Source organism: Drosophila mojavensis, unplaced genomic scaffold, assembly GCF_018153725.1.
Source record: "Drosophila mojavensis isolate 15081-1352.22 unplaced genomic scaffold, ASM1815372v1 contig_36, whole genome shotgun sequence".
NCBI classification, from domain to species: Eukaryota; Metazoa; Arthropoda; class Insecta; order Diptera; family Drosophilidae; genus Drosophila; species Drosophila mojavensis.
This window is the reverse complement of record NW_025318858.1, coordinates 17,303,236-17,375,324: the sequence shown is the minus strand read 5'-3', so window position 1 is coordinate 17,375,324 and position 72,089 is coordinate 17,303,236. Positions and strand designations below refer to the sequence as shown.

At 41.5% G+C, this 72,089-nt stretch overlaps 4 protein-coding genes and 4 long non-coding RNA genes across 14 annotated transcripts; 5 read left to right on the top strand and 3 right to left on the bottom strand.

The window, feature by feature from the left end:
• The first annotated feature begins 5,150 nt into the window (after nucleotides 1–5,150).
• Nucleotides 5,151–6,076, top strand: LOC6577079 (NADH-quinone oxidoreductase subunit B 2). The gene has a single exon (XM_002003015.4). It carries the CDS (start codon nucleotides 5,291–5,293, stop codon nucleotides 5,906–5,908), a length of 618 nt encoding a protein of 205 aa, XP_002003051.1. The 5' UTR covers nucleotides 5,151–5,290; the 3' UTR covers nucleotides 5,909–6,076.
• A 32,938-nt stretch (nucleotides 6,077–39,014) lies between these two features.
• On the bottom strand, nucleotides 39,015–39,719 carry LOC116803984. Of its 3 annotated transcripts, none has more exons than XR_004364024.2 (3): nucleotides 39,571–39,719; nucleotides 39,255–39,514; nucleotides 39,015–39,192 (listed from the first exon to the last, which is right to left on the bottom strand). It is a non-coding gene; the product is annotated as an uncharacterized LOC116803984 (long non-coding RNA). The 3 variants fall into 3 exon arrangements; XR_006357220.1 differs by having other exon boundaries at nucleotides 39,255–39,473; nucleotides 39,571–39,718; XR_006357221.1 differs by having other exon boundaries at nucleotides 39,255–39,469; nucleotides 39,571–39,718.
• Nucleotides 39,720–39,810: 91 nt separating this feature from the next.
• LOC6577077 (40S ribosomal protein S10) lies at nucleotides 39,811–40,474 on the top strand. Its single transcript, XM_002003013.4, has one exon. The coding sequence runs from the start codon at nucleotides 39,934–39,936 to the stop codon at nucleotides 40,417–40,419; it is 486 nt and encodes a 161-aa protein (XP_002003049.1). The 5' UTR covers nucleotides 39,811–39,933; the 3' UTR covers nucleotides 40,420–40,474.
• Nucleotides 40,475–47,982: 7,508 nt separating this feature from the next.
• LOC6577076 (40S ribosomal protein S10) lies at nucleotides 47,983–48,642 on the bottom strand. Its single transcript, XM_002003012.4, has one exon. The coding sequence runs from the start codon at nucleotides 48,510–48,512 to the stop codon at nucleotides 48,027–48,029; it is 486 nt and encodes a 161-aa protein (XP_002003048.1). The 5' UTR covers nucleotides 48,513–48,642; the 3' UTR covers nucleotides 47,983–48,026.
• Nucleotides 48,643–49,808: 1,166 nt separating this feature from the next.
• LOC116803967 lies at nucleotides 49,809–51,448 on the bottom strand. The gene is made up of 3 exons (XR_004363995.2): nucleotides 51,369–51,448; nucleotides 50,786–51,305; nucleotides 49,809–50,715 (listed from the first exon to the last, which is right to left on the bottom strand). It is a non-coding gene; the product is annotated as an uncharacterized LOC116803967 (long non-coding RNA).
• On the top strand, nucleotides 51,227–57,392 carry LOC116803966. Of its 4 annotated transcripts, none has more exons than XR_004363993.2 (4): nucleotides 51,227–51,314; nucleotides 51,394–51,537; nucleotides 57,026–57,219; nucleotides 57,283–57,392. It is a non-coding gene; the product is annotated as an uncharacterized LOC116803966 (long non-coding RNA). The 4 variants fall into 4 exon arrangements; XR_004363992.2 differs by having other exon boundaries at nucleotides 56,309–57,219; XR_006357213.1 differs by lacking the exon at nucleotides 57,026–57,219.
• Nucleotides 57,393–64,033: 6,641 nt separating this feature from the next.
• Nucleotides 64,034–65,468, top strand: LOC6577075. 2 transcript variants are annotated; one of them, XM_032729257.2, is made up of 3 exons: nucleotides 64,034–64,188; nucleotides 64,244–64,394; nucleotides 64,470–65,468. In XM_032729257.2, the coding sequence occupies exons 2-3, from the start codon at nucleotides 64,266–64,268 to the stop codon at nucleotides 65,292–65,294; spliced, it is 954 nt and encodes a 317-aa protein (XP_032585148.1). In that variant the 5' UTR covers nucleotides 64,034–64,188; nucleotides 64,244–64,265; the 3' UTR covers nucleotides 65,295–65,468. The 2 variants fall into 2 exon arrangements, with proteins under 2 accessions (XP_032585148.1, XP_002003047.1); XM_002003011.4 differs by having other exon boundaries at nucleotides 64,036–64,394.
• Nucleotides 65,469–65,954: 486 nt separating this feature from the next.
• Nucleotides 65,955–67,336, top strand: LOC122757249. The gene is made up of 2 exons (XR_006357211.1): nucleotides 65,955–66,297; nucleotides 66,352–67,336. It is a non-coding gene; the product is annotated as an uncharacterized LOC122757249 (long non-coding RNA).
• Nucleotides 67,337–72,089: the final 4,753 nt, after the last annotated feature.

Genomic DNA, 72,089 nt, shown 5'->3' with positions numbered 1-72,089 from the left:
CTACATTTTAAAGTGAATGTTTAAATGCATTTAATTGAATAGCTGAAGCTATTAAAGGGCGGACGATTCATTTATTTGTCTGTTGTCGATGCTTCAAATCCGTCACAAGTTTTGCACTCGAAGCGAGCAACACAAATAAACAATGGCGATGCATTTGTGTAGCTGTATCTGCATTTGTATCTATAGCTACATCTGCATCGCTATGTGTATCTGCATCTTTCGTGGTATGCGTTTGTTTATCGATATTTGAATTATTTCCATCGCCACTGGCAACTCAAGCGAGCGCGAGCCAGGGAGCGGGAAGTGGGGTGAGGAACGATTGCTGCCGGCCACTTTTGGCCACAAAATGTGGCCAGAACTGTGCAGCCGCCACTCTCGACTCATCGCATTCAATTGTCCGCCTGCTTATGCTGAGTGCCTAATGTGCTGTCGATGGGTTTACAATCCGTCAAAACATTCGCCACGACGAGTGCATCATCATTGCCACTAGGGTCCTATTAGACGGGCACTACAAATAAACAAAACAGTTGCTGAACAGCCAGCACAATGGCATCGAGTTCTACTTAGTTGGAATTTAGATAATTACCATTTGATATAGGAATATGCATGGGTGTGTGTGTGTGTGTGTGTGTGTGAATGCATTGTGTTGGTGAAATAATAGGAACTTTGAAACATTTCATTATGATAATTAAATGGATTGAATGGTTAGAAACATCTGTTGAGTTATGTAATTTAGAATAATGATAATTATACAATTTTGATTATCAATGACTCAGGAATATATTATATGTGTAGAACTATTGTGTGGAATATTTGTCTCTCTCTCTCTCTCTCTCTCTCTTGTTATGCTGTCCTATATTATAGTCTATCACATCACTATTTCCGCCAGTTATAGCCGGGGATCAGTCAAGCACGCTAGGAACCCATAACTGAATTCGAATTAGCATCATGACAGGCAGAGTTACAATGGGGATGTGAAGAAAGCATTTAGCAAGCTTTTCTATTGTGGTATCTGTGGCGCATATGCTCGACTATTCCTTATTTATCTATGCATCTCGTTAGGCGTATTGTAATCTGAATCGTTTCGGGGCCCACGATAACAATGGCCAGCGCAATTGCAATTGCCGAATTTTTCTTTTCTTTGTCGTCGCTGGCAACGATCCATTAAAAGTGAACCATCATAAAGTCAACGCGCGGCAGTGAGTGGCCAGCGACTGCAACAATGGACAATGAGCACATAAATCAGTGTAATTAATAGAAAACTAGCCAAAGGCCAAAAAGTCCACGCATGCGCAACGCCAACAACAAAAGCAGCAACAGCAACAGCAACAGCAGCAGCAACAGCAGCAGCAGCAGCAGCAACAGGTTTTGGCCACGTGCAATGGAATGGCTAGCGAAAGCCCAGTGGCCAAATGGAGACCAGAGGCAGATCCATTTACGGCTCATTGCTGAAATGCCAGCAGTCTGCCAAATCTAGCGCCTAATTACAATTGAAGACGGCAACAGCAGCAACAGCAACAGCAACATCTACCGGCAGCAGCAGCAGCAGCAATAAATGAGTTGAGTATTTGAACTACGCAATGGACTAACAAAAGTATTTATCAATATTTATACCCTACAGTAGCACACACACACACACACATACACACACATACTCGAGTGTAAACATTTGTTGTGTTTTTTCTTATGGTTTCATTGGCGGCAATTTATCTCACAGTTTGATGCAAACGCATAAATCTCTCAACGCGCACCCAATACGATATTTCAATTTCAAATTTAAATAAATATTTAAACGCTTCGGTTTTTTAAGCATGTTGGCAAATTAAATTTATTATCAATAAAGCAAATTTATCAGGCGCACACAAGCAGCTCGCTGAGGGGGCGAGTGGGGTTGAGGGGGTTGGAGATGGGGGTGCGAGAGGCATAATAGAACGATTCATCAGCTCACCGAAATCTCTGCCCTGTGCTACTCTCTAAGGAACTAATTCATTCACTTTGACCCACCAAATCGCTAGCCATTCATTTGGCCAAATGTCCGGCGAGTGGACAAATGGCCATAGAAATCCTAAAAAGCGAAAGGGCTGCTGATGTTGCTGTTGCTGCTGCTGCTGCTGCTGCTGCTGCTGGCGTCGGCGGCGACTCTTTTTGTATCACCTGCAATGTGTCTGGGCAGCAGAGTGAGGCATCTCTGTTGATGCTTCAGGTATCACTCGCTGTGCCCTTCAAATTACCAACTGATTAGACTCGTGGGACAAGCTCCGCTTTCTAACCAGAGTCATCTGTTGTGGCTGGCAACATGACAACAACAAGAACTTCAGGATTGATGCGGTCTGTGGGCATCTAATAGCTCAACCGGTGCAGAGGCCAACAAATATGTTTGGCCATGTGTCAACAGTGAATCAAAGTTTTGCTCTATGCTGGATAAAGGCAGCTCAAACAGCACTCAACTCAAAAAAAAAAAAAAAAAAAAAAAAAAAAACACAATTTACTATAGTTTCCTTTTTATTTCAGTAGCTAAATATGGGTGAACGAATGTGCGAAATGTTAAATTTTTTGTGGTTTGCTTTTATAAAATCATAAATTCCAGTTAATAAAAATATTTAGTTAATATTCGCGCATACAGTAAACATTTTATTATAATTTAATTTGAATATATTACAGATATATAAATTCAAGCAAAATTATAATTAAATGTTTGCTGTAAAGAAAAATAAAAAATATATGTTGTCAATATATGTTTCCTGTCTTTATAATATTTTAGTATATAAATATATAATAATATAAATATATATATAAAACAATGTTAAAATATTTTTTCCCTCTTTATATAATATATAAATAATATAAATTAAACTTTTTTTTATTAGCAATTTTACAAGAGCTACGAAGCTAGCACTAAAATTTGTAAATAAATTTTAAAAATATATCTAAGTTAATCTTAATGCAGAAAATACTAAAAATTAGTTATAAGTAAATTGTAAACAACAACGTAGCTAAAACTAAATACCAAAACTATTAAACCCTGATTTCCTATTGGCAATATGGTATATAAATACTAAAAATATTTCAAACTAATATTAATGCACAAAAAACTTTAACTCAAATTAAAACAAAATCATATTCAGATTCGAGGCTCTAGCCATTTATGGTTTGTTCGATTGATCTACAATTACTGAATCACATAGCTGGAGTCAAAGATCTATAAATAAATAAGAGTATATGTAGGCAAAGGAATGTTGTTGCTGAATGCTGCTGGGTTGCGTTTGCTAGTCAAAGTTTAAGCGTTGGGCATAAATTTGACTTTGGTCACCGATCGTGTGACACAGGGAAAGGTGACAACCCTAAAACTTATTGACAACGGACAAAGCATAAATTATGGCAATGCCAGAGCGTTAATCGCACATTTTACTTCCAGCAGCAGCAGCAGCAACATGGGAATTGGAGGGGGAAATGGAAGCTTAAACGATTGGCAAATCGCAACGAGAACGACTCAGCAACAGCAACAGGAACAGCAGCAGCTACAACAACAACAACAACAACAACAATATTGCTGCTGAGATAACAATCACGAATGCAACAGCAACAGCAGCAATCGACTGAGAGCTAAGCCAATGGCAATGACTGCTCCTGGATCGAAGATGCGCCCCTGAGCCTGGGGCCCCTGGGAGAGCGAGCGTGAGAGATGCAACAGGCTCGAACATAAGCAGCAACACAAATAATTCGCTTTAATGAGATCGCAATCTGGCGATTTGCGACAAAAACACACGCGGTTTGTGTCTCAGTGCGTGCGATCAGTCCAGAGATGAAGATGAGCACAGACACTGCCCCGAATCGCAAGCCCCAAACACAAACCCAAACTCAAACCAAAACCAAAACCAAAACCCAATGCCGATGCCGAGATGCCGAGATGCCGATCTCAATCCCAATCATTGAGCGCAGCATCGACTATCGTTCAGCTCTTGTTTGTTATTGCTGCTGTTGCTGTTGCTGCTGCTGTTGCTGTTGCTGTTGCTGCTGTTGCGCTCATGTTGCTGTCAGCGCGCGTTGACTTGTTTGCTGTGGCCGTTGGCAGCTCCAGGTTCGAGTCGAGCTTGTTGACATGCCCAGCATGCTTAGGCATACAGCCAAACAAGCAGCAGCTCTCCAAGTTGGACTCAGACGTCAACGTGTCGTTGTCATTGTCCCAGCCCCTGCCCCTATCCCTGTCCCTGTCTCTGCTCCTACCTCTTCCTCACTCGACCAGGCCCCTCTCTCTTGTTCTCATTGCCCTCCCATGGATCCAGCAATATGACATCGAACTGTTCGACTGAACAGCACACCGGAATTTTTTTTTTCCTTTTGATTTGATGCAATAATTTTTCTAGATTGCACGACTGTCTTCACATGAAGACCACGCCCATTTCGCATCACACTTTAATCAATTGAACACAGGAAAGTTCTCATCAAGCTCCTGCTCTCCCTCACTCTCTCTCCTCACTTCCACAGACATATTTTGGACAATTAATTGTCTCAATTAGTGCGACATGACGCGAACGGAATGATTAAAGTCGCTTCCATACAAAAGCGAGACGAAAATGCCGAAATGGGCGTTGGACCAAGTTTTAGTTTCGCATTTGTCAACAGACCTTCTAATGTCCTAGACGTGGGTGTATCAGCGTGTCACTGTGTATGTGTGTGTGTGAGTTTGTTTAATATCTTTATGTAGAAACTATCAATTATTTGTATGTTAGATATGTATGAGAAAATATTGGAAAGTAATACAACGTGTATTATACAAGTTGGTCAGTGTACTGTAGCTGGCAGTTCTTGTCTGGCATTTACCCTGTTTTCAGAGCTATAATGTATTTTGGACAGCAATATGAGCTCTACCAAGGCACTTATTTATAGAATCAATTAGATTCCAACTTTATATAGCCATTCTCAGCTGAGCTCAGACTAACAAAAATTTTTGCTTTTGCTTTAACAATAAACCCTTTCCATATATGTATTAATCAAGCTACTTGGAAATACCATTATCATATTAAATTAACCAACTCAATGACCCAACAAACAAATATTCTGAAATTTACCAACACTTGAAATATCGATAAGTGACTGCCAACACTGACCAGTGTTGTTTGGTCAGTGCTGCCAATAGCCAGAAGTGTTGTAAAACGACAAAGCAAAAGTTGACAGAGGTTTTCTGAATTCCTATTGAAAGTCTTCTAACTTCAGCTGGGAAAGTGTCACAGTTAAAAAATAATATTTATTCCGAAATTTCAAACTTTTCCAAACTCTAATAATAGTTAAAATGTTGTCTATGGGCATATTGCGTCGCGCTCGACTGGGCTCCTTGCTAAATGCAACGTTCGTGCGCAAGCAGAAGACCATGCACAATGTGGACAAGTGCGGCATGCCGGCCAGGAAGGGCTATTCGCCGTTTGGGCGCAAGCAGCCGAGGTGGGGCGAGTGGGCGGTGACTCGATTGGACGACTTGCTCAACTGGGGTCGCAAGGGCTCCGTTTGGCCGATGACCTTTGGCCTGGCCTGCTGCGCCGTGGAGATGATGCACATTGCTGGGCCGCGCTACGACATGGATCGCTTTGGTGTCGTCTTTCGCGCCTCGCCGCGCCAAACGGACCTCATCATTGTCGCCGGCACCTTGACCAACAAAATGGCGCCGGCTCTGCGCAAGATCTACGACCAGATGCCCGAGCCGCGCTGGGTCATTTCCATGGGCAGCTGCGCCAACGGCGGCGGCTACTATCACTACTCGTATTCGGTGGTCCGCGGCTGCGACCGCATCATACCCGTCGACATCTACGTGCCCGGCTGCCCGCCCACAGCCGAGGCCCTGCTCTACGGCATCCTGCAGTTGCAGAAGAAGATCAAGCGCATGCGCACCCTGCAAATGTGGTACAGGAAGTAGGGGCGTTACTGGAGAAGAACGCTTTGGGATTATAACAGAAATACAATACCTTTATACAATTTCTACTCTAATGGGCAAACACTTGCAGCAAATACATATTTATATTCGACAAATCATTCATTAAATCAGACAATAAATGAGCGTTGATTGATTTGAGAATCAAAATAAGTTTTATTGTGGTCTATTTTTATATTAAATATCATTTATTATTTATAGTATATCAAATATTTTAATTAATATTTATTTTATTTATGGTTTATTTATATATTAAATATTTTTTATTAATAAATCACAAATATTTTTTCATAATATAATATAATAATTTATGTATTTAACATTTTAGCATTTGACAGTCAAAATAAATTAAAACTTGCATTTTATTTTATAATATATATTAATATATACACCAATGATATATTTTATATCAAATATATTATTTAGATATTTTAAATTTGATTTGACAATTCAACAATGTAATTTGTGGTTTATATATTAAATATTAATTATTAATAGTATATAAAATATTTTATTCATATTATTTAATATGTATATGTACATATATCATATATCAATATTTTATTTTATATCAAATTTATATATATGTATAATTTTATTTACAGTTACAAGACTCGCTGCAATAAGATTTTTAAACAACTTCAATATACATATTTTAAATTAATTATACATAAAAAAATCAAATAAAAATTCAGAAAATTTCTGGAATATTTTATTTAAATCTCATAGATGCAAAAGGTATAAAGATTAAAAACCATTAAACTTTAATCTATAATAAATAAAACTCTTTGTAGAAATCGTAAATAAAACCTTCGTTCACTGAGATAAATTTCCATTCAATTTTTTTTTCACGTGATTCGCGGAAGACTAAGTCCGTTGAGGATGAAGTGCAGCGTGTGCGGCAGTAAATCGAATGTTTAATCGATTGAATTTAGTTAGAAAACAGCAACCATCAAATGTGGCATGTAGCAGCAGTTGCTGCTGCTGCTGCTGTTGTTGCTGCTGTTTTCCGTCTTGCTGTCCACTCTGTCCGCAATCGCATGCTAGTCAGAGCCTGGAGATTAAAGCTCAATACGATCGCTGCGCATGCGATTCGCGGGCGAATGAGATCGAGAGGGGGGAAACGAATACTGCCCACTGCCACTGGGACGGTTGGTAGCGATTGCTGAGAGTGTGCGTTGTGTAATGTGGCTGCCGGCTGTGTCTGGGCCGCAGCATGTGCCCAGGGCCAGCAGAATGCAGATGTGGCTGGAGAGGGGGGCGGAGCAAAGCCAGCGGCGCAGCTTGTTCTGGTATCGAGGCAGCGCGATCGAAAATGGATTTGTATCAATATCGACTCACTAACATGATTCCAATAAATTAATATGCATACAAGGCAGACTCCAGGCTCCAACTGCAACTCCGAATGCAACTCCAACTGCGACTGCGACGGCAACAGTGACGACGCCTGTCGCCGTCTGGGTGCCCGGTCTCTGGGTCTCGATCTCGATCGACATCGCGTACACACGATGATGCATGTGCAGTGTCTCTGAGTTGTGATCGTGTTAATGTAAATAATTGCCAGCGCCCCAGCTACGTACGCCATAATGCGAGTCCCGTAGCCCCAGTCCCCAGTCCCCAGTTTCCAGAGTCCAATCCTCAATCCGAATCCCAGTCACAGTCGCCGACCATTGCAGATGTAATTAAAATCTCGCTCTCTGCGGCTTCTCACTTTCTGTCCGATTGCCTGCTGTCCTGGTGTTTGTCTGCTTGTTCGCCGGCCCAGAGAGATTCGTCTTGACTGATATGAGCCAAGCGACATACACGCAAACCTCGCTCCAACTACGACTCCAACTCCAACTACGACTCCAGCTCAGATGTTGACAGTTCACGAGTTTTGTTTGGCATCTTGCGATATTTTTCGTGCTAGCAGCTGCTGGGCTAGCGATACGATTTCAGTTCGGGATTTGGGATTGGGATTGGATTTGCGAAATTGAAATTGGGATTTGTTTATAAGAGCACTACCAATATCACTGGCTCTGGCGCTGGGCATCTGTTAACGACTTGTCTAATTGACATTATTATTTGTATTAGTTGCACTGAAAGTTGCTTCGACGCTTACATCTTTTTGTGTGAATATTTAAGAGAAAGTTGGAGTCGAGCTGTCTAAGATCTAAGATCACTACATAAGTATGTTATAGAAATATTCTCAAATTTATTCTCATTAAACTTTTTTTATGTTATAAAAAAAAAAACGAATATATTTTTTATTATATATATATATTTATATATATATATATAAATATATATATATTTTTTTTTTAATTTTGTTAATTAATTTGTTTTGAATTAAAAAATATTTATATATATTGTGGAGTTATAAAAAAAAATGCATATTTCATATTTATTTAATATATTATTTGAATATATAAATATATTTTTTAATTTTTATTTTTAATCAATATTTATAGACTTCTATCAGCATTTAATTATACAAAATTTTCATTATCTACATAATTTTTTTCTTACAATAATATTCAGAAAATAAATATGTAATATGAAGCGAGTTCTTCTTGATTATAGATTTTAATAGAGATTCTTCTGGTTGATTTAGAGTCTTAAGTATATTTGAAATGTAATTTAGGCATCTTAATTTAAGTATTGAAGTTGTTTGCATGCACTCCTTAAGTACTCAACTTCAACGTAAACCTTTGCCAATCTGCCATCGAATGTGCGAAACGCTGCGCCTGCGCTTGACTCTAGAGAGGGAGAGAGAGAGAGAGAGCGAGAGAGCTGTACGAGATGTTGCCTACTTGGTTACTTCGTATGTCAGGGCTTAGCCGAGGCCATTGCCAGCAAAGCATTCGACTGTCTGCGCTTATTTATGGCTGCAGATGCTAAAGATATAGCGCCAGACGACGACAGATCAAAGGGAGAGTGAGAGAGAATGAGAGAGAGAAAGAGGAGAGCGAGTGTGAGTGCGAGTCTGAGCCAGACGATTGGCAGACGCTGCTTGGGATTACTTAGCTTGGCCATATCAGCAGCATCAGCTGACGGCAGTTTCACAGAAACTTCAGCTTCAGCTCTTATATCGATGCATTGTTGATTAGTCTGTCCAGGCTGGGGATTCGGATGCAGCTTTTGGCATGCGAAATATTTGGGTTAGTTAAGACGCAACAGTCACGCATTTAAAGGGACATCTCCCCGTCTCCCTCTCTCTCGCTCACTCCCTCCACAGGTCTGTCTCTCTTTAGGCTGTCAATCAGGCTGTGAAGCTGCACTGCGTGGATGTCAATTGTTGTGCGTGCCTGGTAGAATATCGCAATGTCATTATTTGTGGGAACCAATACAGAAAATTTGTATATCACGCTCAATTCGAGTTCCAGTTGGAGGCGCAAGCCGCGCAAAAATCAGAAATCAAAACTCGAAAATCGAAAATCATTACTTCAAACAAACGGCGCGCCGCGTCAAGCAATCAATCAATCAAGTCAGCAAATCAAACAACATCGAGTCGAGCCGAACGCTGAAACGAGTTCAGTTTCAGCTTCTCACAATGGCGCGATCGACAACACAAATGACAGATCGACAATACGAATCAAGTCCGATCTCCCTCTCTCTCTCTCTCTCTCACTATCGTTGTCTCTTTATACAAGTATTTGTGTTGCGCACTTGAGCTGTTACCTTCATTGGTTTCTTTTCTTTAGATCTCGTGATTCAAGTGCACAAATAGTCGAGCGTAGACAAATAAAGGTTAATGAGCTTTTTCTCAATATTTATTTTTCAGTTACTTTTTTTATATTTCTAGCCACACTTTTTTTCTTATTTTTATTCAATTTTTAAATTGATAGCTGTCGTGAAATTTAATGAGCTGTTTATGTAAATAAAATTTGTATGCCCCATTTGGGATTTTCTAGATAAATATATTCGATATATTATAGCATATTAGGGTGTATGCATACACCTCATAGCATTTCTTCTTCTTCGAACTTTTATTATGCTGATAATAGTTTAAAGAAAACTGACAATAGAACGAACTACTTATGCTTAACATAATAATATTAATAATAATAATAATAATAATAATAATAATAATAATAATAATAATTTTAATAATAATAAGAATACAAAAGAAGACTATATAGATTTTAAATATGAAACAAAGTTCCTTGCTTTCAATGAATAATTTTTTGTTTTCTTTGATATTGACGACGACTGATATAGTAGAAATATAATGATATATTTCACACTGCTTTTCAACTTCAGCAATCTTTTTATTCATTTCTTATTTATATTCATATTTTTTAAATATTTTATTTACGTTCATATTCAATATACAAAATACAAATATATTCGAGTTAATTTAAAAACAAATAAATTGTAATTAGACTGCTTTAATTATTTTATTATATTATATTTAACAGTATTAAAATTCAACATTTTTAAAAATTTACCTATAAATTCAATACAAATTTGGCTACTAAGAATCTACAAATAAAAAAATAAAAAAAAAAAAATTGTTTCTAGAATTTAAAATTTGTATGCAAGGCCTGTTAACAATGGCAAAAGCTAAATTAAGCAACACAGTCGAGGACATACGAATAGAATACATTTTTCGCTAGAAACGCGTCAAAGGCAACTCCAATTACTGATTGGTGTAGATAAAGAAGATAACTTTCAGCAGGCCGTTGAAGCTCAGCATCGCACTCGACTACGCACTCACAATATTTGCTTTTCACCGAACTCTCTGGGCATTCGGCAAGGGCCACGGCCTGCGCGTTGGTTCGTGGTTAATGTTTGTGTTCTGCAATTAAATTCGTATTCTCTTACAATTGAGGCGCTCAAGTGGAACTTCCACGAATACCATGGATATGGATACGCTGACAAGCAGATTGAGACGCAGCTGCAATCATGAGCGGCCCTCTGCCGCTCTCTGGTCGGGCATCGACTAGGCATCGACTGGCTTGCTGCGCCTGTTGTTGTTATAGGCCAGAGCCCAAGTAAATACTTGTGGCTCTCCCGGCACTCGCAGTGCAGTGTTGTTGTTGGTTCTGTTCGTCTCTGGCTTTATCAATGGGCAATGGGCGGGCGGGGGCAGGTTTGGGCAGCGGCGTCTGAAGCACCTTCATATCAAAATAATCAAAAATTTGATTGAGTGCAGTTTTTGGTGCGTCTTTTGGTGTGTTTACACGATGACGACGCGCCGAGAAGAAGATCGATTCATTGGGAGCCAGCTGGAGGGGCATTTGTGTCCAATCACGTTGTTGATATTGATAATGACATTGATGGCATCGAGTTCGCCTGAGTGACTATGTGACTTGGCTACAAGATCTCGAGTGCGAATGCAGTCGTCGCCGTCGAAACGATTGTTTGCGCGGATTTTGATTTGGATTTCGAGCTGAGACTGAGACTGAGACAGGGACTGGGGCTGAGACTGAGACTGAGACTGAGATGGAGTCTGTGACTGAGGCTGGGTGCCTGTCAATCGGTGAAATCCGGCACAGTTCGAGGGAATTGAAATTGGTATTGAAAACGCAGTCAGGTTGCTGCTTCAAGTTGAATGATGATATTGACATCATCGAGAGACACTTTAAAATTGTACAACAGGCTAAAGCATTTCATGTAAATGATAATGCTCGACACTCGATACACACACACGCGCACACACTCACGCACACTCAGTGTAATTGTTTTCGTATCTCTGTCGCTCAACTTGGCCCGCTGCTGCTTTCAATACTTCGGCCTGCTCTCAATTGGTTTGATTGATTCGCTGCACTCGAACAGATAAGCAGCCCCAAGTCCCGTCACTCGGCGTGGTGAAAGCAAGTGGGAATTTATTAGTAATACTTTGCAATGCTCGCAATACACTTAATATTTGTAGCCACTGTGGCGCCGCTCGCACAGTTCAGTTGAGCTGCCATTAATTCGACTTTTATTATGGCATATTGATTACTGCAACTGTAAAACAATCATTTTGCTTAATTTCATTACCTCTAATCAATTTCACATGTTTTACATTTGACGTTTGTATTCAGATTGGACATTTGGTAATACATATAATAAGCAACTAAAGCATATCTGGTAAAGCTTTATTCTCTGTGTTTGACAGAATGCATAGAGGAAGGCGTCTGTCAATAAGCATGTTAATTGATCAGTCAAGCTGCACGAAGGAAGAGAAGCTTGAGTCTGGGTCTAATTCAGACAGGAAATGTTCCGAAGCTGTCGTATGCCTCGTATTTCCGCTTATTGTGCTCGATGGGAGCTTGAAGTGCAATGATTCAAATTGTATTTACTTTTTATTACGGCTGTCTGCTTCGAATCGAACCAGTTGTAACAACTATTTTTTCTGTTTTAGTATAAACTAAACTTGAAATCAATAACATCGTAATTTCATTAAGCAAACCTGAGAGTGCTGAGTATGCTTAAAATTCAATATTTTTGTATAACCCATATAAAATCAATAAATTAAATTAAATTAAATTCTATTTTTTTGTTTACTTATAAGACTACCCTCTAAAGCCAAACTATATTTCTAGAAAATTACATAAATTGATATGATTGCAGTATATTTGCAATAGCCTCACTTGAAGCCTATTTCCACCCATTCATTGAGCTGAAAACCACCCCAGTTAATTATCTTGCGACCTTCAGACATCAGCTGCATTCGCTATGGTCACACAGAGTAGGTTAATGTGCGCAATCCACTAAGCAAACACAGATGGAAATGGATCATAATGTTCTTTAAAGATTTGCACATATAATGGCCAAGAATCATAGATAGAGAAACAGAGAGGAAGAGAGAGAGGGCGAGGGAGGGCGAGGGAGGGCGAGATGGTTGGCAACAATTGGAGCAATTAAGAGCGGCCCACAACAAAACAATTTGCCGCTGACAACGACAATTGTCAATGCACAACTCGGTGTGTAATTCATCAAAACTCAATTCAGGGAGAGAGAGAGAGAGAGAGAGAGAGAGAGGGGAGGGAGGTAGGAGAGGTAAACAGTCGAGGAACAGAGAAGCGAAACATTTCATTGTTTTTGGCACATGGCCCATGGAGTTGGACCAGCGAATGTTGATTTTGATGTTGATGTCAAATGCAACGTGACTTGGAACTCTTTGCGGTTCCTTTGATTGGCAATTTTTCAAAATCGTCAACAGCCATCGAGCGGTAATGACCGAGGGAGAAGGAGAGAGAGGGAGAGAGAGAGAGAGAGAGAGAAGCATGTTGCTTGGGTCAGACGGAGTTGGAACGTCACGTCGTTGGTTATTTATAATTCGATGCGATTGATTGATGGAATCGCCGCAAAGTCGGTGACACTTGGCAGTGCGCAAAAATAAATAGCCGCTCGCAGCATTGACAGCTGATTGCGAAAGTCCATTAGGGCCGAGTGCGGACCGTAAATGGGGCAGGCATTGAGGTGCCACTGTAGCTGGCGCTGACGCATGTAACATGCCCGTTATCCCCTCCCCTCCCCCCGTGTACCCTTGCTCATATTCAGCTCAAAGTTAGCAACAGTCCAGGCAGGCATCTGGCAGGCAGTTGCAACTGCATCTGCATCTGCATTGTAGCTTTGTAGCTCCGAATCTGGTTCCAGCAGTCCCATCAAAAGTGCAGTCAATCAAGTGAACAAAATTTGATAATTTAAAAAAAAAAAAAAATTGTAAAAAGCGATGAAAGGTTATGTATTACGTATGCTCTCGGACATACTTTCAGGGGGTGGGATATCTCTCAAGCCAGTCCAACTAGATCTATCCGTACCCAAGCCAAATGCAAACTGATGTCTGGAGCAGACAGCAGGCTGTGCAAAGAGTTTAACAATGGACATGGGCCTCGATGCTAGGCAAACGATTTTGTGCCTTCTGAATATTGTAAAATAAATAACAGAGCTGCATAAGCATGGGACGACAGGAGCTTGATTAAATTCAATTTGAAATACATTTATGTATTTTTTTCTTTTTTTTTCAAATTTGTTTATTTCTTAGCTTATATAAAATCAGAAATTGCTGGTAAAGATTTATTTATTTGGCAAAAAATAAAGAATACTTTAAAAATTTAGATAGCGAAAGCGAAAAAAACACCTTCAGATAGAGGAAGAGTTAGAGGAACGTAGGTGGAGAAGAGAAAGAGCTAATCAAATGAACCGAGCGGCTAAGAAAAATAGAAATAGTTAGATCATAAGATTTTTGGAATGAATGAGAGCCGAAATGCTATGAACGTGTGATACAATAATCAATAATTCATTTGATTACAAACCATCCCTTCCCCTGAGTTGCTAAAGATACTCAACTGATTGCTGTGGCTTTTGTGGACATTAGAACATTAGCGAAAGTTTTTACTATTTCTTTATTTAAATCTCTATTTTAAGTGATGCATTTAGCTTTGCATTTTTACCTACTTTATAATTCTGAAGAAATCAATGCAGCAGCAGGCAGCGCTGAGTGAGTGAGTAGGAAACCAGATTTTGATTACAGGTTTACGTGTTGCGCATTGCCATGGAAGTTTTATTTATTTCCTTTATTTTTAGCACTCGTATCGGAGGAACTGTCAATATTGTGACATGACATGATTTGTTTGATGCAACTGCTCTCCAGGCCCAGCCCAATGGGGCAGCTTCACTTGGCGCATCGCATGATGATCGGCAATAAATTGATGGCCGTCCCTGACACCAGCAGAGCGAGTGGGAGAGAGGGGGCTGAGTGTACCCTGAAAGCTCACTGAGTCAGCTAAAAGCAGTTGCTGACTGATTTGTGCTGCAAGTCGTTGCAACTGGCAACTGGCACCGCACCTGGCGGATGCAGTCACCAGCAATTTGTATGCTTATAAAGGAATTATTTATATACATACATATATACTCGTATAGAGAAGAGAAAAACTCATTTAATTATTGTGCGATGATTGATTTATGGCTATTATTTAGCTGGAAAATAGCCAAACTTTTTCAGCTAGCTGCGACTACTGGCTGTAATTGCAGCTGAAGACATTTACTGTCCTGGTGAACACGCGCTTCTGACATTTACGACCTTCCACAGTAGTGCCATGGAAGATGGCGAGCAGGGGGCGGAGGAGCTCGCTTGTCTCTGTGACATGAACACACTCGGACAATGGCAGTTAATGGTCATGCCGGCGAGCTGTAGCCACCGAAAAATAAACCAACTCACCAGCGCTACATAAATTTCAAAACTAGCCTCGGCACAGACGCTGCCCTTTATGTGCCACACACATTTCACGCAGTGACGACATGAATCCGCCAACATAAACACTCGTCCAGGACGCACTAATACACACACGCGCGCACAGAGCACACTCGTAGAGATACAAAATATTAGAGCTGCTGAAAAAACATTGCCAAATGGACAACAGCAGGCCATGCACAGTGGGCAAAAATGCTTGATATATGTAAGTAGAAAATTTATTTGAAATTTCATTTAGATATTGAGCAGATGCAACTTTAAGGAATTTTTATCTTGTTTTAAATGTTTATTTATATAAGCATTTAAAATATTAAAAAGAATATAAATATAAAAATTAAAAATAAATAAATTAGATAGAAGATTAGGACTAAGATTGCAGAAATTTAAGGAAATATTTGGATAGAATTGAAAGGATTTCTATGTGATGGAATAATCAAAATAAACTCAACTGCAATTATTATAGAAAACAAAAAACATAGTCCTTAGTTAATATTTGTGAAATTTAATAATATTTTTGAAGGTTTTAATTTCTTTTCAGTTTCTTTTGTATACTATATTAATGTAATAAAATTAAATTAAGTTTTTAATAAAGAATATATATGTCAAATATTTTCAAAGAAAAATATTTTCTTCTTTGTCCCACTGTGCGCAGTCGGCTCGTTCTAGTGCTCTGTAACGGCACCAAAAAAAAAAAAAAAAAAAAAGGCGAACGTCAGACGAAAAATGTTTAGTGGGTGCGTGGACAAATGCAGCAGCAGCAGCGGCAGCAACAACTACAACTACAATAGCAATAGCAATAGCAACAACAACAACAATGAGCGAGGCACCTACCATTTGACCATTCTAACATCCTCGTCATGCTGGAGCCCGCCATGATATGGCATTCAGTAGCACTCACATGTCAGAAGTGGGCTGAGCTGTGGCCGCTCTAGCTGGCGGCGTGGAAGGAGCAGGAAGCGGACAATAACGCAGGACACAGGACATCGGACACAGGGACAGCGGGGAGTGGCGAGTGGCGAGTGGCGAGTGGGGGTCACCCAGAGGCTATGGTCCGGCGTGCAGCCGTGGCCAAATTGGTTGATAGCTTGAAAAACTGTTTTTGCACAGCTCCGTCAAATTGCATTTTGTGTGACAGACCGCAAAATGCATCATCACCAACATGAGCGATGAGCGCTGTTGTTGTTGCTATTGCTGTAGATGTTGTTGCTGTTGCGTTGATGTTTATATTTGCCAGCAGGCTACAGCCCCATCTCCAATGGTCAGCAGCATCGTGCGGCACCCAAACATTGTCCAGTAATTTACGAGCTTTTCTCTTTTGGTTTTTTTTAAAGGTTTTTTTTTTTTTTTTTTTTTTTTTTGGCGTAACGCATGTGTTGGTTGCATCGTGTCGCAATATTACAGTAGATCCATGGGTTAGGCATCCATCGTTGGAAAAGTGTTTTGAGGTTAAAGTTTTCAGACCGCCTGCCTATTCGAGTGCACAGTGGCTCAAAATGCTGCATATAAACTGAAACCGAATTATGAAACTTAAGCGAATGAATCTTGATTAAGCTGGTAAACTGACAAATTTATTTAATAAGAGGAAAATCAAATATTTTAAATTTAAGTACATTTTTTTTTATGTAACCATATCTACATTATAATCAATGTTAACTAATTAATAAAAATTCTAAAAAGTAATTTTTAATGTGTAGGAATTTCAGATAGTCGGCTATAAACAATATGTATACAATCATTAATTATTCAAAAATTTATATTTAAATTTAAAAAAAAATGAATAAGTAAAAACAATGCTTTACAAAATATATAAAAATAAATAGATTACAATAGCATGTACACAATATAAATTATATTTTATATATAATAAAATTTGTCTTCAATTAGTAAATGATACATTTTCGTTTGCTATTTTCTCATGATTATTTTTATATAAAATTTTTAAATATATGTAAATGATGATACTAATATATAAACATCAAATAACCTTTATATAAATCTACGTATAAAACTACTGCTCTACAATTTACTATGAAAATTTGTGAGTCCATTTACTTTGTATTTCGCGCAACTGTGCACTGGCAACAACTTCATTCAGTTCGCATTAATGCAGCGTGAATTAAGTGTCAAGGACATTTTTTGGTTGCAGCCAGTTGCTGTTGTTGACGACGCAACATGCTTATCCAGGACTCGCCCCAGGCCTTGCTCCCTTCCATGTACACGTCCAGCGTTGTCCTTGCGTGCGCCACAATGTGAGGTTACGCCTGTGTCTGTCTGACTGTGTGTGTGTGTGTGTGTGGTCGAAATTGCGTTGCAACATTCAAGTAAGTGACGTAAATGCATCACAAAACCAACACACACACACACACATACAAACAGACAGACAGATGGACAGATGGATGGACGGCCGGGCGGACAGAGGAGTAAATCATGATGTCCAGGGCTGGGGTAACGTAGCCGGAGCAGGCATCAGGCGGCAGTTATGGCTGTCAAGATGAATGCCATATCATCGCACCGAAAATGGTGTCAAAATGTCAGCAGCGCTAGCGGGCGCCGCCCCAGGCCTGAACAACATCAGCTCCAGCTCCAGCTCTAGCTCCAGCTTCTGCTCCAGCATCAGCATCAGCATCAGTGTGTTGTTATCCATTTGAATTATGAGTTGTGCAGCGCCATCAGCAACAGGACCAACAACGCATGCCTGTCGCCGTTTCCCGCCTCCTTGTCGGCCACTCCGTGTAATCCGTCACATGGCAAATGTGACCCTGGCCGAGGCAGAGGCCGAGGAGCCAGCACTCGGAGAACTCCGCTTGCGTCGGGCTTTTGTATGGAAAAACTCTTGGAATACGAGTAATTTATACGTGAATGACCGCAGTTAAATTAAATGCTAAACGAAGACATTAACCAGGCAGGACATGCAGGACATACAAGACGTGGCGGGGCACAGGCAACAGAGACATGACTGCCAGTCCGACTGCTTTCAGTCAATGCAGTGCGTCATCAGCTGTTAAGATTGAGGTTAATTTCATTTTAAGACAGAAATTGATGGGCGACATACTGAAAATTGTGAGAGAGTGAGATAGAGTGGGATAGGGAGAGTCTGAGAGAGAGTAGGCGAAAGCCAGAGACACAGAGATTGCTTAATGATGAATGATCTGATTTCAAGATTCTTGGTTATTCCCATCTAATAATTATTACAATTATATATTGAATTATTGAAATTTGCAAATTTGATGATTGAAAATAAAACAAGTAAGAAGGCTCCAGTCGAGACTGCTCGACTAGGAGATACCCTGAACCCTCCAAGCAGATATTCTAATCGTTCTGGACTTCTTTTATGCACACATACATACACATGCACGCGCTCTGGTAACTGCGCAATAAGCAGCGGCTGCGCTTGGGCTGCGCTGCAATGTGGGCAATATTAAGGGAATTTATTTGTTGAATAATTTCTTTTGTAGACGTACAATCCTAATGAAACTTTCAGAACGTAATTATAATGTTCAAATGTATGAACATTCTAAAGCACAAGTCTCCAGTACTTGAAATGCGTTTTTTCCAAATTGGGGGCGAAGGGGGCGTGGTATCCAAAATCTGTAAATGACAAAATCTATGTATCCACTAACTTTATATACAACGCAAATTTGAAGTCTCCAGGTCTACAAGTGTTTAAATTAGACTGAAAAAGCCAAGTCGATTTTTTGATTATTCTCGATAAAAAAGTTATCGGATGAGTTATCGAAAAAATAAAGCAAACTTGTACTGCCTATGGTATACACGAGTATGCATGCCAAATTTCAGCTCTCTAGCTCTTATATCTTCTGAGATCCTTTTGCTCATACGGACGGACGGACGGACGGACGGACAGACGGACAGGGCTATATCGACTCAGCTCGTCGTCCTGATCAAGAATATATATACTTTATGGGGTCTGCGATGATTCCTTCTGCCTGTTACATACTTTTCACAAAACCATTATACCCTGATTTCCCATTTTCAATGGGTTCAGGGTATAAAAATTTCTTCTTGAAATGTTAAGCCCAATAAAATTATAAATAAATAAAAAATATGATTTATATATGTTTATGGATATATATTTATTTACCAGAAAAATATACATATATATACATATATCGTTTTTGTTAAGCTAGAAAAATAAAATTATATTATTTATATAAACTTCAGACTCTATGAGCTAAGGATATAAATATGAATAATATGAATATATGATTGACTAATATGACGATATAACTGATAAATAATTAAATTGAATAGTATTCTCTTAAATTATATTCATAATTCTTTATTTAACATAAGCAATAATCTATAGCATTGCTTGAATAAATATCTATTTTCCATTTTATATCATAATGAGTAATTTAAAAAAATACCAAATACCAAATACCAGTAGTCTTTAGTGGTCAACTAGGAATCCTTTGTATAAGTACTCTACATTTACTTCTTATTCAACTAGAGCTAATGTGCTTTTATATTAAGAAGCTTCATACAAGAATATTGCTGAATCTTCTTATGTTCTTATAGAAGAACTCTCAGCACATGCAAGTTATTAGCATGAACTTAGTACAACACCTTGCAGTGTCTGTCCCAAGCATCTGTTGGCAGATTATATATAGTCGATGATTCATGCTGTTGACTTTCTTAATGCTCTTGACTGCATTTTGTCGCTCTTCGGCTGCGTCTTGGCTCAGAGCGGACTCTGCACGAATGCGAGGCTGAAATTCGATACAACATCGAAACCCACATCCACATGCCACAATTTACGGCTCGTTCATCAATTGTGACAACGGCTCAAGTAATTCCCTTGGACATTTCACGCCAAACTGCACGCAGACGACACCCAATCAAAGTGGAATCGAGTCCACGAAAGGAAAGAAAAGGTGCAACGAAATAGTTCGAGAAGAAAAAGGGAAACCGAGAAACTGAAACGGGCTAAAAGTGAAGCGCGGAAGCTGCCACAGCCGAAGCACCTCATGTGTGTGTGTGTGTGTGAGAGTGTGTGGCGTGTATGTGTGTGTGTGTGGGAGCAGACAGTCGTGCCTCCTTCTACTCCTTCAATTTGCTGACATTTATTAATTTCCGATTAGCGACATGGAATTTATGCGCTACTGAAATTTTGCTAATTTAAATTTCATTATTTTCTTTTTTTTTTTTGCTTTGCCCTGATCAGTCCTTTGGCTCGAATTACCTGGCTGAACGGCAGCTGAGACGACGGCTTCTAATGCCGCCTGACACTTGCTGCCAAGTGTAAACGACGCCACTTTACGGCACATTTGGCGCCCAAGCAGAGCAGAGCAACTAAAATCGCAAATCGTTGGCCATGGCCTAAACGATCTTTAGCTATGCCCAATTTCGCCATTTGATTTATGGGCCATGTGGCCATAAATCACCAAAGTCTGATCTAAATGTGCGTTAAATGGAGCAAGGGGAACGTTGTCTCACTGTCTCACTGTCTGTCTGTCTGTCCCTCTGTCTTGCTGATCGCTTAATCGGGACTGCAATCGAGCAGCGATACAATTAACCCCAGGGGGGCCTTCATAAACGTAATATCGTTGGTGGTAATCAACCAGGTAACAACTTTTCTGTAATGCTGCCACAGCCCACGCGATGTTGTTGCTGTTGCTGTTGCTGATGTTGTTGCTGTTGCTGATGTTGGAGCAACTTGTTGCCGCTATTGCCATTGTTGGTTAATTGGAATGTCAAAAGTGACTAAAATCACGACTTTGATATTACTTCGGGATCATGTGAACAGTAGCGAAAAACAATTTTAAAAGTAGTTTACTAATTTAATGATGCAAATAGCCAGGAGGGTAACAAATAGGTGTTATGAAGTGCCTCAAATGATTGCCAATTCTAGACTATTTCTATCATACTTGAGCAACCATTAATACTAGATTATTATTATTATATATGGTGTAAGGTTCTAGCTGTGGACTGCACTACAGTAAATAAGGAATTGCCTTGGGAAAAAATATTATTCTGTACTTGAAATCATGAGAATCAAATAGAAGGGAATATCCAAAAATATTCATAAATACTCAAATGGATTTAATTTGTTAAATAAATATGTAAGTATTTTCTATAAATAAAAATAAATAATTAATTTTTTATTTTAAAATTCTTTTTATTCAAAATAAGCTTAAAAATATTAAAAAAATACAAAATTACTTAAAAACTGTTCCATAATTTATTTAATGTTGTACATATTGACTACACAGCTCCAATAAGCCAGCCCTATTTAAAATAATATTTGTCATTGTCACTGTTATATAACACTCTTCTAAATATTTCATTCAAAACAATGTGATTGCTCCCGAATTTGCAAACGTTAAATGCGTAAAATGTGAAGAGGTAATAAATATGCGATGAGCAACAAATTGCAACATTATAAAATTACCGAGTTTAACGTGTGATAAGCTTTGACAAAGATAAACACGTTCAATCATGCCACCTGATTGACGAGCAAACACACACACACACAGACAGAGGGAGAGGGAGACAGAGAGATAGATAGACGGACAGACAGACACTCAGAAAGCTAAACTGAACCTTAACCAAAAGCGGGCCACAGATCAATTGAAGCAGCCTGCAACAATGTGAAATGAATTTGATAGAGGACAGACAACGACAGCAGCACGAGCTGATGGGGCCAAGGAGCGGGGGGTGGAGGGGACTGTGATGACGATAAGTGCGTTTTGTGGCGGGACTACGAGGCGTATGCGTTTCATGACCCTTTTGATTGATTGATGACGCATCGGGCGTCGTAATTCATGTTGAGAGGAGGCGAACAATTTGCTTTCCTGTCCTGTTGGCCCCGAAAGGTGAGACAATAAAACGGCAAACGGTTTTTCATCTCTTCAAGCCTGTGCGGCTGTTGTTGTTGTTGTTTTTGTTGCGTGCTTGAAGGGAGAATCTGTGAGGCCGTGAGAAATTCGCTTAGCTATGCCTACGCCTACTACGTGTTGCCCAGACAGCCAGACACACACACACACACTCACTCGCTCACACACATACACACACACACACATACACACAGTTGTATAACATTTCGAGAGCAGACAGAGTCAAGTGGGACTAGGGCAAGGCCGCAGCAAAATCGAGGAATTAAATTCGCATGCCACGCCGTATGGCAAGAGCCAAAGGCAATGGGAAAGCCAAAGGCCACGCAAACGTGCCGTAGTCAATGGGTGCGGGCGACGGGTTGCCAGAAAGACAAAAGCAAAAAGTTCAGGAAAAATTGTTTTTCTAGCAGCTCGGTTTCAGTTTCCTTTTGGCGAGCGGGCGCATAAAATGGCACAAAAACCCCAAATAGCTAGCGATTTTTTTCACGTTTTAATGTTGCCTGATGTTGACTTCCCAATCCCATTCCGATTCCTGCTCCTGCTCCTGCTCCTTGCTGCTGCTCCTGTTCCCTATTACCCAAACTCATCCTGCACAAAGTCGACATTCTCGACATTCACACACACACACACACATATACACACTCTTGACGGCTTTCGTGTGCGTGTTTTGTATGTGTGTGTGTGTGTGTGGAGGGTCTGGGGGTCTTGCCAAGCGTCTGCCTGCCGTCTGCTGGCTTCGCCCGAGTTCAAGTGCGCCTCGCCACCTTCCGCCTCCCGCCCTCCGCCCTCTGCGCCTGAGCTCGCGACCCGGCTGGCTCCACTGTCGGTTGGTTCCATTCATCGAACCGATGGCAACTTGTTGATTTTGTGTGAAATTCACATGCAAAAACCAAACCAATTTCGCCCTTCATTTGCGGGCGCCACAGTTGCCGCTCGGCAGGCATTTCCTTTTTTTTTCCCTCTTCCATTTCACGTCGTGTTTTTTCTCCCCTCCCATTTCTCCCTTTTCGCCGAGTTTGTTTTCTGTCCTTTTTTCCGCTTTTCCCTTTTTGCACCGAACTAGGCTGCCGCCGTGAAAAAGAGAAATCAATAATCGATTTCGGCGTAATGGCTTTGCCTTTAAAGCATAATTTATGTGCGTATTAAAGAGGTTCCCCTGTCGGGGCTGGGTTCAAGGATCAGAGTTACGATAATAAAAAGACACCCAATATAAGTACATGAATGATGTTAACAGTTTATATTGCCCGAGTCATGTAACATTTGTAAAAATCTAAAGTTCTTCTATTAACTTTTAAAATTAGAAACCTGAAATTTTAGGCACAGCTTAGTAAAGCTTGAAGTACTTGAATGTATACAAAAAATTAATTGAAATTGAAATTAAAAACTGTTTAAGATACATTGCATATTATTAAAATAGAATATTACTCTGATCATGTGAATCATTGTATCTCCGTACATTTTGTGCTTTATATAAAGTGAAACTTTTATTAATGATATCAATCATTCATTCATCAATCATTATCGTTATCATTATTCAATAGAGAAAATTGGAAAGCAGAGACCTACGTCGCTGCATTCCGAGTGCCATATAGTCAAGTTATTTATAGAGATCAACATGTGCGCCAGCATTTGCATCTGCATTTGGAACGACAAATCATATTATCTGCGGCGTGACACATTCGTCATGACGCGTACACAGGCCGGACATAGGAGACGTGCAAGGTTCGAGTCTGATGCCCTCGCCTGTTGCCACTAGCCTCTACTACCTCCATCTCCTCCTCCTGCTATGGCTGCTGCTCTCTCTGTTCCTCTCACTCTCTCTCTGTTCCTCTCACTCTCTCTCTCTCTCTCTCTCTCTCTCTAGTCTCCTGGCTGTTTGGTGCTATGGTCATCGACGCAATGTGCGCGTATTGGCCTCGATGTCGGCCACAGTCACAACCATCCGTCATGTCTGGCGACGTTGAAGACATGGCCAGTACTCGTCGTCATCATCGTCGGCGTCGTTGCTCGAGTGCGCTGGCATCGGATTTGAACAGTTTGATGGATCAACTTGCGCACGTCCTCGTCATAACTCACAACACTTTCAGCTCTGCAACGCTTTGGCTCGACTATGGCCTGCCCGTCCGTCCGTCTGTCCGTCTGTCTAGTCCGTCCGTCCCTGAGCACGACGCCGATTTGACGTTTGACGTGAGCGCACGTTTGATGGAAGATCTGTCAGGGCAGGCATTGAGCTTGTTCCAATTCGCTTGGAGCTTTGCGCTGTCTGTTTCAATGTTGGCCAATTTGGGCACTGAATGATTGGCGGCGGCTTTTGTTCTCACAGCACAAGGCACAAATTCTTCGCTCTTTATTATCGCCATGCCCTGATTTATTGCCAATTAATATGATTGAAGTGTCATAATTCATAAGCAGCTTTCGTAGCCCCACTTTCCCCAACTCCCCTAAACCCTGTGCCTCAGTCAACTGTGAATAAGCATCTAAATAGCCGTTTCCCAGCAATGAGTGTGCACTTGGGAACCTTTTGGAGCATATCGTTTCAAGAGATATGCCAGAACGAGCAGACACAATGCGAACTTTAGTCAAACAATTGAGCCAGATTCTAATATGCTGAGGCGCATTTATATATAGAATTCTTTGAACTCATTGGCAATTTCTTAATGTCTCGATTCCATTTAGTATATTAAGTATATATGTAGGTAGGCTGGCAAATAGCATTTTCTGATTTTGTACTACTTGGATTCAATTTTTAATTTAAGTCTATTAAATTTGATTTGCTCTTTGAGCTTACTAACCTTATCATTCAGCCCGACGGTTGGTCCAATGATTATCTGACTAAGTACTAGGCTGATTGATTCACTGATTATTTGACTAACTGACTAGTTGGCTGAGTAGCGGATTGACGGATTGACAATCCCTAAATATAATACTAATAATATAATATTTATATTTTAAAAATAAATTATTATTATTAATAATTCATGAATGTGACATTCAATTTATAAAATGACTTTATGTCAAAGAAAATAATTTAATTATTTATTTATCGGATTTTATGTTTTTTTTTATTATTTAAATATATTTTTTTAGAGCAGTTTGGTTAATTAATTAATAAAATTAATTTTGTATACTTAATTTATAATATTCATCCTAATGCCAAATTTTAATGTTATAAATTCTGAGTAATTTGAAAATTCAATATATAATATTAATTTTATATTATTCATTTAAATATTCAAAAACATTAATTTTATAATTTAATTGAAAATCTTTCAAAAATGTGAGTCAAAATTTATCAGGTGCTTATTCGGTTGTCTTATGAATTGTCAAAATAAACATTTATCTTAAATAAATCTTAGAAACTCGATCTTTATGATAAAAATGAATTAAGCGTAATAAAATTAACCCTTGTTAAATTTTGTATATAGCAAAAAGGTACAATACGTTTCTTGACTCCTGTGGCCATCCAATTCGACGTCTATTTACTTGGGCTGCTCTGCTGAGTTCAAGCCAAAAACAACATCAAAACTATTAGCAAGACATGCGTAAAGAGTCAGGACCAAGGCGAAGGCGTGGAAGCCTTCAGTTTGACGCTTTCTTTAATTTTGACAAGACGTAAAGTCTATTAAGAAAGTCAATCAATGTCTCTCAAGTGAGTTGGCTTCGACTTTGGCTGCGGGGTCCTTCAACTTCAACGGCAGTGCGCTCGCGCGCTTTTGGCGCTGGGTGAGCGCCAAAGTTCTGAAGTGACAGACAGACAGACAGGCAGGCAGGCAGGGCAGGAAGACAGACAGTTAGTCAGTCAGTGGGAGTGACGTGTGGATGCTTCGATGCGGGAGGCCCCGCTCCACGTTTGAGTGTCGGGCACTTGACTGACAGCTGGACGCGGTGGACGTGAAGGTGGACGTGAACGTGAACATGGCCACGGATGATGATTATTGTGCGAGTCCTGGGAGGCGAGCTGCTTGATTGAAAGTACGTATTCAATGTGTGCACACAGCGAAATTATGAGGAGAACAAAAAAACTGAGTGCGCAGCTGAAAAGTTGACAAAACGGCGATGGCGAGGTCATCGAAGCTGACAAGGACCAAGGGAAGTGTTGTTCAAATGGACGAACAGGTAAAACTTTATCCGGCGACATTAATTTGTAAAAGTGTTTTTCATCAAACAGGAATTAATTAAGATGCACCCCCAAAGTTCGCAGCAAGCCAGAACAAAATGAAAAAAAAAAAAAAAAAAAGTACCGGAAGAAAATTGGAGCAGTGCGAGAACTGGGAACGAAAAATTCTTTGGAAAAGTTGAGTGGCTATCGAGCAGCCCATACTCCAGAGGCCAATGGCAAATGGGGGATGTTAGATGGGAGGTATGGGTGATGGGAGTGGGAGTGGCGTCAATAATAATTGAAAATCATCACTCGAGATTTGCTAATTATGTGGAATTATCATCTCAATTATTTATTTTTCGATTTTCATACGTTTTTCCTTTGCTCACTTTCGTCTAATTACTTTTTTCTCTCTCACTTCTAGTGTCTCTCTTACTCGCTCTCTCTCTGTATCTGTGCTGCTCAGGTGCGATTATAATCAAAGCTTCGAGGATTTGCCGTCAAAGTCTCGAACTTCTCAATTAAACGAATGCATAAATCATTGGCCGGCACGTCTGCAGATAATTCCCAAAAGTCCCAAACGAGGCGCATTAGAGTGCGAAAAGGCACACACACACGCACGCACACACTCTTAGAGGGCATCAAAGACGCTCAGCAAAGGACACTCATAAATCTGTAGAAATGTTGCTAATTAAAAAAATACGCATATTCCATCATCATTGGGCGAACATTTTTCTAGGGCCGCCACTTTTGGATGTGTGTTTGTTTCTGATAAAGCTCCGCTCAGATTTATGCCCTCATAATCCATAAATATGCTTTTACCACATGCACACACACACACACGCATACACATCTATATGTATGTATATACATCTTAATAAATTTGCTCGCCTGCTTGGGTGTGTCATTCCATGACGCATTAATTAATAGCCACATCAACAACTAACGCCAACAACACCAACAACAACAACAACAATAATACATAATAAGGTTTCACGTAAACACACCCATACACACTCATAGACCTTAACGTTTCATGACTCTGACGAGTCCTTTGGGTATTTCAAGCTTTAGCTTACGTCTCGCGGCCTGTCAATTGCTTTGCTGGCTTCATATTGATTGCTTGGTTAAAGATTTTTCCTTCTCTTTTCTTGTATTTTTTGTATATATGTAGTAGAAGTTAAAATCGAAAATATTTATAGCTAAATAGTACTAAAATATTTATTGCAAATATTTAAACATTTTATGTAATATTGTAAAACTAAATATAATAGAAATGTCGTAAGTGGGAAAATTAAAGGAAACTAAACTCCAAATATTCTTTAATTAAATTTAATTTAAAAACATCTTTTTTAATATTTGTGTTTCTAGTTTGATATGAATAATAGTTTGAGATGGATCTATTGAATAATTGGATTCCGATTAGGAACAGGCAAATAGGACTCTACATAAATTTGATACGCCATAGCATACTTCTAGGCGTCGCACACGATTTTGAGGAGTTATTTAAATATTAATAATTACATATGTTCAAAATATTTTTTACAATTTTTTCTTCTTCAACAAATTTAAGATGATTCTTCAGTTTCACCTACGCATATCAGCATGCTCTTATACTTAAAACAGATATATTTCAATTTAACTGAAAGTCATATTCATAGTGCTCAAATTCTTGTATATATATTTTCACAGAAACTCCTTGGCATATGGTCATTCGGCATATTAAATGAATTGGACTTGGACAAGCTGGAAGGTCTTTCAGCTGGGGCACACAAATGGGGCGCCTTGCAAATGCTGCGAGATAAATAACAGATAACCAAATGATAAATAATAATTTCGGCAAATACATCAGAGGGCCGGACTGCTAATTGGAATTGATTAGGCTGGCAAACGCCCACATCTCTATGACTCTCAGTCCTCGGCGCTCGACGCTTGCCCAAATGCACGTTTCACAAATTTATCTGCATCTAGAGTCACATATGCGACGAGTCGGCCCCATCCACTGTCCTGGCGCTCCGGCTCCAAGTGGAGTAGTTGGCAAAAGTTTTAGCCTGGCAATAGTAGTTGGGTGCTGTGGAAATAACAAATGTGCTTAATACTTGTGATCGATGGAAAGTGCTTTTTTTTATTTTCGGTTATGGGAAAAATATATGTGAGAGCATAACCTAGCATAGCCCCAGTGCCGACTCCTCGGCTAATGAGCAATATTGCATAGAGAGGCGTTGCACTAATCACTTCATTAGCTGTGCCCCGACCAGACCCAGTTCCAGACTTAGCCTCAGCTCTGCTCAGCCGGGACCAGACATATTTATTTAACCTGCAAATCACAAATTCATCCATCATCCTTTATGCCCGTCGTCCGTCGCTCGTCCCTGTGTGAGTGACAAGCTTTGGGCTGCCTAGCCGCCAGCTCAGTTCAGCTGCTTCCTTCATTTCTTGGCGACGATGTCGCTCTTTGACTGACATCTGACTTCGACGCTGACGAGCTTGGCGACGATGAAAGCGACAAGTTCATTGTCCTTGCACTGACGAGAAGACGTCGCCGACGACCGTTCGTAATAAACACGCCCTCTGCCTCTGAAGGTCCTCCACCCCTCATGGCCAGAGCCAGAGCCCAGACCTCGACTCAGTCCCAGAGCGAAGGACGCACTTTGTTCGCAATTTGTTTTGTTTGCTTCGCGCTCTACGCTCTACGCTCTCACAGTCTTAGTCTGGCACTGCCAGCAGAGGGTGGTTCCTTGTCTGCCCGGTTAGTACCACTAAATCTCTATAGAAGGTGGGAGGGCGTGTCTCTGTCTTTGTGTGTGTGTGTATTCCTCAATGCTCCTTTGGCTAGAAATGTGTGTCGTGTTGAAATATGCTTTCAATTTAGGTTAAAACTTAAAGCTCTTCATCTGTTTTTTCTCTTCCTCTCTCTCTCTCGCTCACCGTATCACTCATTAAATAAATCAGTAGATGATCTTGGTAAATGGGGTTTATTTTTTGATTTAATTTGATATTATGACACGATATTTCAAGTATACGAAAATACAGCTGTGCATCATAGTAGGAGTATAAAAATGTTGTATGATTTGTTCTACATTAGAAATATATGTGCTTAGGCTACTAAAGCTTCTAGATATTATTATTATTATTATTATTGGTATAGTATGTTTAATATAATTATGAATCATGCATGATTCGTTATAATGACAATATGATGACAATATTTTTTAAATATAATAAAATATATAATGTTCCACTTGCAGTTTCTACGTCCTCGGAATCTCCTACTCCATGTAGTACATGTAAATTGCCTACAGTACCTTCTTGATTGCTTTAATATGGTTTGCTTTCGCTAGTTAAACCCTTAAGAGGTGCACAACTGTGTTGCAATGCAAACATGTAATGAATCAATTGCTTGTTTACGGACCAGAACCAAAACAGTTCACACAACAAGCAGGCTACACACACACACACATATACACACACATATGAAATGCAATAACAGGGCCCGTTCATAATTAGCTGCTCATGTGTCACGCAGCAAGTGCAGCAACAGCCAAGGCGCGAAGGCGGCGGACAGACAGACAGACGGACGGACGGACGGACGGTAGCGTTAAGGACGAGGATAAGGTCCTTTTGGTTGACTGAGAATGTGAGATTTGGCGTCAACAGCCAATTTGGTGCATTAGCGAAAACCGTTGGGCAATTACTGTCAAGTGTGTGCGCACCCACGCCCACGCCCATGTACACGCCCACGTCCGCTTACGCCCAGGGACGTTTGTTGGTTCGTGAGATTACTCAAAAGCCGAGGCGAGTTTGCTAATCAAACGCTTCCACGCCAGAGCCTCGGACCTGGGGGCATTGAAAAACCAGTTGTCAGTCGATGGCACAAAGCGGCCCAGGACATCTTTAATCACACAAACACGCACACACACACACACGCACACAGAGAATATGACTTGGCTTGCCTTGAGTTGGCCCATGTCCCAACTCAATAAATGTCATCATTGGGCTAAAACGTTAATTAGCTCCAGCTGGCACCTCGGGGCATTTCGAAGGAGTTGCGCTTACGTATTGCAAGGGCTTGCATTACGTGCGACGCTAATTACGCTGAGAGCTGCGATTGTCAGCTGCGATTGCGATTGCGGCTATCGGAAAAGTCCTTCTGTTTTCAGTTTGAAGCGAATTAATCAGCGGCAAGCATTCGACATTGTTATCGGACGTCATCGCCAGCCCCAGCGACAGCAACAACAATGGCTACGAGAGCCAAAGCCAAGAGCCAAGAGCCATAACCATAACAATGACAGCAACCATCAGCAGCTATAGGCAAAGGTATCCCAAAAACCCGCCCACTCACACACACAAACACACACACACACAGACACAGCCACACGCACACTCAGGCACAGACAACAACCGCTAAACAACAAACGGGCGCCTTCTCCATATCTGTCGCCTGCCTTTGATGTGCGCCTTTGACAAGTGAGTTGACAATGTCAACGTCAACAGTTGACAGCCTTATTATGGCATTATGTCTGCCCCTGGATATGTTTGCGCCCCTTGCCACGTATCGTGTTGGCTGCAGATAAAGACTGGATGAAGACCTCTTTATGGGCGACCCTCATAACGGGGATTTCCAACACTGGCTCAGTGTTGCAGCTGATGATCAAAAACACTTAGCAACACTGAGACGACAGTTCTTAATATGAAGAGGTATATCAAGTACACAAAAGAGGAAATTGTGAAATGTCTCGAACGTTCTCAGACTTTACTTTGGCATAGCTAATTCCAGAATGATCCATAGTCAGCTCCTGCAAGCATCAGCATCATACAGTTCATTTAAAACTAGTTTAAACTTCTTCTTTACAGTCCTCAATCTCACCTTAACCTGACATTAACACACTTTAATGTTGGCTGAAAGTACCGCAATGACCACAGCCTTACCTGAGCGCACGCCCCCGTCTCTACCGCAACTATTTCATGCTTCCGCTGCAGACATTCGGCATTTGACAGCTAAATCAATTATTTTGGACAGCATTTTCGTCAGACAGACGAGGCAGGACGTCAACTGCCAGACTAATTACATAAGCCAAATATTTTTATGTTTCCTTATTTTTCGCTAGAAATCAATGATTTTTGCACACATTGTCATTCAAATGTTGGGCAGATGAAATGCGTCAATTCATCATTTCATATTTTTAATGACAAAAAAAAAAAAACTCTGCCCATGTAATACATGTAGAGCTCAGCAGCAGGAGAAGCAGAAGCAGTAGCAGGAGTTGGAACAGCAACAGGACCATTTCGGTATCCTCATCAACACGCAGCCCTGTCAGCGACCATTGAGACTTCAAGTGTAAGACATGTCAGGTCCACTCAATGATAAAGCAATCCCTCCTGCTCGCCAGCCCCTCTGTACCTCTGTGCCTCTCTGTGCCCAGTTTGCCCATGGTCAATCCCACTTGCACGAGTGCGTAACACTTGTCCGTCACATCAAAAGCATCAAAAGTTTTGTCATGTGAATAAAAGTTTTTGCACCTGCCTTCAATACGAAAACATTGACATAAGTATTAATCCCAAATAGAAATTTCATCAGCAGGCAACAACAACAATGATGGCCACAGGCATCAGGATACACATAAACACACATATATATGTATATATATTGGAATACGGTTTATATATATGTATGTATGAATGTATATATGACAACAGTTTTGATGGCTACTCGGACTCTGACCGCTATATAGGACTGGTCTGACGAAAAGAATGACAGACTGTCAGCCTGTCTGTCGGGGGGGCGCTGGTCTTCGAGTGGTGGGCGTGGATGGCAGGGTTTTTTTGTATTTCTAGCTGCAAAAAATGTCAAGTAAATGTATATTCGTTTATATTTGGCAGAGTTGGTAAACAATGGATATGATATGATTAGAATGACACAGTCTTCATTTCAATATTTTTATATCATAAAAAATATGTAAATATTTTGAGTGGTACAGAAACATTATTAAGAGGTTTTACGAAATCTCTTAATATACATATATGTATAATACGTACAACACTAAATATCAAATACAAATTAAAAGATATGAAATATTATATGAACTGCATATTCATTCGAAAATAGACAACTATAAAAAATGTATAAAGTTAAGAAATTCATTCAATGTTAATTTTTCAAAATAATATATATCATACAAATTATTTATATTTTTATTTTAGTTGCAATCTGTCTTTAGCTGATAAATCATTTTATTTTATGTTATGTTATTTTATATCAGAGATTTTTTTAAATGAAGAAACACTCCCCAAAAGAACCCGAAGAAGAAGAGTAAGTTAACTGCACATTTAATGAACTCAACGACCGAGCGTGTGATGCATTGTTCGATTTGGAGCATTTGCCGGTGGTCGATGGTCGATTGCATGCCCCCTTTCATCGTCTCCTCGTCTCGCCTCGCTCGAGTGGGGTTAAAAGGGATGTCGAAGGTTCGACTGCCGGCTCGAACTCATTTGTCGCAGTGAAAAGCGATTGACAAACTGTCAGGCGACGCATTTTGTTCTTTTCATTTTCAGTTTCATTTTGGCGGCTTGCAAAAAAAAAAAATAAAAATAAAAAAAAAAATTAAAAAAAAACGAAATTAATTGAACAATTTAAACGGGAATTTTTTTTTCTGAGGCAGCGGCCATTGTCTGTCGGTGTCAAAAAGGACATGACCGAGCATTTGGCTGGACAGCTAGGAGATGCACCCAAATGAGTGAGTGAGAGATTGTATTATTGATTTTGCATAATAAAAATGTCACACACACAGCCGCAGCTATTGTATATGTGCGTGTGTGTGAGAGAGAGAGAGAGTTGACAATACAGCAACAATAAATTAATTAAGCCGATGAGACAGTTTAATGTCATTTAATAAAATATTGACGTGTCACTGACACACACACGCACACACACAAACGCATGCACATGAAATGAATGACGCCATTTTGTTTTTTTGGCTTTGACATCTGATGGGTGTTAAAATCAATTGACGGAATCAATTGGAATTGGCGGTCAGTTGGCGTCGAGAGTCCAAAGCGCACGTTGATTGATGGACAGACGACATATTGGGAGCCCACAAGATTGATGGCTTTATCAGCAGAAGCACAGAGAGGGAGAGAGAGCATGTGGGAGAGAGTGAGAAAGACAGAGGCACACAGAGCGTGTAAGCAAACTATGTCTATGCACTTTTAGTACTCACTGTGGTGTGTAGGCGAATGCATTTCATGGACAAACTCTTCTTCTCTTCTTCTGCACTCGCACATAAATTTCACATAATGAAATGTTAATTTTGACACGTCATTAATATATTTTGTCTACCTGCCCAATGCCACGCCTCCCCACCACACTCCGCGTTCCGTCCTCGATAGGTACGTCGAGCATTCGTTCAATTGACAGCGGCAGCGACGTCGTAATTAGTTTTGACGTTTCTCGTTGCACAAATTAATTTATTTGACATGTCAGACGACCGTCGGATCGGCCATTGACAACTGGCCACTAGCCGCTGCCACAGTTGCTGCCACAGTCTCTGCCATAGCCGCCATTTGCCACAGAGACTCTGTGAATTGTTTTCCCTTTTTTTTCTGCTTCCAAATGTGACATTAATTGGAAGAGCGACAAAACATGCACATGTCTATATAAAATACCTGACGCACCATCATATCCCAGCCAAAAAGCAACATCAATTTATACAGATGTGTGCCTACTGAATTCATAAGCGGGCAAATTAATTTAAATTAGAATTTAAAACTAAATTAGATTATAGAAAATTATGCTAATGATTTACTTTTAGAGTTGCCAGGCTCACACTATATTTGATTGCTAGCTAGTATTGATTCAAACAATCTTATCCATATTGACAATGAATTTAGCTGAGAAGGGCTTTAATATGAAAATAAATAAATATTTTTGCAAATTTAATAATTTTAAAAATGTTAACTCTTAAAATTTTTAAATTTATATTATTAATTATTTTAATATGAATACCAATTTTTATTTGAATTGTCACATTTCAATATTAAAATTATTAAAAATTTTATTAATAATAATAATTGCAATAATATTAAACAATTTTCCCCATATATAGATTTACATAAATACAATATATAACAAATTATTATATTTTTTAAATTAAAATATAAGTTATAAAGGTATCGATATATTATTTTTTATTGTGTTATACTAAAATAAATGAAATAAATCGACTTTTTTAATTTTAGCATTTTTCATATTCAAGGAAAATGCAATAAATTTCGATTGAACATTTCTGTGAAAGACGCTCGCAATAGTTTTCATTGATTTACTACGGCACAGTTTTCTGATAGACTTCTAGCAATAGACCGAACTGAACAGAACAGAACAGAGCATAGAATGAGGACAACCGGATAATTAACTATTTCCACGCCTTCAAGCGTCCCAAACCTATTTGCACTTTAATCAATGGTCACTCCCAATTCGTAATTTTCTTTCGCTTCTCTTTCTCTGCAGCATTTTCTCACTCGATCCTCTTTGTCTCGCTCCATTTGAATATATATATTCAATATATGGGAGTTTGGGGGAGCTGGGGGGAGAGAGGAGTGGTAGGGAGAGGGTCAGTAGTTGACACTTTGCATCTTGTGCAATCACCAAATACTGTCAGAGAATGTCAACGTCGTTTTCCACGCAGTCGACGTCGCCGTCGTCGTCATCGCCGTCGTCAGCATCGGCATCAGCATCGGCATCGTCGTCTGCATTGTCGACGTCGTCAGCTTCAACTTTGTATCGAAGTTTGCACACAATCAGTAAAATATTTTGGCCATCCTTCGGGGACGACCTCATTTCGTCTTTGTCGTTGTCAGTAGGACGAGAACGAGGACGAAGACGAGGATGGGGACGAGGGCGAGTCGACGCTTCGTCGCCTGCTCAGGGCTCTTCAATGTTTTTCTTTAGCCATGCACATTTTTCCGTTTTTTAATCTTTTGCCTTTGCCTGCTCGTTGCTTTCTTAGCCTTTCCCTATCCCTTCCCCGTTGCTACTGCGTTGTCCTGGTCTAGCTGAGGGCAAACTTTTTGGCGTTTCATCTGCAGCACATCAATTTTTGTTGCTGACGAGCAAAAGTTGCAATAGTCTAAGTCCAGGCAATGCCAAAAATCCCCATCCCCATCCCCATCCCCATTCCTATATCCATTCCCATTCCCTCATCCTCACACTCACCCACACACACATACTCCTTGGCAATGGGAATGTTATTCTACCATTGGGTCGCTGGCTGTCCTTCCGGCTGTCTACTGATTGACGGCGACTGACAAGTTTCTCTTCGACTGCGCATTGACTTTTTCCTTGCAGTCGTTGCATTTTACGAGTATGTCCCAACTTTCAACTTGGCTCGGCTTCTGCCGAGAAGCATTTCACTAAATTTCTAATCCCTAAGTATATGGCGGCAGGCAGAGCTCAGGCAGAGCAGCAGCTGCCTGATGTGTCTGTGTATGTTTCGGTCTAGGTTTCGTTGCATAACATGCTGTCTACCAGACTCTCTCGCCCCACAGGAGGCAGCTGCCTGTTCTGCCTGTTATTTGCTGGTCATTTTGTCAGTCAGCTCGCAGCAGCACGAAGCCGAGACCAACACAGACGAGTTCTTATTACATCTTGGCGACAAGCGCCTTGTTGACCGTGTTCCCTTCTTTTGCTCCAAAGATTTTGCATGTCGCACTAACAAGTTACAAAAGCAAGTTTTCGTTTTTCCTATTGACTACGCCTGCAACTCTGATCACAGAAAAATAACTAGCCTTGTCTAGGAATTCGGAAAAACTATTTAAGTCTCTGCTAGTCTCGTAGACTCAATCGGTCCTCAGACAACGCTCTTCAACACTCTGAAGCACTGGAAACGTTTGCATCAATCAATATGTATACGCAATGAAACATACATAGCCGAATGCATCATGATAAAAGAGACCGAGAGAGAGAGAAAGAGAGAGAGGGAGAGATGGGTAAATGGAAACTATGCTGGAGCAGAGTTCAAACCTCAAGCTCATTGCTTAAACTTTTCAACCGACCAAAACTCAAACTACAACTCGAACGTGCAAGTGGACGTCCAGCATATAGCGCATCAGTCAAAAATTGTTCTTGCTTGTCATCGGAGACGTGCCACGTCCGCGCGCACCCAGCCAAGGGGCAGCACTGGCTGAAAGATGAGGAAACGTTGCGAAAAGCAAGGAAAGAAACTTTGATGCTGACCACAAGATAGGCAAATCATGCTACGATGCGAGAACACCCTTACTAAACATAGACAGTGCTGATAAAGATAAAAGAAATGGAAAACAATAAGAACGAGTTGATTATTCCATACATCATGATTGAATTAGACTATGATTGAAGCAGTTTGAAAGATCAGCAGATGATGCTCGTGGTGATTAAACAATATATCAATATGAATCAGCTCTTGATCACATTTTTCAAGAATAGATCATCTGCTAGGAAGTTAGACAAAACTTCATGATTGATTCACTTAGGACACTGAGTATACAACGCATGTCCCCTTCAAACAGCACAAGAGCAATACAAAATGATTAGAGTTCCAACTCAGATAAGAGTATACCGCAAAGAGCAAATACATATACATATACATATACATATGTACATATAACCTGCACATAGGAAGTCCGTATGTGTTGCTTCTGGTTCGCTTCGTAGTGGACGCCGCATTGATGAGGGCCACGTCAATAAAATTGCCTGGGTGCGGGTTGATGGGGCATTTTGGCGAGATGGAAGCTCGACATGAAACAAAATGTCTAGCTAAGAAGTATAAAAGAAATGCGCCACGTCAGACTAATCCTTGCGCCATCATATTACAGCATCGTCGGGACGACTGTTCGACTGCTCCGGCAGAGCCAGAGAAACTTGTGAATATTGTGCAGAAGGAGTCCGCCTGCTCGTTTCAACTGCGCCCTGCCCGCTCTGGCCCTCCCCCGGCGCCCAGTGTGTCATGGAAGCCATCAATCGTTTTGTTGAAATGTGCAATAAAGGAAAAGTCATGAAAACTTTCTGCGCTGCTCGCAGATTTCTCCGAGCAGGGGTCGAGCTGGGTTGAATTGGGCTGGGTCAGGTTAAGCTGGGGTCTGGGTTGGGGCTTGCTGTTAGTTGCCTAATGCCAGCGACAACATGGCACGGCTACGACTTCGCATCCGCATCCGCATCCGCATCCGCTCGCCTGTCCATCTGTATGTCTGCCCGTCATTTTCCTGCATTTGACAGCGTCTTGGCGACATTTGACGATTGACGAGGACGTCGAAGACGTTGACTCCCTGCCTCCCTCTCTCTCTCTCTCTCTCTCTCTCCTTGCCTAGCCTTGAAAGTGGTAGTGTGGCTGTAATGGCCAAGACGTTACCCATGCCTCGGCGGCTGCCCAGCATCCTGATGATGATGCCGTGCCACCCAAAAATGTCTCGGGTCAAACTGTCGTTCGCACGTTGAATTGCGGTTCGCTTGGGAATGGGGCAGGCAAACTGGGCTTGTGTATTGGATTTGCGCCTGACTGGGACTTCAGCTGAGATGCTGGGACGCTGGCAGGGGCTGGCGTCTTAGTGTCAGCGTCCGAGTCCATGACTGCGCCATCAGAATCTAGTACTCCCTTTCCCTCTGTCTCTCTCTCTCTCTCTCTCTTGCTCCTGCTCTGGCAGCAACTGCAGGCGACAAGTGCACCGCTTGTCCCTTTTGCTCCCTTCGGGCCACGTCTTGGCTCCAGTCACTCGGGCTCGGCTCGCTCTATCAATCCGCACAGCACATTGAACGACAGCGTCAGGATTTTTGCAATTTGAGAAGTTGCTACGTGACATTTCAATAATTTTTGAAAAGTTTCTTCGTCCTGCACGCCGCTCGCTCACTCTCTCTCCCTCTTTCTCTCAAGCGAATCCTGCTTATTTTTGCTTCTGCACTTTTTTCATCCCATCTTATTTTTTTTAGTATTTTGCGCCATCGTCTTCTTTATTTTATATATTTTTATAGTGTATTTTCGAGCGGCGTCCTTGGACAAAAATCGAAGCGAGGCAGGCGGATGTGCATGTGGTTTTGGTGCCGGGTCTGTCGCATCGGGCATCGGGCGTAGGGAGTCGGGCGTTGCCGGAACTAGGAATTTTATATTCTGCAATTTTCGTGACAACGTCATTTTGTCCACGACATTCTGCCTGATGCGTCGTTGTCGTTGTCTTCCTCTTCTTCTTCTTCGTTGACGTCCAGCCTCTTCTCGGCACTCCTCTATCTTCATCTCACTATGTAAGAAATTTGTTGTGTGCATTAGGAACTTTGACGCTTGACTGGATAGCTGTCAGTGGGCTGGCTGACTGGCTGACTTGGCTGACTGGGCTGACTGGCCTGAGTTGGGTGTTGGTGGGCAAGGGTTGCTGGCTGATGGTTTCGCCTCCTTTTGACGTTTGAATTTTGATGCTCCGACAGTTTATTCGATTGTTTTTCTCGCTTTTACTCGGCAAAATTACGGAAGTGCAGCAGTTGCCACTCCTTCCCCTACTCCCACAGCACGCCCACTGCCTCATCTGTCGGTCTTTCCTGGGGCTTATGTAAGAACAGAAAATTGCTGGCACAAATGGCGCCCCAGCCGTGTCCTGTTGCTGGTTTCTGGTCCTTGGCTGCGCCATGCTGTCCGGCCATCTTCATTAGAATTTATTTTTATTGTTTTGCGCAACTTTCAACTTTTACAACTTTATCAATATATGAATATAGATGCGCATAGCCTGCTTCCGTAGATGCCTTTAATTATGGAAATGCTGCTGAACGATAAAACAGACGCCGATGACAAGGACTCGGACTAGGACTAGCCATGGCGACCATTTCGCTTACAGCTAGCTGAGCTCTGAATTCATGCAGCGCATTAGAAAGGACTGCAAATAATTTAGTTTATAATTATGTTAGTCTCATGCTGAATCGTGTTACACAGATCTTTAAGGTAATTGCGAAAGTCATTAAAGTTCAGAGAATGAGCTTATCGTTCAATATTAATATTTATAATACAAATGAAAGCGTTTGAAGTGTAGTATATGAATACAAGTCGAGGTCTCTGGCAGTTGATACTTGCGCTTGGCTTCTCACTTATATATACCCCTCTATTACTGTATGCCCTGCAGGCAGAGGCTGAGTCCGACATGTCTAAAAGAAAGAGAGAGAGAGAAGGTGAATCATGAGTGGCACTGGGAAGGCGTGTGACTTACCAAAGCCAGCCTGAGAGCTGATCTCACGGAGTGAAAGTACGAGTGAAGTACTACGAAGTATTTGACTCGTGATAGAAGCATCACATATATAAGAAAATGTACGAATAACAATGTCTTCATAATATCGGCATACATATTCCATTCGTTCCCAAGGAAGTTGCTGCTGTACGTAAACATTGTTGCGACGCTGTATACATATGTATGTATACTTGTTACTGTCTGACATTTATGTTTGCATACATACATATATAAATATATGACTATGTATAAGTAATTAAGCGATATATATAAATATCGAAATTATCCAGCTGCTTACATGTATGTTACTATATAAAATATATTCCAACGTCCACATATTACTCTTATTTAAAAGCTTTACACTTATCACTGCATTCGCTATTAACATTACATTAATTGATTAAAAAACAATCGAAAGTTCACAATTTCGATCACATTGCTAATAAGAAATGTTAAAGAGTAACAGTGGAGTAACAGTATTCTATCGATACAATGCCCACGTTTTGCAGCTCGTGGCAATACTAGCGTTTTGCAACACTGTACATGACGAGGCAAGACCAAAGCACATGTCAAGCGAAAAATCATTTCATCAAGCGACAGTCGACGTTTCACCTCGCCTCACTTCATCGAAATTTGATTTGATTTTAAAGCATTTGAAATCATGTTTATGCGAAAAGTGGATCGAGATGCCATCTACACGGTGCTCTTCCGCTCGGGAGTTATGTTTGCCGAGCGCGCGCCGCAGAAGATGCACCCGGAGGAGGAGCTGAAGCACCTGAGTAATCTGCGGGTGATCAAGGCGCTGCAGTCACTGAAGTCGCGCGGCTACGTCTCGGAGCAGTCGGCCTGGCGCCACTACTACTGGTGCCTGAACAACGAGGGCATCGAGTACCTCAGGGGCTACCTGCACATGCCCACCGAGGTGGTGCCCACCACTCTGCAGCGCCGCAACGAGCCCGTGCGCATGTCGCGCACCTCCGAGGATCCTCGCTCCCGCGGAGCACGCGAGGGCAAGGAGCGCGATCGCGACGATCGCACCATCTACCGTCGCTCCGAGCGTCCCATGGACTCGGACAAAGCCGGCAATGTGGGCGCTGGCAATGCTTCTGTGGAGTTTCGCGGTGGCTTTGGGCGTGGCCGCAGGTAAATTCCAATAACCTTGAACTGTGAAAACAAATAAAATACAAAGCAGTTAAAACACACTTGTGTCAGTTTACTAGCGCAGCTCCAAACACACAAAGCGCCGCTCGTGCGGCTGGCCGTTGAAACATTTGTAACTACAAGAGAGAGAAGGAAAAGATTTGCATTTGAATTGAGCACAAGTGCTGGGGGCGATGGCGGGTTACGGCTTTGGGGGCATAGATCAGCGCCACACGCTGGCAACAAGTGCTCCAGGTGGTGTCTCGAGTGCGGAGTCGTGGGCGCTGTGCTGGGTCTTTTGCATATCGCGACATGGTCGTGTCTTTGTCGCTGTCTTCGCTGCGAGGCGACAAATAGACTTGTTTGCCCAATTCCCAGCTGCTAATGATGCATTTTCGATGACGTTTCGTGCGCATGCAAATGGTCTGGAGCCGCCAAGCGCGACATACAACACACAGCATTGAGCCAGAGAGTGAAGAGTGTGGCGAGTGGGAGTGAGTGGAGGGGGTGGACGCGGCATAATCACAGCCATCAGTAACGTGGCGTGCGACATTTATGACACGCTCAGCTCTGAGCCCTGAGCCAGGCAACGCGACAGCGTAACATAATATGGCTCATCATCTCCAGCATCGCTGTTAACCTCATCAGTTTCAGCCTCCGCGCTGAGATTGTCACCATCAGTTGCAGTGCATGCAGCCTTCCTGTCCTTGTCGCAGCATCACAGCCCCTCCCCGCCCCGCGCCCGCTCGTAATCATGCTCATCAACCTCGTCCTCGACATTGGCTGCACACAGCCAACGACATCAGCAGCAGCATCAGCATCAGCCTCATCATCTGAGGCATCAGCTTCAGTCTCAGTCTCAGCAGCCTCAGCCTCAGCACAACATATCACATCATCACACTGGGAATGCATTTTGCATCGCCTCATGTCACATCTTCTCATTCGGCTGCATTCCGCCGCCGCGTGTCGCTGGCAGCCGACGTTGACTGCGGTCCCCAGGAGTTATTTGCATGCAGCTCAAGGATTTCGTGTGGACCAATTTACAAACAAATGCGCATAAATGTTTGCATTCTCTTAATTCTTCTAATCCCCAAAGATGTTTTACAAGCAGCTGAGATGAATCGAAGGTGTAACTGATGGACATTGGGTTTTGCTTGATTTTAATTGAGGGCTACATATAGTTGATAAAGGTAATTTTTAGATATATTTATTATACATTTTATTTTAAATTTTATTTTCATAAGATACATATTTAATTGGACTATCCGAAATGGTTTATGTTTGTTTCCAAGTCTACAAGTATTCTTTAAAAATGAGCCACACAAACGACATTGCTCAAAACATTTTTGGTAAACCCATGCAGCTTCTCATGCCACTCATAACGGCTTTCAGCAGGAGAGTTTGCACCTGCTTGAGGAACTCAGTTAAAGATAAGTTAGATCTCATTTAAAGTTTCTTTCTCGTGCAGTTCTTTTCCATTTAATAAAACACTTTGCATAGTTTAACAAGAGATAGACAAAGATACAAAAATAAACGCCCAAATGAGCTCGACTGCCACCCCCTCCAGCTGCCGCCCCCCTTGGAGAGTGTCGCTCGCTGGCTTTGGCGTTTGCCCAGTTCTTTGTGAAATTTCGCAGCCCAATTTGTCAGGCGTTGACAAAGACGCTTTGTTGGCTTTTTGGATGCGAATCGCTCGCTGGCTGTTGGCTGCTAGCTGCTGGAAAATTGCGCCTAGTGGCTGCTGGCAAGTGGAAAACATTTCCGGATGAGCAAGCCATCAGTCAGTGCGCCGAGAGCTGTTGACACCACTTTGGGGGCCAGCGTCATGAGAAGATGCAAAAGTTTCAAAGTGATTTTCAGCTGCTGCAACGTTTAGTCTTCATCTCGTCGCTGTTGTTGTTGTTGTTGCTTGTGTTGTTGGTGTTGGCGTTGGGGCGCAACAAGTGCGCAGTAAATCATGGCATGCAACATGGGAGTAGGAGGCAGGCAGGAGGCAGTAGTCGGATGGGAAGCGACAGGAACGACGTTGGGGCATTGCAATTCAGCGCGTGATTGAAAACTGATGGCGTGTTGGCGGCGCATTCGAAATGCATTGGCATTAAATAAACAGAAATTGCGCATTTCTCACGCGGAAATGTATCGCACTTGACGACAGACTGACTGACAGAGGCAGACAGAGACAGATAGAGAGGAGAGAGAGAGAGAGAGGGAGAGTCGGATAGACTCAATGCAGCACATACAGCTGCAGTGCAGTTGCAACTGCAGCGCCTGTCGCCGCACATCTTCACAGCTCTCGTCGCACAGTTGGAGCCATTCCGTTGCCATAGCTAGCGGCACCCACTTAATTTGCCAGCTCGTTGCAGCGCCCGGATGCAGATGCCGATGCCGATGCTGATGCAGATGCAGCTTGGCTGACTGGCTGACTGGGCTGACAAAGTCGGCATCCATTCACGTCACTCGCGCCTGACAAAATGTATCTGCTTGCAATTAAATGTCACCCATTGTGCATAACGGCACTCGGTGTCAGCCCGGCTAAATTCCAGCACATTGCTCAAAACATTATCGAGGATATGTGACGGGAAATGTCAGCGACATTTGTCAATGCCATAATCATAATGTTGCCAAGATTAAATGGCAAAAATTATTTAGAGATGAACTGAAAAACGATATTAATTTGAACTAGGGAACCAAGAGATGTCCCACTAAGAGAGAAAATTCAGGAAGAAACCGATTTTTCGTAAGAGATCCCAATACCTTCGGCTCCTGCAATACGAACTACATAAGCTAAGAGGCACATTCAAGTTTTACAAAAAGAAAACACTTTAGGCTTATCTTAAGATATTCACATGTGTGGGGAGGAGACATACTTCATATGGTTCCGCCTGCTAATTGGCTCAGCTCAGAACGAGAGAGAGAGAGAGAGGGACAGAGCGATATGAAGGTGAGGGAAATTGACTATCTCACGACTGCCATTGAGCTGAGCTGCTTGCGTATTGCAATTCAAACAATTACCATAAATGACGATAAATGGCCAGAGTTTAATCAGAGTTGAGCCGAGATGCAGCAGCAGCAGCAGCAGGAGCAGCAGCCAATGGACAACTGTGCTGGAGCGCAGGCGCAACCTCCTGGGCTACTTTACGATGGCAGTTGGCGGATTTAGCCGCATGTCAAACGTCAACCTACTCCGGGTACGCCTCGCAGTGCCCGCCAAGACTTTGACTTTCCCAAGCGCAGCCAGAGGCAACGGCACCCATTTGCCATGAAATATAACCTCAATCAACATTCGCTCATTACCAAGCAGCAACAGCTATAGCAACAGCAACAGCAACAGCAACCAGCGGCGGTGGCGGCGTCGGTGTCGGTGTCGGAGGAGTCTGGATGACATTTTATTTATGAATACCAAATTGTAAATTATTAACATGTTTCACGCAAGTTATGGCCGGGCCGAGTGCGAGCTCTGACAGCGAATGTCCATGTCCACGTTCACGTCCAAGTCCAACTGCAGCGGGTCGCCAGAAAGAGAGAGAGAGAGATATATACAGAGGAGAAATAGGGAGAGAGAGAGAGAGATGGAATGAAACGAGTGGCACGATGGATCGCTGACTGGTCGGTTGGCAAGTCCATTGGACAATCTCCATCTGGTCTCTGTGCCCGGCTGCCAGTTGCCTTCTGCCTCCTGCCTTTTGCCTGCTGCCTGCATTTGCTCAATGCAACATTTTCGCGTGGCAAATGAAAAGTTAATGGCTCGCTTGGACATACAAATGAGGTTATTAGCGCTTGATTATGGCGTCCATTTAGAAATGCCATGCCACGGCCATATTGTACGGCACCCAGGAAGCGACATCAATCGACCGAGCGAGCGAGCGAGCCACCAAAATATAAAAAATGCAAATGACACCGAAAAGGCGGAGCAGCATTAAATGTAAGTTTGTTAGGGCCACAAGCTGTTGACTGCGGCCAGCAAATGGAATTAAGCGAGTAATAGAGTTACATATATATAATCCGAATTATGTATATAAACTTATAATAAAATGCTTCTTATTCATGGCACTGGGTTATTTATGAATATATTTCAATTCACTGTAATAAAATTTAATCAATATAATTTAATTTGTTGCTAAGTGCTTACCAATTACTTTAGTTCCTGTTTAAGCTGCCGCTTCAACATTAAACTTCTCTCTAAACATTTTCACTAAAATAGTGCATAATAGTTTATACTAAATTTAGATGTATTAGGCATAGTGATTTATGCCAAGCTGTTGATCGATTCGAAGAGTGCCTCGTTTATTTATTATTATTACACTTTTATAGAAATTCTTCTTGCAAACATGCAGCTCTTTTCTAAGGAATAAGGTACAGAAGCGTCCAGTTTTAAGGACGTTCAAGGACTGTCGGTAAACCTGGAAGAATCTATAATATATATAAGTTTACACATAAAAGTTTGTCTAGAGACCAGAATTTCCGTCGCAATAACCGTACGGACCCAGTAAGCAGAGTCGTTATATCCGGATTCCCGTTTCTTCCAGGGCATACATCTTTTATTTATGTCCTCCTATACCCCATTCCATGGGGGCTTGTTTTAAATGTGGAGCCAAACATCAAATTAGATTAATCTTCTCTTAATAATGGGGAAGGGGCAAGGCACGATCTCATTAAGCTATTTTAGCGCAATGGAAACGTCTTTATTTAGCCTTTTGAAATGCTTAGAGTCCGAGTTGACTCAGCAGATTTTGACAGTCATAAAAAAATATTATATATGAAAATAATAATGAACTTGTATGTATAGCAATCTACTATAGAATCAGTAATTTAAATCAATCTCTATATCTCTTTTACGATCCCTCCCCCCCCCTCTCTCTCTCTCTCTCTCTCTCTCTCTCTCCACGCAAATAAGGACACTTTGGCACTTTCTTTCGACGCAGACAACTGCTGTGAATGCCTTTCCCAGGCCTTTGCAGCCGTTGCTGTGCTAGTTAACACCGCGCGAGACCCCAAAACGTAGTGTTAATAAATTAACACTCGGAGCTGAGATCCAAAGATCGAAATCAACAACAGCAACAACAATTTGGATACGCATGCGAATACGTGAGAGTGGGATGCGAATACACACATACGTATATATCATTTGCTTAAAACACAAATCAAAGCGCTGCAAAATCTCGGACACTTCCTGATGCAGCGGATCCAATGGAGCGACTGCCTCACACGGCACCCGGTGCACGGCTCATGGCTTATGGCTGGCAGCACACGGCTCACGGCTAATGGCAAATGGCTAATGGCTGATGGCTGATGCCTTGTGGCGACCGTTCGCATCGTTAGGGACGTTTCAATAATTTACCTGAGAAATTACATGCGGCCAGGTGACGAATGAAAGCAGCCGCCGCTGCGGACAGCAGTAAAAGTTGCCAAGTGAAAATCGCCAACTGATTGCGATTTGGCCAGTCGACACGACGCGACGCTGCGCGAGGAGGCGACTTGGCTGCGAGCAGCATCAATTTATCTTTCTCATATTTTTGCCAGATAAACACGAAAAGTAGACGGACTGCAAACAAATCATGCGACTGACTGCATAAATCACACAACACATTTGACACTTTCGGGATGCGACTGCAGCAATTCAGCAATCGACCCAAGTCGATTCCAAGTCCTCCACTCCAGCACAGATCCAGCAGATCCACAGCACAACTCAACACACATTGGCAACTACTGACTGAAGGCAGAGGAAAGTTTCGGGGTCTCTTGTCCCATATTGGATTTTTTATGTGTGTTGACTGAGATCAATCTAATTGGCCCTAATAAGTATTTTGCTTGAAAGGACTGACTTAAATAGATAAGTTCAAATCTAAACTAGTGATATTAAAATAGAAATAATTTGAAAATAATACATATATTATTTTATATATTAAATAATAAATAATAAATATACAATAATAAATAATAAATACTACATATAAAAATAATATAAAATTAAAATATATAAATACCTTTTTCTAAACAAACTTCTTCCGATTTCCCATTGTGAATGGGTTCAGGGTCTGTCTATATATTTATATATATTTACTATTCAGATAAGGAGCAAACATTAACTTTATCAACCAATCAATCAGTATATACATACATAAATATGTATATAAATGGGTGTCAAAATGTAGATAGTTAACTAAAAAGTCTGAAATGTCAATAAATAACCTGAAAGTGGCACTATTTCATCTTGATAATTGCTTTAGCTCTCTCATATCGAATATCAAGCTAATCTATGCCAGAATCTCTCACTTTCGACATCTCCCGGCAAAATTTGTTCGTCTTCGCTGTTTCGCTTGATTTTATTGTGCTTTTTTTGTCTTGCTTAATGAGGCTAAAGAGTTAGGGCTTGTTTGAAGGTTGCGAAGTGGGCAAAACGAAGTGCGGGGCAAGCGGATTACGTGCCACCCATAAAGGTGCTCTGGGTGTCTTCCCACTGGCGCTGCTACCAGGAGTGGCCTGTGCCTGCGCTCTGCCGCTGCTGCTGCTCCTCTGTGTGCTGCTCTGTGCTGTCCCAGCCACAACAGTCTTTGCCGCTCGACACGAAGTTGATTACACTGATGGCGTTGCCGTGTAGCTGTCAGCATCGTTGCCTGATGATGACGATGACGAGCTGGAGGACGCGAGACCCCGACGCAGCGATGCAGTTGCTTCAGCTGCTGCTGCTGTTGTTGTAGTCGTATCTGCTTGTTGTCAAAGCGAAAGCGTCTGCCAGGCTGGCTGGCTGGCTGGCCAGGAGCTGCCCCTGGCTCAGCGCGTCTTGACTCGACTCTGCCCGGCTCGCTGGCTGTGTAATAAATCTGTCAGTAGGTGATTTTTATGGCCCCGCTCGACACTCGCCTCTGCTCGCTGGCTCGCCTGCTCACGGCTCACAGCTCACAGCTCACAGCTCTCTGCTGTTTATAATCAAATAATAAATGCGCTTCCAGGTCTTCCCAGCCGTCCCGAACCAAGTCCGAAACCAGGTCCCGCCCGGGTCTGCGTTGGCGTGGCCAACAGTGCAACGTCAAGCTGTGGATTTATTGTCGTTATCCGAGTCGGAGCGAATTGTTTATCATAATATAGACACATATTTTAGTGGGTATTTAAGTAAACAATAAACATGCAGTTGATTGAGCAAAAGCCCTAAGACCCGGCCAAATGATTGACTCGATAAACCGGATGCAGCGAGCATTTTGTAAACTTTATTTACTAACACATGCCCATTGAATACGAAATAATGGCCATTCCCTGCAGTCGATTAAAAGTTTATAAAATAAATCTCATTTCGTGTATGCTTATTTATCTGGGCTCAATCTGGAATAGATCTATTGCAATACTCAACATGCCAGACTAAATGGTGAGCGATAATATATAATATATATTGTATATAATAGAAGATGCGAAGTTTTAGATATGGATTCCGTTTGCCTGTAATATATTTGAAGTAAAAACAAAACTGAAGACCAAAAACTGTTCTATGCCAAGCTGTTGCTTAATTTAATTTTTCTGGCAATTTTTGTAGAACAAAACCTAACCTATTTTAAGAAAAAATATGAACATGCAATACTCAAATTAATATTTTTTTTTATTCAATTATACATCACAAATGCTTTACTTGCGGCCACGCCCAAAGCCACCGCGAAACTCCACAGAAGCATTGCCAGCGCCCACATTGCCGGCTTTGTCCGAGTCCATGGGACGCTCGGAGCGACGGTAGATGGTGCGATCGTCGCGATCGCGCTCCTTGCCCTCGCGTGCTCCGCGGGAGCGAGGATCCTCGGAGGTGCGCGACATGCGCACGGGCTCGTTGCGGCGCTGCAGAGTGGTGGGCACCACCTCAGTGGGCATGTGCAGGTAGCCCCTGAGGTACTCGATGCCCTCGTTGTTCAGGCACCAGTAGTAGTGGCGCCAGGCCGACTGCTCCGAGACGTAGCCGCGCGACTTCAGTGACTGCAGCGCCTTGATCACCCGCAGATTGCTCAGGTGCTTCAGCTCCTCCTCCGGGTGCATCTTCTGCGGCGCGCGCTCAGCAAACATAACTCCCGAGCGGAAGAGCACCGTGTAGATGGCATCTCGATCCACTTTTCGCATAAACATGATTTCAAATACTTTAAAATCGAATTAAATTTCGATGAAGTGAGGCGAGGTGAAACGTCGACTGTCGCTTGATGAAATGATTTTTCGCTTGACATGTGCTTTGGTCTTGCCTCGTCATGTACAGTGTTGCAAAATGCAAACTTGAATCGATAGTTAGGGTTCACAGTTTAAGCGATAGATAGAGTTTGAGGACAATTGGAAAAAAATTGTCTTGCTGTGTTTAGTGTTCATTCGATAGTAATAAAATTATCAAGATTTTCAATAAGAATTTCTACGTGAATATTCTTCGGCTAATATTATGTGCACACATTTGCCAGCGGGATATGTGTATGTACATATAGGTGTGTGTCTGTGTGTGTACGCATGTCTTCCTCGCATTAACGGCATCTCAATCGTCCGCATCCATGTTGGCCAAAAATATGTCAAAGCAGAGGCGCCGCGACAACTTTGTTAAGTGCAAGAGGCACTCGACAGAATCGGGCCCAATTCATATAGGCATACATGTACATACACACAAATGTATGTGTATGTGTATGTATATATCTTTCCCATCAGTTGATGTTGTCACTTGCAACGCGTTGCTGCAAATTGTCGTCGTGTCTGTCACAGCAAACAGACCCAGCCAATACGGACAGCGCGCATCGAAGGAATGTTTCATATCTGCCGAACGACCACAAAGTGCCAAATGTTCTTATTCTTCTGTTGTTGTCGTTGTTGTTGTTGCTTACTGATTGAGTGACTGACGTTGGGGCAATGTTTGCCAAGTCGGCAGCCAAACAGCCAACTAAACCAACTGCGCGGAACGTGCTTTGGGTCTGTTGCATGACTGACGCATGATGCATGATGTGAACAGGTTACACATTTTCAATTTTGACTATAGATAAGCTTTACCTGCACTATAGTGCAGTGGTTAGACTCCCCTAATAATATATGATTTCATAGCCTCGTTAGTTGATTAGTCAAAGAAAAGTAAAAATACAAAAAAATAAATTAATTAAAAAATAATTAAAATTAAAAAATATTTGTATGTATAATACATATACATATTATATATATTATTATATACATTCTTGGTTACGCGTTTTTATATATTTTTTATTTTTAACTCGGTTACCCAATCTCATTGTGGCTTGTATAATTTGACTAATTTATTACATTTTTTTTTTTTTTTGTTAATGTTTTATATTTTACCATATTTCTTTACCAAATTACAACTGTTTTCCATCAAGAATATTTTTTGAAATTCATTTCAAATATTTTTAACATCTACGTAACATCATTTATTAAATATAAATTAAAAAAAATTTACAACTGTCAAATGTATATTTATACAATTTATAAAGCTAACATAATTCAATTCCCCTTAGTTCATTCTGACTTCATACGTAATCTGTTTACATACAATGTTGCTTGATCATATCAGTTGGTCCATGGAAATTGTCATGAATGTGAATGTATGCAAAATATCATGGTCCATGGACTAAAATAAAACATAAATTCATAAATGAGTGCAACACTTGGCGCTCTGATGGCCAACAACAACTTTTATGGCCCACAGCACACACACACACACCGAGGAAACTGACGAACGGACCGACTCACTGGCGGATTGGCTGTCGGGCTGGCTGGCTGGCATAAGATCTCCCGACATAAATTGTCAGCTGAAGCGTTTCGTCTACTTCGTCATTCTGGCGCATGAATGAATGTCATATTCTTGGCTGAAGATGACGAACTGCTGACAGGTGGCAACGTCTAATTGGGCTTCTTAATTTTTTGACACTCGCGCATAAAGTGATTTACATACATCCGCCCCGCCTCGACTCGTTTGCTCACTATTTCGGTTGCCCAGAGCAGATACCAGAGACAGACAATTGCTTGGCTGCCGAGTAAATTCCTCGGAATTGCCACAGTTCTTCAACGTGGTCGTCGTCGCGCCTGTCATGTTGACAATCCGCGATTCCCACTGCCTCTGCCAGAGGGGCCAAGCGGGAGGGGCTGGGAGGCGGATGGGCCTGCAATTGGCAAGAGGAGGCCAAACATATCGGACAACCACGCGTTCATCATCATAATCATCATAATTCCCTGCCAAAAAAAATGCCCCAGCAAGCACTGTCACCATGAGCCATGTCGTTCTCTGCAATTGGCACAGTGGAATGCAATGCCAAATATGTGTGTAGATTCATCAATCATTGTTATTGAAAAACTAAAGTGCAACAAAATTGATTAGAAAATAAATATAAATTGCATTTAAAAATTTACGAAAATTTCATTACCAAGTTTTGCTTTCGATAATATTTATGATAATGGGAAGCTTTTTCTGTGTAGATATTGGGCTGAGTTAGGGAACTACTCCAATTACATGAACTAACGTTGATGTTTACAGTAAATAAAGTTCATTATGAATTTATCAATCCATAATTAGTATATTTGTGTAGTTTTATATGGTCACACTAATATATTGAATTCAAACAGTAATCGATAGATTTTATATAACTGGCGAATGGCAAATCTTTTTGCATGTTTCGAAAGCTCAGTGGTTTAGATAACATCAGCAGCTGATGACATTGAGCTATCGATAATAGCATGACGCTTACTTGGCCGCATCCATACATATTCCAATAGGCATTTCTCGGTAAGTGAGTCAGCTCACTAAATCTATTCGTTAACAGAAAAATAAGTTGGACTATTGTGTCGCCCTTTGTTGCTGTCTTAATAGAAGGTTTTAGTTGCCAGAGCTGGTTCAAAATAATAATATAACAAAAATGCATTTTGGCATTGAGTATCTCCATATTTCTACAAAGAGTAATAATAAATTAATGCAATTTTATTTTAATATTTTTTGTATCCAATACTTACATTTTACATTCATATGATTAAACAGGCTTCTATTCAGTTACCACTGTGCGTTTGCTCGGGCTAGGCAGCTAAGAGAAGTCCACAGCAGAGAAGAAGACGACGACGACGCCGAAGACGACGTTGACGCTGAAGCTTGTCACTTGTCAGTTGTTTGTCATCTGACATACATGTGAGTGATATATAAACACACACGGTCGGCGATGCGACTCGACTTGAGTTGGCCATGTCCACGTCGCCCTACTACTACTACTACTGGGGGTATTATCCACATTCACACAGCCACATTCATGTCCACATTCAGGCACTTAGTCTAAATTTCCGCGTACTTAGTGGCAGAGCGGGAGAGGGAGAGGGAGTGAGAGATAGAGCGAGATACACTCTCGTATATGCATTTGCTTGTTTTTTGTCAGCTAAATTTATTGCTTCATTTGTTTCACAAAATCCACTCGCAAAACCTGGCAGCAATCGTCCGCCACCTCGGCAACGGTATTCACATGGCCATAGGCATAGGCCGTCTCTCTTTAGAGGGGTGGCGCGGTTCGGGGTTTACACTTTAGTATTTCACATGTCAGTGATATATCATCGCGCAATTGGACGCAGCGCGCAAAAAACAGCAGCGGCATATGAAAATAAATTTGAATAACCAACCATTAACATTGGATCAAGTGCCACTTCCGCTGAGCTTCCTATAATGAAATGAAAGTTAGTCTCTATCAATCAATCTGTCACTGGTGTTTATATATTAATATGTTTAATAACTTATATAATTCATAATGCATTTGAATAGCTTTTTATTATCACTATAGTTCATTTTGATATTCATATTCTTCAAGGCAAAAGTTCAACTTTCCCAGTTTATTCTGTACAAATTTCACGGGTGTATTATACTCCCATCAATAACTGAAATCATGGCTAAACTATTCACCAACTAAATCTAGCTATTGCTTAAGGCTCAAACAAAAGTTTTGTGACTTGTAAACTGAAATTAACCACAGCCGAAAATTGGCTCCGTCACATGCCGGGCTCTGCATGACCTATACATAGAGATATACTTAAATAATATATGGTATATGGCGTATTTACAGCCGTGGCGTAAGACATTTATGACGTTTATCGTATGACGGACGGAATGCAAAACGTCACGTAGTTTTGATTGACGAAACAAGCGCGCAAAGTTTCTACCTGACAAATCGCCGGACAGACTACGAAATGGACGGACGAGTGGGCGGACGGACGGAAGGATAGACGCGTCGCCGTGGCTAGAACAAAGCGCCCAAAAGACGGACGAAAAACTTTTGCAATGCATTTCGCACGGCGCTTTGTGCTCTCCCACAGCGTAGCAAGGGAGCCCAATTCATTTGTACGTGCGTTCGTATATGTGTGTCTAAATCAAGTAGATATGTATGTATATATATACATACATATATAAACCTCTACAAGTTATTTAATCTCATCTGTCTATCAATCTGTCCATCAATTTGCCAGTCAGTCAGTCAGTCCGTCAGGCTGGCGCTTAGCTTAGTGCAGTTCCGTTTGCTTTCGTGTGTTTCGAAAGGCACCCAAAGTAGTAACAATGTATGTCCATCTACCCAGTCACACACACACACACACACTTTCAAACATTGTGAAGGATTGTGCAGTAACTACGATGGCTGTCCATCATTTTGTCTGCTCTATAAATTTTCTATTTTAAATTGACAGCGCTTCCTCCAAAACTGAAGCTAAACGGAATCGAGGCACTCAACCTCAGTTTCGCCCGCCTCAAAATTGAACATTGGAATTGAATGGATTGAGTGAGTGAGTGACTGACGGACAGATGGACGGCACGGACGAGACGATGGGGCGGACGGACGGATAGAGTGACGTCCTGTCTGGGTAAATGAGCGAACGGGTCGAGGCAGTTGACAGATTGACGTCGTCCTCGTTGGCTCCCCTGCTTCCGCTCGCCCCTCTCTCACCCCAAAGCCTCTGCAACCTATTCTATTTAGTGTTGAACTTGAGCGGCAAACGTATATTCAATTGGCATGTTGCATTAAATTGAACTCAAGGACGACGCTTCAAATTAAATGGCATATTGCATTTAGCTCCAGGCTGCTCGTATACCGAAATTAAGTTATAATTGCGAGGGAATATAAAATTGATGAATTCACTAGCCAAATTGAACAAAAAAAAAAGGTAATTTGATTTTTAGCTGTTTTATCTAGAGGTATAACAAAATTAAGGGAAAATTCAAAAGAAATTATTGACGTTGAATCCCAGTTTAGGCTTTGAGTTTATTTTTTTTTATGAAATTATATTTTAATTTGTTTATTTATATATATTTTTTAATTAATTATTTATTATATAATTTAATAATTATTTATTTTATTTCTTTTTTAATTTTAATGTTATTTCTTATTTAATTTTAAATTTTTCACTTGAGGCTCTTTTATATTAGGAAAAAAATATTTTTGCAACTTTTCTCTTATAAGTTTATTTATATAATATTAAGAGACTAATATAAAATATATTATATATTATATTGATATACATCTTTTTCTTAGAAATATCCTCTACCTTCATCTATAGATATGAAGAAATTCTCAAAGAATTTCTCTAAATTCCACTCGCTTCTATTCGGAGCTCATTTTCACTTCACAATTGCGTGGGTGTGTGTAATTTGATATATGACCGCATATTTATATGCATTGGGAGAGCCCTCCTCAGTCTGTTCACCCTTGATAACTCAATTCTGTGACTGTGTCTCTACATATATCCCTCGTAGTTGCTATAAAACTTTGTCAACTGACACCTGTCTAGCCATAAGTATACCGAGCACCATCATAAGAAGTCCAATTATTTGGTCAACTTAAAGCTTATAACCCTAAAAACACTCTCACTCACAAGACACACACATAGAAAACTGTTTATTGTTCGTCGCGTCCTGCAGAAAATTTATGCACGTCGTGTATGACAACAACAATAATAAGAAAGGAACTAAAATTGTCTGTTTACTTTAAAAATTATTTTCACTTGAGTGAAAAATCATTATCCCTAAGGTAACACAGTGCGCGTTTGTTTTCTACGTTCCGGTGGCAAAGGAAAAGTTCAGGACCCCTCATCCGATGTCCGATGTCCGATGTCTGGTGTCCGTCAACTGTTTGGCCTGGCTGAACATGCGTTTGCCCAGCATTTTTCCTACTCTCTTGCTCTTGCTCTTCTTCACTGCCCCATCTCTCGACTCGACTCGAACGCCCACTGTTGATTGTGTGGCCGTTGGACACTTTGTAAGGACGGCTGGGTGGGGCTGGGCTGGACTGGGCTGGGTACATTATGTGTGTATGAAAGGATAGAAACCTGTCTCTGACAAGTCATCGTCAGCTGTCAACTTATTCTTTTGAAGTGTATTTAGTTGTGTTGTTGTCGTCGTCGTTGCTGCTGTTTTTTGTTGTTGTTGGCGTTGAACTGGGTGGTTGGGCCATTCCATCCGTTTGGTCATTCATTTGAAACCGCCCTGCAGTCCCTTTGACCCTGTCTCAAGCGACTGACTAAAAGATTGAATGAAGCGTGTGCCGCTGAGTTCGTCAGCTTGTCAACTTTGGTTCGTATTGCTTTTGGCCTTCAGTGCTTCAGTTGTTCTGTTCGGTCTGATGCTGTTGACACTGGCGCATAATATAAAGTAACGGCACAGTTAATGTCCAGCACTGGACAAACTGTCAACCGTGTCCAATAAACACACAGACAAAGCCACACACATGCGCTCTGTGCGTATGTATGTATGTATGTGTGGGCAGACAATTTGATGTGTGCTATAAAAAATTGAAGATGATTTTCAAATATCTTCAAGACAGATTCCAAGAAATAAACTTGACATTATAAATATTTCAGGTGAAGCGAATACAGAGACTACTAAATATATGTATATATAATAATATATATAAATCGATAAATAGAGGCTAGATTATTTATTTCTTATTAATATGTTATTTATTTCTTACTATATGCTATATCTACTATTAATACATTATATAGTCTTTATTTATATTATTGTCTATATTTAAAAATGTCAATTTGGACCAAAACCTTTTTCTGGGGTATAAAATTTAAAAATAAATTAACAAATATATATAATACAATTTTCTAAAAGAAATTAATAAATAAATAAATAGTTAGCTACCAAAAATTTGTATAATACAACAGGAATATGTGAGCTTTAAATACCAATGGGCACAAGGCTTTAAATGTTTTCAAAAATACCTAAATATAAGGAGAAATTGAAGAACACACATGCTTCATTTTCTGTGACAGATATATAATAATCTAATTTAGCAAAGTTTAAGATGCAATCAACAGAGGTTGCAACAGCAGCAACAACTCATGATAAAGCAAAAAAATGTATGAGTTTTCAATACATAGAAATAAGCAAAGAAAGAGATGGAGATAGAGTGAGACAGCCATTAAATCTTTTTCTAGAAGAAGAGTAGAACTAGTCGATGATAGCAAACTCTGACCTAATGAAGTTGAGAGGTTGCAGAAAAAGCTTCAATGGCAGCGCACGCTCAATTTCACCTAGTTACTGAATATATATAGAACATCGGTAAACATGTTAGTCAAAACTCTTTTCTATGACTCACACATTTCATTCCGAAAATAAAAAGCCCAAAAGCTTCACATACATACATTTAGTCCCGCATCTAGCCTAAGCTTTCAGAGCTAATATCTTTGCTCGCACGGAGTCCCAATCCAGGAGAGAATTCATATTATTCACTGCGCTTCATTCTTATATGATTGCTGCTATGCTTTTTGAAAACAAATAATATAGCGGTAAGCATATCTGCTTATTTGTGGATAGAGCACAAACCAAATGCAGTTTTCAATTGATAAATGTGTGTGTGTGTGTGTGTATGTAATGGCTTTTCTGTCCTTGCCCTGCAACTAAAAATCAACGTTTCAATTAACAGGAATTTTACAAAACTTTTCTGCCCGAAAATAAAAATGAGAAGAAAGGAAAAAGCTTCAGGAGCAGCTAGTCAAATTTCAATTTAATTTCTGGCAACAAGCGGACGAAGTTCGTCAAACCAAAACTCAGAAGTGACGAACTCTGTCCTGACGTTTGGGGCGGGGTGACCCTTCATCAGACAGAAACAACAAAAATTAGCACGAAGTGAAGCGGGCGGCAGGCGGGCGGCATATCCAAAGGACACAAGCCAAGAGGCCATAAGGATGCAGCGGATGCCGACGAAGTATAAGCAGAAGATGGACAAATGGAAAGCATAAGGAAAAAGGACAATATTGGACAAGTTGGCACACATGCGACAGCGAGGAGGGCTACAAAGAGAGGCAGAGAGAGAGAGAGAGAGAGAGAGAGTGGGGAGCGTGAGACGTGGACAGTGGTTGGGTCAGAAACATCCTGACGAGATGTAAACCGACAGCAGAGCAGCAGCAAAGGCAACAGCCGTTGGTTTGACTTGAGCTTGAGTTGATGACGAAAAAGATGACAAGTTGAAAATTTTTCTAATGAAGGACCTTTTGTAGCACAAAGGACACCCACACACACACACACATATATATATATACACACTGAGACATGCAAACCGATGGCCAGACAAGCGCTTGTACTTCTACTTGTATATATGTATATGTATTTAGCTATATATAACAGCAGATTTCATTTATAGCTTTCAGCAGCAGCTCCAACGACTATCCGAAGCTGTATACTCTAGGTGTGAGTTTCTAATTGTAGAGGTGTTAAGTGAGTTCAACCGGTTTATTGCAGTTTAAGCTATTTAATTGGCTATATAAAAATTTAGTAGTAGTAGTGGATATTATTAAAAGCAAAAGCCTTTCAATATTTAGCTCCTAAGTCAAATTGGTAAGCTAATTTTCTAGTAATATTTAGTTATGCTCATTAAACTAATTTTGTTCACATTTTCAGATCATTTTAAATCCTTCTAAAGTCCAGGGCTTACGTCATAGATTTTTGGAACTACAAGCTTTATAGAGGAAATATCAGACTTATATAAATACAGATGATTTAAATAATTATTTGATTTTTCGTCAACTCACTGCTTAACAAAATGAGAGTAGATTTCGAGGCCGTTGATAATATCGCTATGCTCAACTCTAGAGCCTTCTTTTTCAAAGAGCGCATCAAAACGGTCCTTAAAAAAATAAGAAGAAATTGAAGTGTGCTTGTTGGTGGCGTCAGCAACTCGACTTGAAGCATGAGAAATTACAAAGTTACTCGCCTCCAGTTGTCAATCCGTTGAAGGATCTTTGTTATCTGCTCCAATGCACATGCGGGTGGCGGCTGTCGGCTGTTGGCTGTCGTCTACGGACTGTGTACGGGACCCGGTCCACGGCCAAGACGTTTGCCCTGCTGCGAAGATGTTGTTGTGAAGATGATGTCCCTGAGTGGATAGATAAAGGATTTGTGATAAATGAAAAGCAAGTGGCGTATGAAAGCAAAAAACGCAAAGAAAAGGAAAAATATGTGTGTCGCACTGAACCAGCTCTGGCTGGCGCTGACTGACTAACTGACGGACAGCTCCTCTATCACATTGACGGTCCGGCGTTGTTATCCTGTCGTCGACTACTACGGGGCTGACATCTTCGTCAGCGACGAATGCTCTTAGCTTTGATGTACACGCATTGGTGCTCTGCTGCTGCCCTCTTCCTCAACTGCCTCCACTCAACGTCTTCTGTCCAGCCTGTCCTAGTTCGAGTGCAACAGCATGGCACGAAGCTTACATTGATTATCGATGGTAAATATATTTGAAAGACTGGACTATGAAAATCTTCTGAGACGGTTTATGCTCAAAATTATCGTCTTTCTGCTCTAGCCTGCCTACCAGGCCTTATCCGCTATAGTATATCTATTTATTCTGTCTCAAATTTGTCCAACTTATGGAACATTTTCTCTCAACTATTTGTACTGCGGCAGTTGGAATAAATTGCAAAAATAAATTGAAAATATGAAATATCGAAGGTTGACATCGTGCTGCCTTTCTCTATAAACAGCTAGCGAATGATTTATCCTTCCGCATCGGTCTCTATTTCTCTCTCTGTCTCTCTCTCTCTCTCTCTTTCTGTAGCGATTTGTACGTTGCTTGTCAGCGTTGTCCATTGTCAATTCGTTTGTTGTCACATGCGTATCCTGCGGGGTTGTTTCATCATCTTCAGCATCAGAAAAAGGCAGCAACGGGGGGCGAAGAAAAATGAGCTGATGCACAGCTTTTGGTTTGATTGAAGGTTGTGATATTTGACAGATTCGATTGAAAATCCTTTGGGCAAGCACAAGACGGACGCTCGGACTCGATTGAGTGACAGACTGACCGGCCAACTGACAGCCAATCCAGCCAAACGCCGAACACCGTGCCAGACTAGACCCATCAAGCCGGATGGGTGTTTGCAGATTGTGACAGCGGCAAAAGGGTAAATAACAGCTGCAGTGGGAGAGACCAGACTCAGTGGAAATAAATTGAAAGTGTGCTGTGAAGGAAAATTGACGAGCTGCCAGTGGACCACCACTGAAGGGGCCACGATGGGGCGTGGCATTTGAGGGATCCTTCCGCTACAGTTTGTCTGATTGACTGAAAGGTGATTGAACTTATTTGCATAAAATAGCCAAACCTAGACAATTTCGTCTCTAGGTTTTCCCTGTCACTCTCTCTCTCTTTCTGTTTCTGTTTCTGTCTCCCTCTCTGTTTGGACTTTAATTTGGCAATGTGGAATGGGACTTGTGAGTGCCAGACAACTGCGACTTGCGGTTTGACAAAAATACAGAAAAAGACATTTCCCAAAGACAATTGCAATGTTCGGGTAGCTGAGCGGAATGGGCATAACACATCTGTTTCGTACAAATTCATTCAGTCGATTGTTCCCAGCCAGACAGGAAGACCCAGCCGGAGCTGCTGGGGGGCGACACTCAATTCCGTCAACAGAAAAGTTCAATCAGAAATTAAGAAAACAGCCGCCGCGAAAAATTGTCGCGCGAAAAACTTTGCACCCCGCCAGGCCAATCGCAAATGGGTAAATGGGTAAATGGAAATGAAAATGGAAAATGGTAAATGAAAAGAAAATGGCATTAGACAATGAACGAGCTCAAGGAAACACAGGCCCCACTCTATGGCAATGCGGCACATTTCATCGCGTGTCGAAGACGCATTTGATGGCTCGACGACACTTCAGACATTTCCGCAGACTTCGACAGCGGCTGAATTCAACAAGCAGCAATTGAATGAGGTTGAGTTTTCACAGCGTAAATTAGTAGAGGCATACGAATATATTTTTCCAACAGATAAGTATTCTTCAAGTGCTCAATGCTAAGTGAAATTGGCTGGTATTTTGATTTTATCTAAGGATTTTTGTATGAAAAACTTATTTACTTTATTTAAATAAAAAAATATATATTAAAATTTTCCACATTTTTTTTTAGGTATACTAAAAGATATTACAGTTCATTGGAATAGATACCAAGAGCAAATCCGATTTAATACAGAGATTGGAATGGAAGAAATAAAATTTAGTTATATTGGAACTGTTAAAAAAAGTTGTAATATTCTATTCTATATTATTACTATTATATGGAGCAGATCTACCATAGCTGTATCCTCTCTGTATAGTACTTGTTCATTACCTTTTCATATTCTTGTATCCTTCATAATCAAATCTTTGTTTTCGCTGTGGATGTTTCGATGCTTGTCGGTTTATTCAATTATTCCAGGTGAAATATATATGTTTTGAAATCAATTCATTTTTTTGGCGTTGTAATTTTGCGCTGATTGAAAAAATATGCGAAGCGTGCATAAATTTTTGCGACTGGCCAAATGCCACAAACTCAATTTACGATGAACAATCAATTTTGTATCGAACGATCGGAGGTTGACTCTTGGCCCCCATTCGTTAGAGTTGCCCGGCCCCAGTGGGATCCCACTAAACAACAACACACAACACCCGCCACACACACACACACACACTCTCTTGTAACACATTCACTTACATATTTCATTTTGTTTATTTGCATTCCGTCGCACGTTGCTTTGGCATTGCCCGACTTCAACTTCTTGACGTTACGTTAGAGTTTTGGTTCCCAGAGCTGGAATAGGAGCGGAGCGAAAAGCTGGCTGCGGAAATTGAAATTTGCGCTGTGCAAAGTGAAGGCGGATCGATTGCAGGCACTGATCAAAGTCAACAACTCGCAAAGCCTACTCAACTGCAGATACAACAGATACAGATACATTGCTTGTGGCGTATCTTAAGCTCTCTCTCTCTCTCTCTCTCCCTGTCTCTCTCTCTTTCTCTATCTCTCTTGACTGCAACTTGCTGTTGTTGCTGTTGCTGTTGGCAGTTGAAGCCTCGGTGCAATTTTTATTGTTGGCATTATTATCGTCACATGTCGCTCACTAATTGATTTTTCTTGTCGCCTGCCTCGTCGCTCGTTCGTTGCCTTTCGATCGACGCGCGGATCGTTGCTCGATCTGAATGATTGGCTGCAGTTGCTGTAGTTGTTGCTGTTGTGGTTGCCGTTGCTATAGCTGTTGTTGTTGTTGTTAATTTGGATGCTGTTGTCGCAGTTGCTTGCAAATTTTGTGCGCACATGACACTTGCCGAGACAGGCAACATCAGCGCTGCCAGTGCTGCCAAATGTGTCAAAGTCGCGGTTGCATTAATAAATTTTACGTACATCACACGGGCCACTTCTACTATCTCACTCTCTCTTTCTCTGTATCTGTAATTGGTAATTTCTCTGTCTCTTTGGACGACCTGGCTTCCAGCATCCGTTTGAGTTGTCTATTGGACTCAGTTCATAGAAGCTTTAAATTAAATTAAATTAAAAGAAAAATTCAATACATAAACATATATATATATATATATATATATATTTTAATACAAAATTGTATAATATAAAATAATAATAATAATAATAATAATGATAAATATAAATATACATTTAAAAAAAGATTTGACTTTATTGAACAGGAAAATATTTAATTTTTTATTTTTTGAAAATTTCGGTAATTATTTGATTATTATTATCGAATTTTCTATCATAATTATGTATTGCATTTAATTTTTTGTTTTAATTCAATTTGAACTTGGACATCGAATAAAAAATTATATTTTCTCTTACAGCTTTTATTTATTTATATAAAAAGATATTATAAATCTTGTAAAATTTTTATTTTGATTTTCTATATATTACTTCAAGGAGGATCTCTGCCAAATGGGAAAGAGTTCTGCAACTTGCCTCCCCAACAGAAGAGAGAGAATCGACAATCGAAGCTGCGATTTGGACGCTGGGCTGTTGGGAACTGTTTGGCTCTGTGTTCGCATTGACATTTTGTCACTTAATTTGTTGTTTTTGCAGCGGGCTGCTGCAGGTTGGCTGGCTCGGCTTGGCTGCTTGCTCGGCTGCACAGGCAACTGGTTTGGCTTGGGTTTGCTTTGGCTGAGGCAGCTGGCAGTCGCTCCTGCTGCTGCTGCTGCTGCTGCTGCTAGTCGGCAATTGCCTCAGCTGCATGGGGCAGCAATTTGTTGGCCGATCGCAGATAGGGCAATTTTAATTGGACTTAACGGAAACTAGCAAAGAAATGCATGCAAAGCATACAAATGAAAGGTGAAACCGCAGACTGGGTAATGCCGGTGAGGAGAGCACGGACGGGGGTACAGCATGTCAAAGTCTTGGCTAACTGCTGGTAAATGTGTTGGCTGCCTGGCTGGCTGGCTGTGAATTGAGCTATCTAAGAGTGATCATAGCAGCAGTGATCGCAGCTTGATTGCGCCACTCGGGATCCTGAGACCGAATCATTCTTTGACAGCAGCACAGATCGTGAGAAATTCACTTGGTGAATGCCAATTGCCAACTGATTTTCACAGCAAGTTAACATTCCGAGAGTACAACAACTTTCAAGATGGCTCAATTGTGATTTACTTATTATCGATGATCAGAAAACTGTTGACAACACCAACTATGCCATTAGGATAAAGTTGTTTTTCAATTGTATTAAATTTATATTGCTGAATTCTTAAAGGACTAAATTCAATCCAGATGTCTATCAATCATTTCAGTCCTTGCCATGGATTTCTACTATCTAAAACAATTTCCGTGGACCTTAGACAAATGTGACTGCATTCACAATGCTGTGCTTTGTTTCCGCCGTCAAGTGGGTTAGGGTCCAGGGTCTGCTAGCTCGCTAGTTATGATTGATTTGACTGAGCAACGTAATCTAAACTCTTTCGTCATCAGCTCCATTGGCAGCGGCGGAGTCTAGTGAAACACCTGCGCCATTATTTTACGTTATTGTCGCACATAGCGAAGCCAATATATCATTGATAGCCGATGACGACGATGCTGCTGCTGCCAGCGACTCATATGTGTGTGTGTGTGTGCTGTTATTGCTTGAAGTGCTCCACGTCGTGGATGTTGCACATTTCTCAGACGTCACAGAGATTCCGTGCCTTGCCCTGCCCCGCCCAGCTCTGCCTTGCCGGATGGCAGCGACCAGCCTGACCGTAGTGGGAATTGGGCTGGGCTGCGGCTGGGTCGTCGTACTGCTTTGGCCGGGCTCGGCACGGTATGGCCCAGCCCGGTCGGGTGACTTATGTTAGCTGCCGCTGCAGCCGGCACATCCATCATCTATCAAAGACGAATTCATCTCCGTCAAATCGCAGGGCCTGCGCTTTGAATGTGGGCTACAGCGTTTATGAATAAATTGCACGTACGACGACACCACATGGCTGCTGCACTTGCAGCATTGGCAGCAGCAGCTCCTCCTCGTGGCAGCAGCTCCTCCTCTTGGCCGCAGCCACGTCCCATGTCAACCCACTTGGCCGGCCTAGTCGCGCATTGCCAAATGAGCGCACAGGACGGGGTGACTCGCTGAGGGGGGGACACACAGACGAAAGGCGAAGACGATGACGATGACGATCATTTGGTGCCGCCGCCAGGAAATTTCAAATTTATTATCGCATTTGCCATTATTTATGATTTGTGCAAAATCTTGTCGTATATCAAAGTCAATGGTGTGACATAAACTATCGATGGCTATCGATAATTTACGTCAACTCTTTCCAACTAATAGCAACACCAACAACTGCAACAGCAACTAAAATAATGATGAGACTGCGAATGATGCCGTTGACAATGTGCTGCTGCTGCTAGCATATTGAGTTCGAATCGAGTAAACATATTTCGCGAATTGCATCCGCTTGAGCTGGCACCTTCGCTGCGAACGTGCTGAGCTCGTTTCGCTGGGCATGGCTATTCCAATCGAAAGCATTTATCATCAATCTCTGGACAAGTTTCGGTTAATCGTGACTCCACGCTCCACCAATATTTGTCTCGCAAATTTACCAGAAAACTTATTGGATAGTCTATTACTTCCTTTACTCTAAGAGTCTAGAAGAATTGAGCGTTTACAATATATATTTAAGCAAATTACAATTAAAGATTATTTAAATCAAAGTATAGGTAAATCTACGATATAAATATAAATATTATCAGTAAAACAATTAATTGATAAAAAATATTTATCGATTAAAGAGCATTTTGAAAACGTTGTCAGCCCATTCGAATAAATGTTACGCCGTTTTTTTGCATGCCTAATCTGCTACCTTTTCAAAAATACTAGAATAGACGTCACTCCCATTTTTTGCATACCTAAACTGAAAAATACCAACAAAGAAGAAGAAGCTGTCTGATTGTCAGTTTGAAGTTTCCGCATCGCACGTGTCTTAGAAACATCTCGACGTCTTTTCGTCAAACTTTTCTTACATCCGGTGTCTAATCAAACTCCATTTGCCCTGAAGTCGTCGACTGAAGAACATCTCTCATAGCTGAGCAAGTTGCATTCTGAAAATATAAGTTCTCCAATAAGTTTTTGAAAATTTTGAAGAAATATCTGAAAACAAGTTGCGATGGAGTCGATTGGAGATGCAAAGCCACAAGAGGTGCCTGTGACCCAAAAGCAGGAGGAGGAGTTCACTGAATTGGCTATGGAAACTGTCGAGAAAGGGCCAGCTGAGGCTATGGCTGACGGCGAAGGGGTAAAGATGGCAAAAGCTAACCTACAGATGTATGTGTGTGTGTGTATATATCAGAAGTGCTTCTCATTTATATAGGTCGAACTAGGGGCTCTAGCCGTCCCCATCGATCAGCCGATCAATGAAGTCGAGGAAGCTATGGAGAAGAAAACATTGACATCCATAATTACGCTACCCGAAGCCAAGCGGTTCTGCTCAGCTGAGCGGACATCTAAAATGAATCCGGAGTTGGTGGTGGCGCTGGTCGATAGGAGCCATGCGACCGGCTCGATCACCCTCAGCCAATGGCATCTGGTGGAGGCATCATTGAAAGAGGCCATGATGAATTTGATGAGTAATACCGGCATAAAGCCCGCTAGGTTCGAGGATGCCGGCTGGAAGGCCGGAACCAAGCTCATCCATTGCCTCGATGATTACTCTCTCAAGTGGCTCTGCGCTACTGTGGAGGCAGTGCAGCCGCCGTGGCCCAACGCTAAGCTGGCAATTGTCCACCAGAACTGCCAACTACCGCTAGTCAGGGCCAACGTGAGTTTACCCTCCGCAATGCCGACGGAGATAGTCGTGAATCTGTTCAAGTGGAAGAACACTAATACGGTCACCTCCGACTGGCAGATGGTCAGCGGGGTCAATGGGCAAAAGATGCCGTTGAACAACAACGAGACTGGTGGCATGAACTCGTCGAAGTATGACCGCATGGCCTGGCGCCTGAGCACTGTGTACGTTAATTTCAATAAGGAACCGGAAAAGCAAGCCAAACAGGCGATGAACGAAGCGGCTGGGCAGGCTGCTGCGGAGACTCCAGTCGAAAATGAGTTGCAAAATGCAGAGGAATCTGTCATGGGCGATCATGACGAAATTGAGGAGCCATCGGAGCTGCCCAATCGCGACGACGATATGGCTTAACCGGCTGAGCTATCGTAGGTGCTAGGTGCTCTATCGATATTATCATCGTATTCAAGGACAGTTAAAACCATCACAGCTTACCAGTACCTGAAGCAAAATATGAAGTACTTTGTCCACTGTCTTTCAGTCCTTAAATAGTATAATGAAACATTTCAATAAATGCGAGTTCCGATATTTGTTGAGTATATATTTATTATTTCGTATAATCGTGCTTAGTTGAAAAGTCGTGCAAGAACTGGTTCCATTAGGGCCTAAACTTTGCACAATAATTCCATTCAAATCGCCAATTATTGGGACATCGAAGTCGGAACAAACATCAAAGTGGCTTCAATTGCAATGCTGTAACGACTTGAGCGAACAGAATTTACAGTTGCATTATACACACTCTGGCACACTCGCACACACACACACACACACAGTTGCAGCTGGCTTGGAAGTTGTGCCGGAAAAATCTCTCGCATAATCATAAAATGACTTGGGAAAAAGGAAATTCTAGCGACAGATTTATGCACTCGAGAAAGCTTTCGCGCCGTTGAATGCATTCACTTCTCTCTATCGCTCACTCCCTCTCTCTCTCTCTCGTCCTCTCGCTCTATCTCGTGCTCCACGATGGCTGCGATAGTCCTGCCCAGGGTCTGGGTGCAATTGCGACGCTAAAATGTGAAGGCGGCGCAATCGCCTGGATTTAGTTGCAATTATTTTTAATGTTGTTTACTTACTCTTCCAATTGATGATGCCAATAACTGTTTCAGAACTTCTCGCTCAAATCGATGTGCGCACACACACATACATACATGCATGCATGTATATACACTTTCCAGTGTTGTTAAGTGTTCAAAATATCGTAAATATGAATTGAAAGTCGAGCAGCATTGCAAAATATCGTAAATATGAGCCCAAAGTGTAGAAAGAGTTGGATTGCAAAATATTTTGTATTCAAAATAGATTCGTGGCTGCATAAGTCGTAGCCACAATGCAGACTGGTATGTGAGCCAATATATATGTATGTATATCAAAGGATTATCTCTGAGTCTTTCACAAACTCAATCTTTCGCAGATTCGAGGAACTCACGCTGAGCTTTGGCAGCTTGGGACCTTTAGCTAATGGGAGTCGGAGGCAAAAGTATTCATAAATAATCCCATGAAATTACCACACGCATCAGACATTCAAGAGTTTTCCGCTTTCGAGCCTATTTCTGGGGGCAATCTCAATTACGAGAACAAGGGCACACAGCTAGACAGAAGTCGATCGAAAAACTAATCAAATGCCGCTGCCCCCCAAAAAATAGAGTGAAACAGGGCAGAAAAAGAAACCAGATGAGTCCTCGCCGCGAGTGGCACGTGGAGTATGAAACATTCATTTGACGCATGCGACATGCCACATCAGAGTCGGAGTCGGAGTCGGAGTTGGAGACGAAGACGAAGGACGGGAGTGATGCGCGAATTTGATATTATTGTATATGGCTGTGCGTGACGTTGCATCACGGACGAAATGGATGGAAATCGTGATGGAAGCTCGTCGAGCATAACAAGAGCCGCCAACTGACGCCTGATGGGCTGCATCAGTCTCAGCATCGGCATCGGCATCAATGAAAGTGGCGTCAAACACCAACCAAGTGAGCTCAGCCCTGGCAACATTTGGAGACGCCATTCACACGTACCGCTCATACATATCCGAGACACACAGGACTCGAGTTTAACCTTGTGCCTGGAGCGAAGGACGCATTGGGGGAGCACTGTTCTCGAGCACACTCGCACATCGGGCCAACAACCGGTCGAACTGAATGTTAGCTAAATTACCTAAGCAGAGCACAGAATTGGGTGTTTTAGTATTTCCAGTATTATATTGACTCTCCAGGAGAAGAGCATCTCAGCTAGTTTATGAATACAATTGTGTCTTGGCTCAGATCGAATCATTTCATATGGATAGCTAATTATGTTAGAGTGTTAATGGAACTGTAATCTAATCTTTGACTTGTCTTAAACAATTTCAAATGAAGAACCTATTTTTTCTGTTTAAATTATAATATTTGAAACTCGGACATGCATGTGATAACTTTCTTTTATTCAAGATTTAAATATTATTGCTTAGCTATACATAAGTCAATTTTTCATATCTTTAATGATCGAATTTTATTTTATTTATTTTTTTAAGCTGCTCTTGAAGCCAAATTTGAGAAATTTATATATTTAATAATTAGATTTAATATATTTAATAAAACTATTAATTGTTTTCTATTTTAGTTACTTTCGAATGGCTTTGCAGCTTGTAAGCTAACTTAAGATATATATATATATATATATATTATATTATAATATATATATATATAATATATATATATATGATGTTAGAGAGATTACTTCTAAATTTATTATTTAATACAGTTTTTTTTTTTTTTAATATTTTTTTAATAATATTTGTTTATTATTATCAGCTCTAATTATGTCTTAGTAAAATAAAAATATTAGTATTTCTCAGCAGTCACGCTTTATACAGTACGCCAATGCTGTATGGTCTCTACGTTCTATATAAGCACAGCACTTTGCTAAACCTAAACCAAAATTATTGTTCTGCAGTGCATTCCGAGGCTTTCAGAAAGACATGGAGAGATTATTAGTGAGAGATCGGGAGAGGGAGAGCGTTAGCATGCCGAAAAATGGGTGAGCTGTGGGCGGCAGGCGGCTGCTGTGTTTGCTGTGTTTTGTTGCATAGCTGCCGTCGCATCGGTCGCATCACATCCCACAGACATAAACAAGGCAAAGTTATGGACGCAGCTTATGTCCTGCCAAGCTGCTCCACATCTCAGCCACAGCGAGACAAACTTTCGTGCAATTGGGAAATGATTTGTGCAGTTCGTGCTGGCTGCCTGGTTGCCAAGGAGCATGGAGCATGGAGCATGGAGCGTAGCTAGCGAATGGTGGGACTGCTGATAAACGTTGTCCAGGCACTCGTGGCCGTGCTTGTTTCGCACCTGTCTCTCCTGCCGCGGCACAGGAGTACGCAGCGGGGCAATGATCCGGCCAAGCCATAAATAGAAAGCGAGTCAAGAGACCCTGCGGCATCATTGCCAATGGAAAATATGGCAGCGCGTTGTCGGTAATTTGCGCAAATTATGTGCAGCCAACGACGCCGACGCCAACGTCGACGTCGACTGCTGTTTGCCATTGCTGTTGGCTGGTCCAATCTCTCGAATGTGTGCACGTGCTAATGGCCGCTGGAGCCAGCGAAAATCGCCAACATCAACATATCCCAGTCTCTCGTCGAGTGCCGCCTCAAATCTCGGCCTGGCAGTGTAAGGGGCGGCGCGCCATTAGCATTGCCAATGGAATTTACGCGCCCCACACGTGCCCGAGACTGCGCTGGATATTGACACGATTCCGTCATCATCAAGTGGCAGCCGGCAGCGGGCAGCTGGCGCCAGGCGCCAGGCGGCAGAGCAGAGAGAGCATCGCCTTTTATCAGATTATTTGCAAAATGTTGCGCTCGATATCAAATTGTAATTTTCCTAATCTGATGCCAGGCAAGGCGTGTGCAAAATGTGGCTTAAATGGAGAAGAGAGAAGAGTTCAGACGGGGAGCTGATCGTAAGAACATACACAAAGCTCACCTCAGTCCCTAATGCAACTACAATACTCCATATCACATAGCACATCCAACTTCAGCTGAGGTTAGACAAACAACTGCATCAACTCCAGTCTAAGAGAGGGCTGAGTGGGCTGTCAAGGTTTATGGTCACATGCGGTGCTATTTATGACACGTTTCCGTCAAAATATTCGCGATTTGTGAGCGACACGACTGCAAATGCAAAACCCAAAAGCAGCAGGGGCAACGCTGACTCTCTTCCAAGTGCAATCACTTGTGAAAATCAAGCAAAGGGGGGAGAGTTAGCAGGTGGAGGGAGGAGACAGCTGCAAGTCGTAGCCACGTTGAGCACTTGAAACTGCAAAGGAAATGCCTATCGCTGTCAAGGACATAAATTGCGCTGACAGGGCGCAAAAATGTAGAGAGCTGCCAGAGTTGTAGCTGTGCATTTCAACGGTGTTCCAGCTCGAAAAAAAGAAAACCAGGACCAACTGCATAGCCCAGGCCCGCGATCCGCGACCCTGGCGGACCGCGCTGTAATGTATGCAGCAAAATATTTTTTAGCAATTGCATAAGGCAGGGACATCAATAAAATAAATAACAATAATTCTGCAAAATGCCCATAAATCCATGGGGCGACGTCATAACTTTCGTTTTTATGACTCCCCTAGACTAGACAGACAGACAGGCTGACGCGGCGGCACTGGAAGGGATGGGACGGGGTGGGGCGGGGCATGGGGAGTGGGGGTGGTGGTTCCACCTGCGTGGCAGTCCGTGGGCCACGTCAGTCAGCAATAAATAAATGCAAGCTGGCAGTCAGTTGGTCGTCACACAGGACATGCAGGACACACGGGGCAGCAGAAAATTGCAGTTGAAATTATTGCATTTAAACAGGACATTATCACACACACACACACACACAGAGCGAGAGAGAGACAGAGAAGGAGAGGGCGACAAAGACGGGGCAAAAATTGCAGCAGTTTGCTTTTCCAGTTGCGGTCCTTGCTGTGTGTGTGTGAGATAGAGATAGAGAGAGAGAGGGGCAGGAGCAGGTCCTGTCATTGTTGCTGCGACTCATAAATTAAGTCCTCATAACGGCAAAGTTATTGAAGTAATAAAATTTTACACTGACATTTGACAATCGATGCGTCGCCATTGCCATCGACAGCGACAGCGCCAGGACACGACCCGGACACGGCCAGGACAACGCGTTCGTGTTCGTGTTGCCAACGTTGTCAAAAAATGCAAAAAGAAGTAAAAGAAAAACGCATGATAATCAAATGAAAGCTGCAATCGGAGCAGACGGCGCAGCAACCGCGTTAATTTGATTTACTAAAATTAAATTGAGGAGAAAACAAACAGATTTGGCTAGAGACTTCGATAGATATTCACTTTTTTAGGGATTTAAGATAAAATTGATTAAATCTTGTAAAGAAAAATGTTAAAGTTTATGATCAGCAGAAAATGTTTAACAAATTTTGAGATCATTTTACACTCATGGCAATAAAAATAGGGCAGGCTGTCGAGCGATGTAATTAAGTGGATTTTTATTGTGCTAAAAATATATATAGATTATGTGCATATATACATCTCTGAATATGTATAAAAATTAAAAAAGAAATAAGATAATTTTCCTATCATGAAATTTTTACATTAGCAAAAACTACTTGGTTCTTAGTTTGGCCAAAGTAAATATATGTATGTCATACATAATTCATATATTGAACTACTAATTTTTCAAGATTTTGAGGTAATATGTCATTTGGGAAAAAGTCTTAATATAATATAATACAATAATATTACATAATATAAAAATGCCTAAAGAGAACTAACTGAAGAACATGATATTAAGATCAGAAGTAAGGGATTAAGAGCATATTAAGATTTTATAAAATTTTCGTATTTCTTTTCTTTCTTTAATCCCAGATGTAATTGCTTAATGTGCAATTGGGTAATCAAATTTGCACTTTCAAAGCTCTTAAACAAATATTTTTACTTCAATATAAAATAATCGAAGCATAAATTATATAGGTGTAAAATACTTTTGCTGCAACACATTTAAAGACTTCGCCGTAAGCCACTTGGATTATATGCTCCACTGGACGAAGCCCCTTCAGCTGTCATGTTGGTAATCCAGCTTTAATCATATAAATATTTTGCTGTGATCTTTTGATGCAATGTTTTGCCAGTTAATTTGCATTTCATACACTTTTTGCGTGTGGTAGTTTTGTTTGCCTTCCTCGGCTCGGTTGGGGGGTCGGGGGACGCACGTCTGTCTCTTTGCATATGGCCCGACATTTATTTACCGTAATTTACCCACACCGATGTCTAATTAAATTTACCGGCGATTAACCAACTTGCTGGCTAAACTCAAAACAGAAGCCTCAACCAGCCACCCACCACACACACACACACACACACACACAGATAGACAGCCGCATACACACACACACATACGTGGAGAGACCAACGAACCGAAGAGACGACAGTAATTCGTTTATAATGCGTAGGACATGTTGACAATGCCACAGGACATTCGTAATGAGGAGGCAAATGTGACAAGGGGCGAGAGGTATGGGAAGAGGAGGGGGAGCGGGAGGGGGTGGGTGGACTGCTGTGGGTGTGTGCGTGCATCAAAAGCGAAGAAACTTCCCGCTTTGGCAACTTGAAAGCCGCCCACAGACTTTGACACAAGGAAGATGAGCAGCCGCAGCAGTAGCAGCAGCAGGAGAAGCAGCAGGGGCAGCAGCAGCAGAAGCCGTTGCAGCGGGGCGAGGAAGCTGAGACGGCGGCTGGTCAGACAGGGGTTGGACCCGCTGACAGTTTGGTGCTTCAAAGACTTGCCGGGCTTGACGCATGTAAATGTGGTTGAAGTAATGACGAAATGGGCACTAGACATACACACACACACAGACAGACGCACATACATATAGAGAGAGACAGACAGACCCCTGATGCTTCACCCTTGCCCCAATCCTTTTGACTCTGGGCCGTGGTCTGCCTGCTGTTGATGTTTGCCCTCATTAATGTTGTTGTTGTTGTTGCGGTTGACATCGTTTTGTTTGCCTAAAGGACGAGCGCATATTATTGCAGCGGAAAGGCCCTTGGGTGGGTGGTTGGCCGGCAGGTGCGGCGACTCGACGTCTTTTTAGTAGGCACATTTGCTAGCCGCGCATAAACCCTCAAATCCGAGCCCACGCACCCAGCCAACG

Coding starts and splice junctions, on each gene's coding strand:
- LOC6577079 (XM_002003015.4), top strand. CDS start 5,291: ATGTTGTCTATGGGCATATTGCGTCGCGCTCGACTGGGCTCCTTGCTA.
- LOC6577077 (XM_002003013.4), top strand. CDS start 39,934: ATGTTTATGCGAAAAGTGGATCGAGATGCCATCTACACGGTGCTCTTC.
- LOC6577076 (XM_002003012.4), bottom strand. CDS start 48,512: ATGTTTATGCGAAAAGTGGATCGAGATGCCATCTACACGGTGCTCTTC.
- LOC6577075 (XM_032729257.2), top strand. CDS start 64,266: ATGGAGTCGATTGGAGATGCAAAGCCACAAGAGGTGCCTGTGACCCAA. Junction 64,395..64,469: donor CTATGGCTGACGGCGAAGGG/GTAAAGATGGCA, acceptor TCATTTATATAG/GTCGAACTAGGGGCTCTAGC.